General features: G+C 41.3%; 1 protein-coding gene across 1 annotated transcript; it reads right to left on the bottom strand.

Annotated features, from left to right (window-relative positions):
* Positions 1-1,011: 1,011 nt before the first annotated feature.
* Positions 1,012-28,693, bottom strand: GPR149 (G protein-coupled receptor 149). Its single transcript, XM_059822936.1, has 4 exons — positions 27,719-28,693; positions 26,504-26,696; positions 23,599-24,056; positions 1,012-1,584 (listed from the first exon to the last, which is right to left on the bottom strand). Exons 1-4 carry the CDS (start codon positions 28,685-28,687, stop codon positions 1,012-1,014), a joined length of 2,193 nt encoding a protein of 730 aa, XP_059678919.1. The 5' UTR covers positions 28,688-28,693.
* Positions 28,694-60,948: the final 32,255 nt, after the last annotated feature.

Genomic DNA, 60,948 nt, shown 5'->3' with positions numbered 1-60,948 from the left:
GTGCCAGAAAAACCAGCAGTGTTCTTGCTGTGAGCCAGTGGGGCTCCTGCAACTATCACCCGCCCTCGTGGTTGTGTTGAGAAAAGTATTATCTTCACATGGGCCTTGAGGAGGAAGATGACATTGTAAAACTACTCCTTGCTTAGGGACAACTCAGACAGGAAGAATTATTCAAATTAATTTTGACATCCTAGCTCTTCAAACATTTCAAATGCTGCCTTTATCTGGATTGAGTTGCAAATATCCTGTAAGGTTGGGAAAATTCTTAACTTGGTCAGATATCATGGAGGCAAAAAAAGGGGACTCTTAGAGTAACTGGCATAAAATTAACCATCTGTTGTCACATTTGATCAAAGAAATGTCAACCATGAGAACTCTCACAAGTTTCACAATGTCGTATTTACGAAATGTGCATGCTTACATTTCAGCCACCCATATTCAAAGGTCTATACAATGGCCACTTACATAGGTATTACATATGAATCATGTATAGAGCAGTAGAAAATTAAACCACTTACGTATCTCTTAATTCTCTGCTTAGTCAACTACATGAGCTAGTCTTAGGTTTGGGCTACATTTTTTCAGATAGATGTTTCAAGTCTGGCACATCAGTAAAAGCAGAATTGCAAGTCAGCCAAAACTGTTATAACTTCACACCTGTGGAGCTGCTCCCTCATTTTCCACAGGTTCCCACAGACAGACCACCCAGTGCCAACAAGCAACCAAAGCTGGTTTTTAAGACTTTATTTCGGATTCATTTTAGACACACGTGTTCCTCAAGTAAATAGATACATAAATAACTTGAAACTCACTATGCAAAGCTGTAAAGCACTTAAGTATTTGTTATCCCATCCACATATCATTAAAAGTTTTAATATATTTAACAGTGTACCCAAATAAAATTCATTTATATATTAGGAAAAAACAGTAGACGTTGTATTTGCTAGGGTAACTTGAGTCAAGAGGAGCGATGGCTGTCAAATCAGTTTAAAAGTCTGGATTAAATGCCTTTTAATTGCTGTTGCCATCTTCTTCCCGTTTTCTGTATGCTTTATTCAACATTTGTATTTCTTCCTGATAACCACCTCTTTCCATATGCTGCTTTTTACTATTCTGCCGATGAGCTTCGACAGTGTCTGGAATTGATATGTTAATATCGCTGTCAGGATTGTTTGATGGTATGAAGAGGGAGTAGGAGGCAGTTTCCCCTAAATCGCATGAGACAAACCTGTTTTCTTTCCGTGAATAACGTAAGGATGGAGACCTTACCTGTGTGGAGGACTGGCTGATATTACTGATGATTGACACAGTATCCAGGGCCTCTTCATTGTCACAAATTTCAAGTACCTCTAAATGAATTTTAACACTTGTGTCAGCAAACGTATTATGAGACTCCTCTGGGTTTGGCTCGTGACCAACACTTTTAGATCGATATACTTCAATTTTCTTTGACGTGGGTGTTATTTTTTGCCCTTCAGTGCTTACCTCGTATGTAGATAAAGACAGTGTTTTTCCCGTGGGTGCCTGAAGAGATACAGTTCCTTGAAATGCACACAGAGGGATAGCTAAGGCCGTACCTGATCGCTGAAAAGAGAAAGAATGACCATTATCTAATGCTAATTTTTTAAGTTAGAATCCATTATAAATAAGCCAATTATGCTTAGTTTGTTAACTTATTTTACTGTTGTAGACTTTTCCTTGCAGTATTTTAGAAACCTGGTATTTACGAACTTCAAAGAATAGAAAAAAGTGTTTCATAATTGTACATTTTAGTATAAAAAGTGAAGTCCCAAGTGACTGTGACTCAGCTACAGCTTATGGACACACACACTTTATTAGAATAGTCTACACTTAATGTTTCATTGCAGCCTGTCTACGAGACAGCCAGCACTAGCAGGCACCTCTCTAGCGAGTACTCACAGGCACCTCTGAAAGTGTTTTCACTCTGCTTAAGATCAGCTCAGGATACTGATCTCCGAAAGCTTCTCATACAGTGACCAAAAGGAGAGAAATGACACCAGAGGACTGTTCAAAACCAGGACCCTGCGCTGACAACATGTGTCTCCCTTGGGCACCCTGTCTTAATTAGTCTTAACTAATTTAGGTGTCTAAAGTTAGATGGCTCAGCTACCAAGCTGAACTTTCCAAAACACTGGTCAGATATTATTCAAGGAACTTTTTTGTGCATTTTATTTTTATAGTGGAAATAATGTTCACTCAACGGTATCAGCTGGAAATCTGTAACAAGGATTTACCCTGATGGCCAGAGGGCCTATCCAGAACCTTGCTCCTAAACACATTTCACTGTGGTTCTAGAAGCCAATATGGGACATCTTTTCTAGAACAAAGCTGAATTTATCAGTAGAGAAATTTTCCCACGCTTGAAGGCAAAGAAAGAAAATTCAGTTACAGCTATGCAGTACTAAAGGTCATGCTCAAACCAAGAGTTCTTAGAATTGCAATGAAAATAGTGTTTCAGAGGCTGTAAATAAATAAAGGTATTACACAGAGAAATCACTGCAAGTGCCTGTGTGGAGAACTGAGGACATGGCTTGCTCCTACGTGGACTGTGGTAGCTGACTCAGTGGTAGGTTGTTACATACTCCCTTCCGCGGTGCTGGAGGACAGATCCTGAGTGTCTCTCACGCTATAAAGATTCTCATTTTTAACTGTGGAGGTTGTCCATTCAGTGACTCGTGTTGGACAGAGCAAAAGTGATGGCAGAAGTAGACAGACACAGCAAACAAACACCAGACTCAGGTTCTGGAGAATCTCACTGAGGGCTTATATATTGCTCCATCCTCATCTGCTTTGCTACAGTTGGGCTTTGATTGCGTCCTGAGATGGGCAGAGATTACCATTTGAAAACTTGCTCTTACCCACTAAAAAATACTACTAAAATGAACCGCAGCTTTGCCAAAAGCAGACTCCTTAGCAGGCTGTGAAGTGCTGACTTTGGGACAGGGCAGGTCACGAGGAAGGGCTGCACCGGTTTAGAGGGAAATGCACAACACAGAAGACCACTGAAAACAGGGGAAGCTGCAGAATCCAGCTCTGCACCCAGACAGACACTAGGGAGAAGCGTGCACTGAGGGTACTGCAAAGCTGCCAGGAAGCAAGGTGAATCACCCTGTACAGTCTTCTGCGTTGCTGTCGCTATGCTGCTTTCAGGACCTGTTGATGATCTTTTAAATCTACCTCAAATATCTCCAGATCACATTGTTATGTGAACTCCAACCTTACTCTTACTGTGCTGCAGTTCCCTCTCCAGCTAAGGTGCCTCCCCACCTCCCGCTGCTGCTGCCTGGCAGGGCAAATCACCAGCCCAAACCTCATCCTCGCCTGCCCTTCCTCAATACACACACAGACACGTGCGCACAGACCCTCCTCAGTAGCATGTAACTTTCTGGATGATTTGGGCGTAAGAAACAGTATTGCAGCAATCAGCGCATGAGGTGGAAAAGTGACAGACAGCTGATTTATCAGGATGTGTAAGTCTGAGGCATTTAAGGAGTTTGGATAGCACTCACATTTCTTCCTGTCCCTGCAAGGGAGGGCTAAGATGAGAGAGGGAGACAGCTGTCTAGGAGAGCAGGATATGCCTCTTCGTTTGTGAGTGTTGTGATTGATCTACCTGCAACCAAGAGACAAACCACAGAAACCCTGGTCTTCGGAAAGGATCAGTCTTTCCCGGGCAAGTTACAGGGTGATGCCCTGAGCTCACCCTCGGAAACAGAAGCTCCAATATTGTCCTCCTGGGTACTGATCTGTCCTGTGCAAACTGTGTGAATAGACAGAGAGGAAGAAAAGGAGGAGTGGCAGAAAGACCAGGTCTAATAATTGGCAGTATGGAGAAGTGCTAGCATTATTTCAGCACTGAAAGGACCCCTTCCACTTGGACCAGTTCTCTTTGATGTTTCCTTTCTAGTAAAACTGAGAAAGTGAGTAAGAACAGAGGGGTTTAGGATACCAATTGGAAAGGCAAAATTGTTCATAGGGAGCTGGGAAGGGCAATTATTTGCTGGTTATTAAAGGATGCTCTTGTGATGAGACTTTTATTGAATTAGGCACAACGTTACAACTACACAGCTAAATCAAGTGCCACATTACCTCACCTTCACTAAAGAGCTTGAAAAGGAAATTAGGTTTCACCGCGTAGAAAAATCTTGCCAGACTGTGACTTAATGTGGTCCTTCAACAAAGGAATTTGCTTGACAAAGCCTTAGGAGCTGGCTTGCCCTGCTGGAAGGAAATCAAAGTTGTATTAGTCTCCTTAATAGATCTGTCAGAGAAAAATGGTCCTCAAGTGTTCTTCCAATGTGCAGTTACAGAGGCAGTTATCATGCTGTGTCATCGAGCCAGCAAAGGTCCTAGATTGGTGAATGTTAGATGGCGGCAGCTCACTGCCAGCTCCTGGCCGCTGTTTGAGTACAGAGCCACGGCGGCTACAGGGGCTCCCTCAAGTGCAGCTCTCCTAAGGGTAAGCACCAGCAGCGTTGTTTCAAAACAATGACAACGGAGCCTTTTTTCAAAGCAGTTAGGTGTTGGCGCTTACATTTTCTGCAGTAATTATTAATTAGGACACTCCTCCAGGAAAGGAATGATGTGAGAATAACTGTTTTCTCAGCTTGAGGAAGCTCTTGTCCACTCATCTTCCATCCCAGGTGCTTACAAAGGCCACCCAGAGGACAGAGCAATGAATTCAGCTCTGGGGAGGGCGAAGTGGGCAAAGCCTACTGGTTCTAAGCAATGCAGATGGAGGCACAAGGTCAGTGTCTTGGATATTGCAATAGATCGAGCCTGGATACCTAACAATTTTGGTAACACACATTTAGAATTCTGTTTCTGTTGGATGCAAGCCCTATAGCGCTGTTTCCAGTCCCCGGTTAGTTTCTGCAATCAACACTGAAAGTCCTTTGCAGGGTCAGTTAAGAGTGTCTGCATTTCTGGTAGTTAATCAAGCTCAGAGTCTGAAGAACAATCTAAACCAGCACTTATTATACAGAAAGACATCTAAAGAGTATGAAAAAAAAGTTAAATAAGAACTGATTATTTCAGTGCAAGGTTACATTCTACTTAATAAAACACTGCAGATTTGTCAGACTGAACATCAAGAAGATGGAGGATATGTCTGAGGCACCTGGAGGGAGAGTGAGTAATCCTCACTCGCTGGAATGCATACTCCAGTTCTGGAGAATGAGAAATTTTCCAACGACCACAGATTTAGCAGCTCTTTCTGAAAGTCTGTTTTCTGTTGAGAAATCAGTATTTACTTTTAGAAGTGAAAGGGACATACCGAGTCTTCTATGCCACTTCCCAGTCACTAACTAGGAAGCCAGTAAACTACGTCACTTTCCACTAGAAAAAATCCAGTAAAAATATTGTTCAATTACAGATGCCTTCACCTGGTTCTACAAGTAGAGAATCCATTTGCCTCTTTGCAAACGCTCTTTGCACCACAATGCCACGCACCCGTGACTGTGACAGACGCCTGCCTAGTAACGACTGCCCTTGCAGGGAGCAGCTTTCAAATCACAGCTTAAACTCCCCCAGTGCAGCAACTGAGTAGCAAGGACACGGGACTATTCACTGCAAGCTTTGACCAAGTACCCCTGTATGGACAACCCCATTCATCACCAATGCAAAATGCTCAAAGTTTAAAAAAGTCCAACTAATTACTGAAAAAAAGTAAGCAGCATTTATGCGACACTACAGAACTTACTAAGCATAGTTTATTCAAAATTAAATCAAACCCTGGAGTTACATGACAGGGGAAGGCAGAAATAATGCCTGAGGAGAAACCTGAGCCACTGAACTGAAAACTCACCGCTAAGTGCTGAGGGGAACTAGCACTACCGTGGCTGGCCACGGCCACAGCCCCAGGAAGACTTCTGTGCTCCACGCTGGAGGGGAGACACTGCGGTCACAGACGGTGACCATCTCTTGGCAGCCAGAGTACCTGAAAGGACTCTGCACCAGAGCCAGAAAGGGGCTAGCGACTGAGAACTGGATCCAGCCCCTCAGCTCCTCAGCAACGCGCAGGGCACTGAACACCACAGCCAGGCTCCCTCCCGGGTTCAGAGCTGCCACCCGCCTTGGGCTTGCTTTGCAAGCTTCGCTCCAGAGTCAAGCAGCCCAACAGAAAAACGCTACGAATAAAAACACTGTTAGTCTAAAAGAGGGAAGAATGAATTCCTGGTTTTATGTATAGCCAGGTAAAATCAATTATTACTGGAATTACTTTCAGTATAAATTACTATTAATGAGAACAGAATGTGACCCTTATCTTGTCCTTGGTAGCATTAGTAAATACCCATTTTTGCTTCTTATGACACATCCATGGCAATCAATAGGAATCTATCAGCAAACCAGACTACACTGGTATATCCTGTGAAGAAGTATTTTATCTTCCACTCCCATTGTTACCTACAGTTCAGCTTTCTGATTTTAAGCCTTACAATGCAATTGAATTCTAAAGCCATAGGAACAGGAAGCCATTTCAGTAACGCTTAACAGTGGCCTTAAGTTCATCCATCCAAGTTCTGTATCTCATCTCTGCATTATTTTAGTGTGAACAAGAGCATCCACAGTTGTAGAAGGGTTATGATTAATTTTTACTTCAGTGAAAATAGAAGATCTACTGTGGTGTTCCTGAACATCTGCCACCTCACTCTCCACAGCCTGGGCCCAAAATGCTTTTTGAAAGGGTACTGCTCCACTGACCTCTTCCCACAATTTTGCCCACATGCTTGTATTCCTGTATTTTAAAGAAAATCTAGTTTCTAAAAGAAATACACGTATTAAGTCCTCCCACACAATTTATGCTATGTGTTCTCTTTTTAAAGCACTTCTACAAAGATGTTTTTAAGAAGGTACAGAAAACTTACAGCCACTTGTTTCTTGGATCGTCTTCAGAAAGACAACATTTTGATGCTGTTGACAGTGCATGCAGGAATCGGGCACTAGCATAAAGGTAAAGAGCTGTGTGAAATAAAATTAAATCCTATCTTTTCAACTGAAGTGCCATTTTGCAGCTTTTGTGTCTCAGCAGTTTTGCAGCGTATTAGACACACATATATAATTGTAATTACTCCTGAATAAAATGTAGAAATTCTTCTACAACTCCAGTATTGCATTTGTTTTATTGGAATTAGTTATACCGGGATTTGTAGTACTACCACAAAGACATGCCAGAGCTGAAGTGCATTCTTTCTAACTCTCATGCATCCCATACCAGTTTGGCATCCATAGTAACCTCACGGGACAAGGAAGCCTTGCCATCAATGATTCTGATCCTGTGAAGTGAAGACTTGTCTTTCTGAGACTTTACTCACTCTCAACTAGGAGAGGTGAAGGAAGGATCAGACACTTATCTGCTTGGACACAGCAAATATAAAATTAAGTCTCTTCTGGTTCTTACATCCACTTACAGATATTTTTTCCCTGTGTGCACACATGCATAGACACAGGTATTTATCCATTGTACACATGCATATATGTATATAAAATATTTGCCTTTTTACAATTAATTTCTTAATTTCTGGTAGGACTCAAGGAAAGGTTTCAATTTGGAAATGCTCAAATGTTTCAATTAAAAAAACCCTGGCATTCCCCAATCAAAGCTGAAGCCAGCTTTAACTGAATCCCACAAAATATCTGCCAGGTCTCATAAAAGTTGCAGACCAGCACTAAATCTGAGCTATCCCTCTGGAGGACTGTTTTCTGCAGGTTTGCATCATAGAAACAGCAAGTTGATCATTTTCAAAGTTGCTTAATATATATCCAAACGCATTTTGTCACTCGGGAATGCTGCAGGATCACTAATGCTGTGATGTTTGCCATGAGTTCCTCCATCGGGAGCTGGCCCTTCCCTTGCCTAGTTTTACTTTTTGTGGAGAGTGTTTATTTCCATCACGTCCTACCGCAGGGCATACCCTCTGTGCAGCTCCTGCCCGAGATGGCTGGAGGCTATTCTGTCTGTTAGAATCTGGGACAGGGATTTCACTGGAGGACTACATGTACCAGTACATGCATTTTTAACAAGCAAAGACAAAAAACTACAATGAAATAAATCACAAATGTACTTGTTCCTTAAGGAGTGCTCATGCATTCTGAACAGAGAAATCTCTGCATAATTGATAAAGCACATCCTTTCATTATTAAATTAAATCATCCACCTTCCAGATTTCACAGAAGACAGAAAGTTGTTGTTGCTATGAGGCAAACCTTCCTCATAATCATTGTGGTTTAAGACCGGGCTCCCCTGTCCTGTTCCGGCTGCCTGAGCAGAGTTTGAGACGGATTCACCGTGGGAAAGCTACTGTCACACAGGGGAGAACTGAGCCCCTGCGGAGGACGTAATGAGCCCCACAGCGGCTGGGCAACGGGACCTGCCAGAAAGGTTTCAATTTGGAAATGTTCAAAGCAGTGAGAAAGGGCCCACCAGGAGCCATCTGACTTACAGTTTTTAAATGATCCTACCATTTATGGAACCTAGAAACTCCGCAGCCTTCCCTGAACAGAAAATAAGTTTTTGATCCCTATGGCTTTTTTGAGGGGGAAGGGATGGAAAGGGAAAGCTAACTTTTACAGAATCTGTTATTGTAACTCTCCTTGCAAACTGGCAGAAACCAAGAAAAACCCCCTTTTCTATCTGGTTTGCCATGAAATAGTTATACTTACATGAAATATTAATAAAGGGGTATTAAGCTGCAAGTACACTTGAAGAAAATATTCATTTCATCACTTGCCAAAGCAGAGCCTCGTTCTGCATGCTGGTAAGTGCCTCCCAAGGGTGTATGGCATTCCCTCTGCTTCTCTTTAGCGTCTGCAGGAGTTATGAGCAATTTGCAGAGCTGGGCGCTTATAGGAAGTCAGGAATGTACGACCGCAATCAACTTTGAATACGGTTTCTGATGTATTTACATGTGATGTTCAAAATAATTTAAAACTCTAGTTTACAAGTGATCAAGAATTTATTCTGCTAGACGAAGCCTAGAAAATTCTTTAAGGCTAACATTTTAGTATTTCAAGTAGCAAACATTTCTACATACTTTTTGCATTTTATATTAAGTGTAACAGGATTCATCCTGTTACAAGGATCTTAAACTCAGCGGTCCCAGTTCTCCAGTGCTTAGCCCCTGCAGAAACCATCGTCCTGTCTGGATAAGCATACACTTCCCAGGATTTCCTGGTAATTTTTTGTTTCAGGGAGCAAATGACTGCACAGCAGGGAAAGGAAAGCACGAACAGCTCCATTCTCCAAACATGGTTATCAACTTGTACTTCATCTCCTGAGAACAAAGCTGACTCTGTTCTAGAAGTGGATCCTTAGCTAGGTAATGCTTGTTAGCAACTGAAATTGAAGATAACCTGTTCAGAGCTACATGACCTGAACGGTGGCTCACGCAGCCCACAGCTCAGTTTGATTTTAAAGACAATAAATTGCTGTTGCAATATGGTAAAGGCCAGTGGAGAAAAAAAAGGTTAACTGGGGGAAGAAAGGAAATGCCTAAGAGCCTGGAATTCCTGTGTGATCAAGGGGAAGGAGAAAATTTGTTTGGAGGATACTCCAGCGCACCTAAGTGAGGAGCTATCCTCCCTGACTATGCAAGAAGGCTGCGTACTCAGACATTTAAAGTCTGAACTAGTTGCCCAGAAATGGTTGCCTAGTGCCATCAGAGATGTCTTAGAGGATTCAAGATATCCTCAAAAAAGTTTCAAATATAACAGAGGACTAATGGGAGACCTACAGCCTCCTGAAGCAGCAGCTGGGGACCTTGGGACACCCCAAGGCATGTCAACTCATTATACAGGCCTGTGTCTGGGCAATGGACTCAAGCACAAGGTATTTTGTAGACTCTGCCTCACGATTCCTCATTTTCAAATGTTGTGAATCGCGGGCCCTGGAATAATAAGGTAGGTGTAACGTTAGTGTTTCAGTGAAGCAGAGATCATATTAGAGTGTCTATCTCGTCTCTGGAAAAGGTAGGAGAGCTCTGATGTGAGGTCCCAGAAGGGAGAGCGACTCTCCCAAGCCTGCTGAATGGCAGCGGTAGAGCCAAGAACCGACGGCAGGTTTCGCTGTGTCCCAGTCCAATGCCACTCCCACTGGGCCATGCCGCCTTCCCAAACAGAAATATCAGCCATCCAAATAAAGCTCTAATGAGTTTGCATTCCTAATTACTTTGGAGGAATATAACTCTAGTTGAAAAGTTCTATTTTTAGAATGTTTCCAGTAAGGATCCCAACATTTCTTTCCAGAGACAATGTGTTTTCTGTTTATTTTAAAACAGAGGCTTAGTCTTCCACTTCCCTAAAAATAAAAATTGGCTGCAGTAAAATTGCAATGATTTGCCCTTTGAGAAGCTGACTGCAGTAAACTTAGAGCTAATCGGGTATGACAAGAATATCAAGCTCACCCCAGATAACCTGAAAACCGGTATTTGTCACTGGCCTGCCCGACGTGGACAGACCTTTACGTGGAGCAAATTAGTAACAGAAAGTGCAACAGAGGCATCCAAGGTAAGAATACTTGTACCTACGTACCAGAACTTCGGTACTCGGTTGTCTGGGGCTGAAGTGAATGAGCTCAACAGAAAGCCCTTTAATATTCCACAAATAATGCACATGGCACCTTTAGTGACCTCCTGCAGTATGGGTGCAGCACGGACAGAAGCTCAGAAGTCGCCTGGCTTGAAGGCCGTTCAGATGAGTCCATGGCTCTCCTTACTGCTGGGCTTCATGGGAGTCATCTGCCATGAGCTTCAGTTTCTCCGTTGTCTGTAATCGCTGGTGTCCTACAGCAGTCTAGATGCTCTGCAGCTACTCATGCTAAAATTGTTAAAAACAATCTGTATTTTAATGTAAAGATTTGCTGTTTCAAATCTATTATGTTTAAATAAGTCTTCCTCACAGACAGAATAGCTGATTTTACAAGAAACAACTCTTCAGTATGCAAACTGGCTTTGCATGATGGGATTCCCTGAAATGTCTGGCTTTCACTGAATTTTTTGCCTTACAGACACCTATCTCATATCCTACACTGATCTTTCAAAAATAACTGGGAAAATGGGAGTGCCTGTTTGATTTGTATGTTTGTTATTTTTAGTAAGATTTTTATAACAAGTACAGACTTGGTCTTATGTAATTCTGTGCATTTGTTCTCACAACACAGTGTGAGATATTTATAAAGATTTCTAATAATTTATTTGCACTTTCAGGTAAAAAAGGGTGTGCAGAATGAAAAATTCAGCATTAATTATTTGCATGAAGATAAATATTTGGGGTGCGCTTGAGAAACAGAGCTATTATTCAAAATCTACACTAGAGGAATTGTGAAGTCATGCACCTGGAAGTATAAAAATGCCAGCACTGTGGCTACCTGGGTAAATTAATTCTGGCTCTTGTATTTCTATCTGTGCGGTGTTCTCACACGGTACAGTGAATGTCGGCAACAACTGACCACGCAATTGAAGGCTAAGGTCATGGTCTATGTGTACACCTATGTTCATACAGAGAGACAGGCGGAGAAGCTACCTGAGCTTTTAAAAGCAGAATGAGGCTAGCACCTTGCTCCTAGCTGTAGAGAGAGCTCCATCCCTGCACCTCCACTGCACAGTATCAATCAGTCTCAAGTAATAAGGGTTTTTTCAACTGGACCACAATTAAAGCAGTGTTAGTGTGCACAGAACTGACATTCCCTGCTTTAGAAAGGTGCAACTCTGCAACCTGCATATCACACTCTAAAGAACATGGCTTTTGCACAGATACATATATCTGCCAAAGCTTTCCAGCCATGAATGTTTGAAAATGACTTCTTATAGTCTTGACTGACAAGGCTAATCGCTGCAGAAGGTTGGCACTGCAGAAGAGAGAAGAGGTCTATTGGGCAGCATGTGGTGGGTACAGAAATCAGAGCTTGGGATGTCTGGTCCAGCTCTCTCCATCATGTTGCTACCAGGAAGTAGTCACTCTTTGCACAGGAGATGATCTGCTGACATTCATTCTCTTTTTTGTAACAGCTGCAAAACGGGGCCTCAACCTTTTCACCAGACTTGGTGAAGTTTATTTGATGTGTGTACTGCCCATCCTGAAAAAAGTTCTAAGTTCATTTGCAAGCATCATACTAACAGGCTTTCTGCTGAACTGCAGGTATTCAGAAGTTAAACTGAAATGGTGTTTTTGCTTACTATGAAAATATAATGCAGAAAAATATGCTGAAGAACAGCACAAGCCTTTAAGAAATGGAGAATGTATCAGCCTACAACGTAATGGCTTTATTGGAAGGTGTCTAAATTGCACTGCTTTTGTAACTCCTATTCCATTAAGTGGCATTAGAGCCAAAGTACAGGGATCCCTTGGTCAGTGTAATACTGATTTTGTTTGTAGCATTGTCTGTTCTCTCAGAGAAAGAACACTGGTATCAATCAGTGGCAGCTTTTTGCAGGATTGATTCCTGTAAGAGCCTCTGATACACAGTGTCATTGGTCAGCTCCACAAGGCTTATTTATCCTCATTACTCCTCCACAGTCCAGTTTTTTATTTCTTTTCTCTAGTTCCGTGTATGCATGTATACTAGCATTCATAAAAACCTGCTTAAGCAACACATCGGAAAGCTGATGCTTATTTATCTGAACCAGACAGAATAAACAGCAGCCATAGGAAACCAGCTGCTTCACACTGGGATGCCAGCATGAGGCAAGAGCTATAGGATCTTGCGTATATTCAGCCTTGCCCTCCCGGGCAAATGTTTCTACTCTCAGTATTTCTCCTGTTCGTGCAACTCAACAGAGTGCCAACTGAAGTTTAACTGCAAGCAGAGAAGTTAGAAGATGATGGTGAAATGCTACATTGATTTGCCAACCAAGGGACCACCACCTGCAGGAAGACACCAGATGAGAACATCACAACAGACGAGCATGGGTACGGTTGTATAGGCCAGTGGAAAGCAAACACAACCTTCAAGTCCATTCATAACTCAGCTTCTGTGCTGTGCCTGGTGTTTACTGGAATGTTTACAACTTTCCCGGAGTGACAAAGATCCTATGTATTTATCACTGCTAAAAAAACTTCAAACTGCAGACATACAGAGATACAGCGCTGACTCCTAAGTGAAATAACTTACACAGCCTCCCCCTCTTTCTCTTTGCAGGGTACATAAACAGGTTCTATACAGAGAGTCTCTTGAAAGAGTTTGCTTGAGGCAACCCATAGATGAGGTATCAAGTCAAAGAAAAAAAAAAAATCAGAAAGCCTGTAGCATATTGCAAGCCTGGGAGATTTCTATTGCCGGAAGGCACTTAAGTATAGGTAAAGAAATACATGACATATTTACACTCAATCTCTTTAGGAAAGGGAGATACACTGGTATTTTATGAGATGTTAAAGGTATCTTTCAAACATGCAGCTGAGCAAGAGTTAGAAATGACAAGTACCATTTTTTTCCCTCCCTCTCAATTATAGCTAGCCTATATAGGTATTAAATAAAACCCGCTGCCTCATTCTCCTTTCATGCCACTTTTATTCCAGAGAAATCACTTTGATGGAGTAACTCTTTACTCACAGAACAGACGATGAGAAGACAACCAGCTACGGCATCATTACTATCACTCCAAGGTAGTGCTATCTTCCAAGTAGCACATAGCTTCAAAAGAAAATCAAAGGCATCATATATATTGTCTGGCACCCTACTCTTCAAAAAGCTAAATCAAAGTAATTCATACCTTTCTCACTGCTTATTTAAGGTCTGAAAATGACAGAATATAAAATACTGCTTTCACAATACAAATTAAAACAGGCAGCCTTCTGCAAGTATCACGTGTTGCTCAGAGGATGGACTTCTTGTCCCTTGTTTCCCTGAATCACTTCAGGCAAGTGAGCAGTGCAGACCAGCTGGCATGCACTGTCCCTCCTCTCAGCGGACAGCACTGAACAATATTCAGTCCTGCTAAGAGTTACCTTCCCCTGAAGTACTGGAGTGGTTGCTGGCATCAGACATATGAAATGCCAGCAGTTTTTCAAATGAAAGCTTCATGCAGACTGTGACAAAGCCCCACTAAATATAATGGAAGATTTACCTAACTAAAAGTTGGGATGTTTGGACTTGGAGTGCTTTGGATCAGACCCACTGTTGACTAACTTAGTGAAAACTTCAGTAAAACATGGTTGGATTTTTTTCACCATTTTGATACAGTTTGAGTTGCTAAAGGTAATCTACCCACATCTGCTTCTGACCTTCCAACTTCCAAAGGCAACCCCAATTTATTATCTGAGGCAAGAGGTTAGTTTATTAGGGGGAGCTGTACTTTTTAACGCTAGTCCAATATCACGCCTCTGCTTGCTAACGTGCAGTCGGCAGGTCAGCCTGCAACTCTCACCCCTCGTACAGTGTGTGAAGAGGCTGTCAGTGAGGACCACCTCTACAGTAACTGCAGGACTGTGTGTTTAACTGTGAAATCCTTATGCCCTTATCTCACTATGTGAATCAGATAACTTTAAAATCAGCAAAATCATATTCACAAGGATCCAGTTGCATGTGTTATTGGCAGGGTTTAAATTTCAAACCACAGAGTCCTCAATGCTGGCCAATTTCCATTCAGCTGAAACTAACTATCTTTTGTCAAGGTGGCTGTCCAGGTTTCAGCCAACCACACAGGTCTCCACATTTTAATTCTTAATCACAGTGCAGCTGAGTGATTTGGTCATACCAGAGCACCAGACACTATTTCCAGCTGTATCTGACCTAACACTGAGAGGAGACCAGCAGTCCTAGATCCTTACTCCATTAACTTTGCATTAGAGATGCAAAGCCTTTCACTGGATCCTTCAAGCAAGATGGAAATCATCACACAAAATTCAGTAAGATTTCAGCAAGTCTTTTGCCTCAGAGGTTTGTGTTACTGATAAGAAGTGGTATGCACACTGGGCCAATCTGCCCAACGTACACTGTAAGTCTGGGGGTAGCAAATTAGGAAATTTAACATTTCTTTGTAACTGAGAGAATAGCATATATGACCATCAGCACGATGACTATAACCATTTAACACCTCTGAACACCTCCTGCTATAGAAGCAAAACTGGGAGGAAATGTACAAGATGGCTTTGTAAGACAGAAACATAAGGGGACACATTTCCAGGGCACGGCGTGTGGTTCAGCCTCTTGACTTCCATTAGTGTTAATGGGAAAAAGACAGCTATGTCCCTACCCTCAGCCCAAGAGGATATTTTTGCCTGTAAGCACTGTGATTTAGTACACAGTACTTCACCCAGTATTCCCACCTCTGCCTTCACTTCATCAGCACAGCCACTGCCATGTACTAGCTTTGCAGCACGACAAGATTTACAGAAGCTTCACTTTTGCGCTCATTTTCCCCGGGTTGAAACAGAGGCAAAGCTACAGCTTTTAGGTGAAAGGGCTGAGTACATTTACTGCAAAGTGCTAAAGAAAGGAAGAAAAAAGTGGACATGACATGCAGGAAGGTACATCAGTCCAAAGTCTTTTAATATGTAAACCAGTATTAAAGAAATATATGTCCTCATTAATGTGCTTTACACTTATTATGCCGTGTTGCTCCTTCCACCTGCTTCTCAGTCACCGGGAGCCATGCTGTAATGTTCCCCTTCAGCTGCCATCGGGTTTTGTTCTGCTGAAACGAATGTACTGCCACTTGCAGTACTCCTACAGTGCAGCAATGTATCAGGCTCTGGCTATGAAAATAAAAGTAAACTAGAAGAAAGGCCAAACACAAGCCAAGGAAATTGTTGCATTTCTTTAGGACTGTGACACAGTAAGGATAAAAGCATTTACAAAAGGAGTTCCAAGGATGGATTTACTGCAGTAGCCTAAGGGAGCAGCTGTCTCTTCCCTTTCCTTCCTAGCACCTCCTCTTGTACATGTCCTCTCTCCTACACAGAAAGGCTCTACCAGCCCCCCCCCCCGCCCCCCCCCCCCATCCCCATCCCAGCTCCAGCTGCTCTTCAGTGCCAGCACTGAAGTCTTGGCAGGGAAACTCCCAACATCTGCCTCAGGCTCAGCCTCATCTGATCAGACATTTCTTCCTACTCCACCCAATGGACTGCCAGTCGATACGACAGAAAAAGTAACAAGCAAACATTGCATCTCTACTGACTTTTTGTGGCACTGGTGTTGCGCTCCTTCCAGAAAGTGAAGACAAAACTGTCTCTAACCAGGCAACTGGCAGGCAAAGGATCTGCTGTCATTCAGAGCCATATCAAACTTTCGTTCTGCTGGATATTAATAACTGTGCTGTGACCGGAGATCGCAGCCAGCAGCAGCTCGTAGTACCACTGGCCTATATGTGTATTTTGCCCCAACTTGACTTGTGGGAAGCTCAGTAGAGTTTATCCAGATGATGTGCAGGACAGAGCTAAATTCCACTTCCCCTCTATATTCTCAAGAGGATTCAGTACTGGCCAAGCAAGCAGACTCCCATCTCCAGCTCAGTCCAGGGTTCCTTCCCCTGGGCCCTCCCAGCATGGGAACCAGCAGATTAATGAGCAGAGAAGAGGAGAACTGGGCACTGCAGAGTGCCTGCTACTTCACACATCGTCTTCCTCCCTGGCAGAGGGAACGTATTAGAGACACTGCAGTTCCACGAGCCTAGACCTCCAGTTTTAGTACCTCACAGTGTTTATATTACATGCATCTGGGTTGCGGAAGAAACCAGTAGATTGTCAGCAGCATAAAGCCGCAGGAGTAGAGGAGCTGCCTGTGGAACTCAACCCACTACATAAACTCCTAATGTAACCCAATTTTTTTAAGACCAGAACTAGGATCAACTCTCAGTGAGAGCAGCAGTGTCTATGATCAGGCAAGGGACCAACTCATTTCCATGAGATTAGGTCAATTCTTTTTGATGGCAGCCTGCAAAAAACTGCAGAGAACTTTAAAGTATTGCCAGTACAGGCAGAACTTATAGCAGATGTATTGCAAAATAATCAGAGGTTTTGTTGGTAAGTAGAAGGGAAAACAGCCTGCAAGTATGGGTGTTTCTGGAAATAAAAACCAGAACGCTTCATACCGTGCTCTTGCGGTAACTTTTTTTTGCGGTCTGTTAAAAGCTTGAAAAGCAGCCGCTGTACAGTCACTGGAACTGGCTAATAGCACAAGACTGGGTGAGGAACTGAAATAAATTAGCGAACGCTGAAAAAAAATAATAATGGTATACAGTAAATTAGACACTCCTCAAAAAAGAAGGCTAAAAAAAGAAGATGGATCTTTTTTGAATTGTATTGCATTTGACCAGCACTATTTCAGTGGCTTTGGAGAGTGCTTTTTGTCAGAGCAGACATACAGCCCTTTCACTCTAAACTACATTCACGCACATGACTGAACTTTCTCTTTCCTGTCCTGCTTTTCTCTGTTTTTACCCGAGTTCTGAGTAAACAGAAGCACAAAACTAATAGCTGCAAGATCTCATCACCAGTTCTCCGCTAATACAACTTGCAAGGTAACGGAGAGCTGGCGCAGTCCCTGCTGCCCTCTCAGAAGGAATGTGCCGACCAAGCGCACTGCATGGAACGCAGCTGCACTGCATCTCCCGAGCAGCAGCAGCATAGTTTTAATGTTATCAGATCAATGTATTTCTACCTCCAGATCATTACAGATACCTACAAAAACAGCGCAACTAATTAAGCAGCTTAATATAAACCAACATGCACGCACACACACACACACACAAAAATTTCTTTAAACAATGTCAATTTTATAAAACAATGCCAGTAAAAATCTCACTCACTGCTATGAACTCTGGAATTCGACATGGCCTTAAGGTGATCTGCAGCAGAAGTATACATCCTAACTATGTTTCCTTACATAAACAACACTAAATAATAGGGTCTACAGAGAAAGCGGAATTTATTTCAAGTTAACAGTATACCTTTTAATGCTTCGTGGCTTTTTTTAACATGAGTGCCACGTCTCTGTGTTTCAGACAGGTCCCTCAAAGAAAACACAAGCATGGATGCGTCCTCTTTTGTGGCAGAAGCCCTCCTTGCCTTTCCCTTCCCTTCATACCCATCCCTCTACTGAAATGGTGATCAGACCATGCTGCACAGCCCGCTCTGATTCTTGTCACTGCCACTTCGGCCAACAGCTTCCTCAAGCCAGGCTGTCTCCCAGGTAATTTGTGCCATTTGAAGGGCTGAAGTAGTAGGTGTGACCTTGTAAAGGATAAAACTGCTGCCACGGGTACACTGAGCAGGACCTGCGCTGGGTTTGTTTCTGGACCACAGCATGCTCAGACTGTACTGTTCTCCAGTATGTCACTCCTTTTCCTCCTGAGCCTTCTCAAAGAAACTTTGGGTAATTATTCTTTCATGAAACGATGCTTGTTCAAGACTGTTTTTATTTGCACACTACACCTCATCTCCCTTTTCTCTCTCCTCTCCTGTTCCATCTCAAAGTGGCTGTGAGAATGATTAATAAAAAGACATGACAACAGGCCCTGAGAAACATGGTGACACGCAGCCCATTTCTGCTGACCTGTACAGTACAGGAGAATGCCGTGGCCAGCACCGGGCGAAGACTGAGGCAGTTGCTTGGTGCTTCATCTGCATAGCAGAATCAATGCTGACGCACTGATGGAAGCAGTAGAATTATATTGTAAAGGGTTTACTTGTCCTGCTGGTAAGAAATACTTGTCCTCTGTGAAAAATTTGTATGCCTGGCTAGCTGCTGTTTGGGGATCAGGATGAGATTATTGCACCTTTCTGTCCCTGACCAAAATGTTCTGGTTTATTGCACTTGGCAAAGCAGTTTTCACTCCAAATGGGACACCCGTCAGCTACAGCAATACACATCATATTACTCATTCAGCAACAGCAATTCTCACAATGATTTCTTCAGTACCTGGCTGAAGTTGACTGTAGTTCTCCCAACTGTAACTTCAATCAGCATGGTACTTTCTAGATTTGATTACTGCCACGCTCTCCATTTTGCTGCAGAACTGCAAATTGTTTGGTTGTGTGAAAGGAGCACAGAGGCACAACAACAGGAGGGGGAACACCAATAACAGCATCAGGGAAATGGAGCACCCTGGCTCAGCTCTCACAGGGCTATCATGGGAGCTCTTAATTTCAAAAGCTTTCAAACCAGGTAGTACAACAGAAATGATAAAAAATTATAATGTGAGAAAAATCTATTCTAATTTTCTAAAAGACAACTCACTGTCCATTCTTCAACAAGTATGTGCAGAAGGACCGAGATTATGTTTTCCTCAAGTTCTTATGCCGAGCATCTATGCCTTTGCTACGGGAAAATTCAGCATGTAAGGACACATTCACCACATCACTTAACAGCTAAGCTGAAAATCCGTGTGTAATTACTATTCTTCCTCCTACTGTAAGTTATTACAAGTTCTGCTTATTGAAATGAAAGCTGGAAGTACTCTAATAAGAACATCTATATTTATTTCTGTGATCAAGCATTTATAGTCTGAAAGTACTGAAGATGAGGAACTTTTACCCTATTAGGATAATCATCCATTTCTTTGTAAGGTTTGGTACCTTCTCCCCAGTTAGATAGCTTAATTGAGAAATCAAGCAGAAGTATATGGCCAATAAATGCTAGGGAAAGATTCCTTTTTTAACAAAGGTGAGAAATGGACAGTGATGAGGAGAAAGTGACTTTTCTTAGCTTTAGGGACTTTCAGACAGGATAAATAAAAGGGATGGCTTTCAACTTATTTAATGTTTGTCCCAAATTGATCTTTCATCCAACATACATCTGAGAAATGCATTAAAGTTATTTTTACAATGCTTGCTGGAGTTTCATATTCTGCCCTTTTTCAGCAGCAAAGCAAATGTCAGCGCTGTGAAGCTCTGGAAGCTTGTGCTGAATGTCAGAAACACTGAGATCTGTAACTTAGAAGCCTTGAACTTTTAGACCATAGGACCCTTAATGCCTGGCAACTGCACACTGGGTTGTAACTTGGAAACGGTCAGAAAAAGGTGAATTGGGATTCCTTGTAATGCAAGTAGTGAAGAAGTATGTCTAAAAGTCACATATAAAGCCCCAGGGCAAATAAAGCCATCCACATGAAGTCACTGCCAGCCGCTTCTCAAAGAGATGCCCGTACCTGCTGTAATGGAAGTCATAGGTCTGGCAATTTGAAATGGCAGCCACAGGAGATGGGAAAAGGAATTTTTAAATTTTTTTTTTTTTAAACACCGTCTGGAAACTACTACAAGGAGAGCCACAGTTAACGATGAACCTAGTGATATACTGACTTTATTAACCAAACTATACATGGCACACAAGGGGTTAGCAAGAACTAGTAGATTAAAACCAGGCTGAGTCATCATTTACTTTTGCCCACAAACACAGTAGTTCATCACTGCACATTGCAACAGAGTGAATATTTGCTTTTTCATGAAAGGGATGATCAATCAGATCTGAAATATCAAACAAATTCCTACTTTGACTCGATTTATAAAATTGTGTTTATCAGAGGGAGAGGGGATCTTATTTAGATATAAAATACATTTTATACATCTTACCTATGTATGTGCCAAAGGTCCAGAGCGAGTTGATCTAGCTTTGAAGTCAGCCCTGCTTGGAGCAGGAGGTTGGATTAGGTGACTTCCAGAGGTCCTTTTCCAACCTAAAGCCTTCTGCAGCTCCTGTCTTGTGGACTTCACATAGGCTCTAACCCCACTCCTGCCGACAGTAACGCCAAATGTCTACTGAATTCCACAGTGCACACTCAAACCCTCAGAGTTTAGTTAACACTCAGCCAGGCAGACTGGCTTTGGCTTTTGACTTCATCATGCCCCAAATTCCTGCCTCCTGCATCACCTTGGGGTTGCGGTGGGAGGAAGGACTGGGGTTCTAGGCATCAGCAGGTATCAGGATTCAAATAAACAAGGAGAGACTGTACTGACTGTGGAGTTCACTGAAGTGATATGTTGGAAAGATTAACAGAAGCGGCGGTTCTGCAGGAAATGCTAGAAAAGCATGACAGTCTCACTTAGCCCACTCAGAACGTGCTCTGGAAGACAGGGTTCTCGCAACCCAGGCAAGGTCAAGTCCTTCCCTCCCATTCGGACCTTAAAATTCAACTTCCCTAATGCAACTTTCCCCTTCCAACCATTGGCAGAATAGCTTGGGAAAAACCACGCCTTCCAGGAAAATTATTGGCTGGCTTCCATTGGCCTTGAATAGGGCATAAACATGCAACTGCATCACCTGGAAACGTGTTCTCAGATTTACAGAGACTTCTGCTTATTTCAGTGGAGACGCTTAAACCCCTATGACAGGCGACTGATACTTTAGTTTGTGTGACCACTGAAGGACAGTGGGAGAATAACTGCTTCCCGATGACACAGGAAACAGCTTTCCCCAAATATAAAATCATCCTCCTGAGCATTTAAGTTTTCAAGTAGGTTTTTGTTCATTCCTCAGAAGAGAGATACACACTCTTGTTTTCTCTCAATGTCACAATCCTAGAGACAAACTGAAGATACACTTTTCCTATGGCCAATGTGAACTTCTCAGTGTGCAAATACAGCAGAAGAAAACAGTAATTTTGCCACATACTACAAAAGCTCCTGAAATTTAATCAAATAAAATGAAAACTTAACCTCAAATTGTATTACTATTTATTACTCAAATGGTAATAAAATATTTTTTAAACTACTTCATGTTTTTGCATGTATTTCCTGCTTGCTCATGCATGATAAATCAAAAGCTGATACTGGCTCCTTTTGGATTCCACCAGGGGAAACTTACAAAGGTGAGCAGGCAGAACTAACATTTTAAGTTGTCTCAGGGTCAATTTGCAGCAGCAATATGAACCTGTGACTGTATCACATATAAAACATGAAAGCTGTACTTACATGTACACAGAACTGCCCTGGTTTATCTTGAAAATGGGTATACATCTGTGCTGCCAGAAGACCATCATATACACTATTTATGCGACCAAAATTGTGTACTGGAGCATAAATGCCATAGCATGGGAAATGTGCACAGAGAGGAAGGTAACTGCATGATACAGTATTACCTCTTTTCACTCCTTAGGCCACTCTGAGACGCTTTTTAGAGTCCAGTATGTGATGAAAGCAGCACGTAAATTCCACAGGGATAAACAGCTGTTGCTCCTTTCAATTTCCACTACAGATATGCAGGCTCGCCTGGGGCCTCATGCCAGTGTTTGGCCTTTGGTTCATAATAATGAATTTTTAGGAGACAGAAAATCGTCATACTCGTTGCCTGCTTAACAGACAGTTGACAAGGAATGGCTAATAATCTTTCCCTTCTTTCATTAAGACCATTCAACCTGCAGTAGTTGTCGTGACATTTTGCCCCTTAAACAAACACTGATTATAGAAAATAAAAGTAAAGCTTGGCAGTTCTCCTTTAAGCCCATGTTCTTACATGAGATAATAGCTGTCCTTTTGCTGGATCCAATTGCAGTCTGCAAATGGCAGTTTTGGGCAATTCTCTCTCACAACTCTTTAGTGCTAATCGCAACTCTAGTCAGAAGCCAGTACAGACCCTCCCAGTACAGGCACTAACAACGAGGTTTGTCATGGCAGAACCAAAAGACCTCCAAGCTGAGGAAATCAGTGACCCTGCTGTTCTTGATATGCCACTATCAGCATGGCAAGGAACAGGCAAATGAAGACTCTGCACTTGGAACAGACCATAAGCCTGCAATCTGGTAACTGAAAGCAAACCCCAACTTTTGTGGCAATGGTGGTACATTCAACAGGACACACCTTTAGGTGAAAGTGTCACATAGCAAGATGGGAGCTCTCTCTATTAATTTCAGACTGTATGTCCTTAAAGGCTGTGGTTTTTGATACTCCTCCCAACCTGTGAAAAGCTCTGTTGGATTCAATACAGTGCACAGCAAATGTGAGAGAGCAGAATCAGAACCTCTGTGCAAAGAACTACACAAGCTGAGGTTACAGACACCTTTAACAAGTCTTTCAATTTCAAGTGCTAATGCATTATGACTCCACCTTCACTTTTCTCTCAGAGCTCCTGAAAACTAATACATTTCTCAGAATTTCTTCTTCCCAATAACTGTCCACAATCTAAAGGAAAGGGATGAACAATATAATATTTGGAATCTTTTTGTTGGAATCTATTAGGAATCTTTGTGCCCAGATTGAAATCTGCATTTATCTGTGGACTTATCATTCCTGTTTGGTTTTGCAGTTCTCTTTTTTCCCCTACCCAAAATGTAAGCATGACAAAAAGAAGTCACCAGATGCTTGGAAATACTCTTGAAAATGTAATCTTTTGGAGAGAAAATTCCTATTCATTAAGATGAATTAACACAATTCATAATGAATTCTTACCATATACTGATCAGGCAGGTGCACACAAAACAGTAATAATAATTAAAACCTGATAATTAAGAAGACAAGCAAGAAATTACTGCAGGATCAGAATCTGCAAATAGGTGTGTGGTTACTAAAGTATACAATGCCAAGTATGATTTACTAAAAGTAACTACACTACCAATAGGACTAATAGTAATTTCAATGTAAGTAAAAAACTATTCTTGTTTTTTTGCAAGGTAATTCTTATGATCAGAAAAAAATAAGGGCAAATTCGTATTTTACCTGCCGAGGGGTCCTCTCTGACTTACTCCTGCACCATTCCCAGTCTGTGAGTTCAGGTTTACGGCTTTCCTCATGAGACAACCTCCTCTCTGGTCCTTCAGAAAAAGCCGACTTATCGAAGTTCCTGACCTCTTCTCCTGTAAAGGTCCCCAGCTCGTCAGGAAGGCGGCGGTCGGTGCCGCTCTCCTGGCCAGGGTCTCGCCGGGCCTCGGGTCCCGCCGGGGCGCCCCGGGAGCTGTCCGCCGGGGCCGTGGTGCTGAACGCCGTATGCCCAGAGCAGGGCGGGTCGCCGCTTCCTCGCCGAGGTTCTTGGGGGTTATCGCAGTCGTAGCTCACCAGGTTGCTAGAAGACGTAGATTTACCATCGCCGTCGTGGTGGTGGCGGTTTTCATGGGATATTTTGTAGATTCCATAACCTTGCTGGAATGACAGGTTGAATTCAAAACCCCTACGTTTGGCTAAGCAGAAAGGAGAGAAATGTCACGTGAAAAGAGCCAAAACCAAGAAGAAAAATGAGATTACAGACACAATGAAAATGACATTCTAAAGCACGGAATAAATTATTTAACTACTGCTAGAAACAGACAATTTTCTATCCATAAAAAGAATGAATTGTTGAGAAGAGACTTCTCAGATAGTATGTTATTATACTGCCGCCTTCATGACTTCAGAAATTATACATTCCAAAGTTAATGGATCCCCAGAAACTGGCAGATTATTTGCCATTTTCAAAAACACATGATACATGATGTTTTATGGGATACACACAGGAAGAAAATATTTAAATTCTGTAATACTTTTTTTCACAGCCTGTTTCAGCTATATTCCCAAACGTGAAAAATTGTACAAAATGGTAAAACATTTCTGAGACTCTATAACTAACCTTCAATATCAAGTCAAGCAAGAAAAACAGAATTCTACAATAAAAAAATAAATATTTGAAGTATTTACACAATGACATTTTTGTATATTCTCCAGTCTAAATTCAGTGCGCCAACTAACCTTACACAGTAATTGAACAATTAAATAAAAATTCTCAATCATTATTTATACACTTTCATCTTCCTCCTAACACAAATCACCTGAGATTCTTCATCCTCCCCTTTTCATCTTCCATTATGTAGTAACTGAAGAAGTGCCTTTTATCTAACTAATGAAATCATCTTCCCACCAAACCTCCATGCTAAATTATAAAATAAAAGGTATGAGGATACAGTTATACAGCCTCTATTTCTACTCAACAATTTGTGTGCTTACTAGATCATATATAATTATGGGTGAAATTCTGACCTTTGCAGTCATGGCATTAAAACTTGAGAATAGTATTTAGCTCTTAACTTTTGCAGTTTGACTAGATGATTCTTGTAGGTCCCTTCCAACCGAACTATTCTATTCTATTCTATTCTATTCTATTCTATTCTATTCTATAACTTTCTGAATAAAACTTGCCAGCACTTTCAATTCCCCTTGGACTGGGCCTCAAGGGACAACTGTACCGAACTCTAGCACTGCAACTCTCACTTCCGAAAGAGTAATGCCTAAATCTATCATTTTATATACAACTGTAATTGCAGCATTATAAATAGGAAATTGAAATTATTCTTCTATTAAAGTTATTCTTGATAATAATCATGATCATAAACAAAAAAATCAGCTACTGCTCTATCTTCCCTCCTCGTAGGCTTCCTTACTGATATTTTTAACAGAACGTATTTATTATATGTTAACAGAGATCTAACAGATACAGATATATTTAAGATCCTGTGGCAGATTTCTATCCTTCAACCTTTCCATAATAACCTACTGCTGAACAGCTGAATTTTTCTTAAATTCGTACATTTTCAGTTGTCCCAGAAAGGAAACATGTATGAAGATATGTGCAGACTACTGGAAACATATTTTCATTTGTAATTGGAAATGCAGTATATGTATCTGTGCGGATGTATCTGTGCGGATACATGAACATTGGAGATCAAGGTATTTCCTAAGTAACTGTGGCCAGGAAATTTACAGGAAAGCACAATGCAGTCTTTTAGCCACAAATATGACAATGTTATTCATGTTCGCAGAAGCCTAAATGTGTTTTTCACTAGAGATAAGTTCATGGAGTGAGTGACAGCTGTACTTCTTTTGTCTTCTGTTTCTCTCACTGAGTATTACCACATGATCAAGTTCTTTATGAAAAGAACAAAAGTCGTGTAACTGCAGGAGACAGGCTGTGGCAGAGTCAACGTGTGCAGGGATTCCTCCAGCTAGTTCTACATGGAGGCCCAGGGAAAAACAGGGCTTTAGAAGATTCCAAGAAGGTTACCAGTGAAGGTCTGGCATCCTCTGTTACACCAAGGTAAACTTTATAAACATGCAGGGAAATATTTTCAGGCAAAAACTGTGTAGGAGTTCCTCAGCTTTCAACGAGCGGCATGAACACAGATACAGGCCCCTCCCATAAATCACCTCCTTTGCTATTTGCTTATTGGTGTCGCTGTGATTTCTGGTTAGTAGCTACAGTGCAGGTGTACAAACAATAGCTCCTCTCCTTAGAATTTGCTCGCAATTAGCACCTTCCCCCCCCCCCCCCCCCCCAAACTTTTTAGCAGATGTCAGATTTTGGTAGATACATCTTTCCCAGGGTAGGAGAGGAGAGCAAAATTAGGATTCAGAGTCCATCAGACCCTGCTAAAAGATCTGACAGTGACTTGGGAAAATCAGGCAAGCTTCTGTGCCTCAGCATCCACTATTTCCATCCAGCTGTCTTGCATTAATTCTGTGAGTCTCATATGTTATTCTGAATAATGTCTATGTAATTCAGGTAAATGATTCCAAGGAGTACAAAGTACTGTTACTAACTTCCTATCCTCTTTACTACAAGATACATCCCAGCTGCGTGTCACCCTTCCATACTTACTTTTGAGCTCTTCTGAAGACACTGCATACGAATTCCTCCTGCAATTAATGATGCAGCCACAGGGCAGGTGGATCCAGTGTTCTGACAGGACAAATACTGGGGTGACTGTGGCAGCCAGCAAAGTCAGCAGGAAGCTAAGTGTCTCAAACGAAAGGCTTTGAAAACCAGTGATGTGCTGGACAACCATTTGTATCTGAAAGGCAGAGCATTTTGAAATTTAAATCACTTCAGGCACATGAGATACTTCCAGGAATAAACATCTCACTATGAATATGACACAACTAAAAGGCACAGGTTGTCATTAACGTTTGCTGAGCCTAACAATTTTGTTTCTAATAGAGAGTGGAGAAAACACACTGAGAGAGGCTCTCCTCATTCTGCATTTCTCAGAAAAACCCTTGCTTAAGCTAAATATAGATGCCTGAGCACTATTAAATCAAGCAACTCACAATCCAAGCAACTTAGAAGAGACTGCCAGCTCAGTCTCTCCTGCATGGTACTGAGGAGCTCCTGATGGGGAACAGGAGGGAGAACTTAGCACCGCACAGGGCTGGGCTGCAGATGCTCTGTAATGCCTCTTTCCCTTGAGAGAAGCTCAGGTGCTGAGTCTATACACAGCCCAGGGACAGGGGTAACATTGCCCCAGACCCATGTTCCGTGTTCTCAACAGACCCCTTTCTAATTATACACGAACGTACCTGTTCCCAAATATACAGGTGCACGCGCATGGACAGCACTCCCTCCCACCCTCCACCCCCCCACTGCTACAGAGATTACAAAAATGCAAGCGAACCTCATTTTTCTAACAAACTCCTATTTTTTAACCAGTCTGGCAAAGGACGTGACTCACAGCTGTGAGGAGGGGTGGAAGAGCTAGCATAGTACAATTCACAGACCCCATAACGCTGAACAAATGCTTGTCAGACAGCTGGCAATACAAAAGGGTGGACCTTATTCATCCCTGTATTCAGGTGATACAAATGATGTGATGACAGAGTAACATACTGATGCATCAGACTCTGCTAAACCTGCTGAAAGCCACTTGAATTCATGGAGTGACACAGATCTGCATAAAAGGACTTTTGCTGGCACAAACTATACTATAAGGAACAATTGCAATGGCTGCTGTTCATCTGATTCAATACATGGCACACCAACTCACATCCCATTTAAATGTAAGAAAACATTAGAAAGTAAAGCAATCTGACAATTTACCATCATTGGAAGCCAGAGAATGACTTTTGTCAATGCAAGAATCAGCGAGAATCGTTTCTGGGCAAAGCCCACCGTGAAGCTCCTGCTCTGTATGCTGTTCAGGCAACGGGGCTCAAGTGCACCACTCCCAGCCACACCTTTCCTAAAAACTGCCTCCGAGCTTGGACATGTGTTTTGGAAATGCTTCAGGGTTTTATCCACAGGGTCCACCGGTGACAGAGATGGGGTAGCAGTACTGCATCCTGCAGGTGTCCCAGGGGTGATGTAGCCTCGAGAGATTTCCTGGTAATCAGTGTGTAATAGCTGTTGCTCATCTGAGCACAACAGCTGGTAAGTTAGAGGAACAGACAGCACTGTGAGGAGGCAAAAGCACAGCGAGTAGACAACGAATAAAAACAAGATGTAGGAACTGGCACAGTCAGTGAAGCAACCCCAGGAGGTGGGGATGTACTTGCCCCAACCACAGAGAGGCAAAATGCAGATCAGCAGACTGACAATCCAAATGGTAAGAATGGCCCATACCATGCTCACGCGTCGCTCAGAAGTGCTGCAGCTCATTGTCTCAGTTTTGTTGACGGTGTAGAAGTTGTAAGAAACTATAAGAGACCCTTTCAGGTTGCCAGAAATGCCCTGGAATAAATATATAAGTGCTGAGGTGGTGCACAGAGGCTGGGGGACGACATCACTTGACCACTGGGTGAGCATGAAAATAATCACTGGCACAACGCTGATCAGATCATCTATTGACAAAGAGGTCACAACCATTGAAACTGTGGTTTTGTTTTGCATTTTCAGCAGGGAAACTAGTGAATAAATGCTGCCCAGAAGTGCTGTGAATGCAATGATAAAAGTCAAGCAGAATAGAAAGACATTCAAAGTTCTCTGCTCGCTAGGGTTATCCATAATGCTATGATTTTCAGCAAAGAAGCTCGTCCCATTGACTGACAAATTACTAGGCGTTACCGACATTGTCCTTGGCAAATATTTTTCTTTGCCTTCTCACTGACTCTGCAAGTTTTCACTAGCTGAAACCAGAACTGTTAGCTCCACATCACAAGTTTCTTTGTTTTCCTAGACTCTCTTTTGTGGCATCTGATGAAGAAATATTCAGGTGAAAGCACCCTTGATAACCAGAACAACTCATGCTCTCGAAAAATCACACAACGATGAAGTATCAAAGGTGCCGAAATAAATGCAATTCTTCATAATCCTTTCAGTACTGGCAGACAGTTAATTTAGGCTCCTGAGGTAATAACATGCCGTTCACTTCGGACAGATATCAGGCAATGTGCCTTACTCACGAGTTCAGTTGAAACGAAGGCAGAATATCAGGTATGTTCAAGCTCTAGTAGCTCAGGGAGAAACATAGTAGAAATGAGAGGCTGTTGGATTCACCCTGCGCTGTTCTGAGCTGCAGGAGGGAGGAGTCAGACGCAAGCAGGATAGCGGAGCCGAGGAGAGTGAGTATCTTCTCAGACGGAGCTGCCTCTTAGCTCGATCAGAAGACTGAAACAGTGTCCCTGCTAAGCCACACCTCTGATGCTGACACTGAAATCCAATGCAAATACTCAGATCTGATGTCAGCCGTAAATGTCATTCCCGTAAAGCCCACGGCTGCTCCAGGGCTGTGCATCATGAGCTGGAGCACTGCTTTTATTCTTTCGCACTTCTGCGCTCCAAGCTTAGCAAGGGGAAAAGCCGCAGGAGCCTTTTATGAAGATGAAACAGAAGGGGTGTGTCTGCTCTGCCTTTCTGTATTCCTACTCCCACTGCAAGTGTGCCTGCGTATGCACACACCGCACACGGATGCTAACCGTGTAGTAACTTACTGACAACCTTTCACTAACGACAGGTAACTGCCATGCATGTTAGCCAGGTGTTGCCTGCCTATGCAGTATCTCAACTCAGTTTGGGGTTTATAAAACTTTCATTCCCTGCATGATTCAAATCTGAGCCGCATCAAATGCTGACTGTCTGCTCCAGCTGAATACATGGATAGAATCACAGCCAAGGGCATTCTGGCACATTATGAATGTTTTCTCTTGAGAAAGTGCAATACTCTTGAAACTTATAAGCTGACAAAATTTCCAACACTCAGATGTTAAGTGGACAGATAGGTTCAATGCAATCTTCTTGGAGGACTGCCCCTCTTTTCCTTTTGGCACCACTTTGAGTTCAGATACGCGATGGGGATGCAGGACAAATATTTTCTGATTAAGGGTAATATTGTAAGGCTGCTGCAATCACTTGCTAGTCCGGGTAACATTACAAATCCACTCAGTTAGAAATCTGCGTTATTAACAACCTGATCCCTGCTCAATCCTACCCACTTTGAAACGCATTAGCTGTGTGAAGCCAATAGCTGGATTGCTTGGGTGTTTGCCCTCCTGCCAGGGCAGGGCAGGTTGGAGGCAGCAATTCCCAGGTGTTGGAGCCCCAAACGGGGCAGGCAGAGGAAGAGAATGCATGGCCGCAGCTGTATCGTGTGACAAGAGTCCACAATACAAGGATCAGCGCTAAGGGCAATGACAATTTATCTGAATGACCCCTCCTTCCTTCCCGATTTCCAAGCTGTCCTGCCATGGCACCGCAAAGCCTTACACCCCAAAACAGGCTAGGTCTTCCAGTGTTCCCCATGTTCCCCATACAGCCATAGAACCGTCCTCACGGCAGGATCTGTCGTAAAGCCACGCTCCTCCTACACAGACTGACCAGGGGCCTTTGCCTCTCCATTCTCCCGTTCACATCGCAGCTGCCTCTGTTTTGAGGATTCTACATTATTTATCAGGACCAACTGTCAACTCTCATGTCAGGAATTTGCAAAAGACAGGAGCATTCATCCTGCCTTCCACATGAGGCACAGTCCTAGATCTGGACCATCCATCTGGCCTTTAACTGTACAGGATTTGACTTGGCTTTTGTGATTTATCTGTCCTGCTGGACTATTGATTGTTAATCTGTGCTGTGCCAGCTAAAGGCCAGGGCTCATTTCCTTCTATTTACAAATCACAGTCACCTCTGCCCCTGCAAGTCAACTTTAAATTAAGGACAGTGTTCTAAATCTTAAGATTAACAGTGTGAGCCTGGTCAGAAGTACAGTCAAGAAATAAGAAGAGAAAGAAGCATCATTCACCCTTGTTTGGACCCTTATTTTTTAGCCTGGCTTCCTCAGGAAACACATGACCACGCTGCCTGAGCGTGGATATATGCCTGTGCATGTCTCTCTCTTCCACTCCCCATCCCTCAGTTCCTTTTGACAAAATGATCATTTTCATCTCAATCTGGTGGTGTCAAAGCTATTAAGTTCCCACAAGTTTTATGAAAATGAGCAGCTGATCAGAGGAGAGAGATCACAGCAGGCTCCCTAGACAACAGACAGGCTGCAGCAGAGTTCCCTCTTCGCTAGAAACTAGTGAACACAAAGCAGAGGCTTTATAAATACTCCAACCATAAAGAAAGCTTCAGCTGAAATTTCAATTAACCTGGATGCTAAACTGCGGGAAACCAGCTTCATGCACTCTGGCATGTCCTAGTGCTTCCTGATATGTGATCAGTTACTTTCACCCTTAAATTCCCCGTTTCCATTGCCTGTGTCATCTTCATTTTCTCTTGCCACATTACTGCTGGGTGTTTAGACACAATTTTAATGATGCTTGGGAAATTTATTTTCCCTACTTCGGAAAATTTTTCTCCTGTATCCTGAGTCATTACACCTACACTGGATGTCCAATAGCCCTGACGGCAGATATCAACCACAAATTTTCTGAAAGTTCCCTCAGTACAATTCTCTTCACATATTTTACTGGCTTTGCTTTATTGGCTGTGCATATACAGCCTCTATGCCTCTCTGCGGAGTTTTGGACACTTTGGTAAGAGCAGTCCATTCTGTGCCTTCCCTTTGTATTTGGAATGAAATGCTTATCAGTGTTTTTAGGAAGAAAGTCACTTTTATTTATTGCCATACCCATTCAAGGCAGACGATGTATTACTCACTTCAGTTTCTCTTCCCACAGAATGGATTTTATTATTTGAACTGCACCTTGCCATTCTCTGTGGCAGCTTTTACCAGAACTTACAATACAGTGAAATGTTCTTTCCTCTGGTCATTTCATAGTTATAAACCAAAGGTCTTAGGAGTGATGAATTCAAGCAGCTTCCCCTCTTATTTATCTTTCTTTAACATGACTGATAAATTCTGATAAAACATGTACAGAAAGATCAGTTTCATCCTAAAACTAAACAGAGAATTCAGCTGTAGTAAGAAACAAGCAACTCTATAAAGAAAAACATGACCTTCCACAGAGCTGTGCCTCCAGGTAGTTAACTTGCACACCCAGTAAGGTCTAAGCTCCGAAACTTGTGGCTGGGGCAAATGAATGTGAACTACATTCTCTGATCTCTTCTAAAGGATTAGTTTATATTGTAATCTTTCAAAACTTACAGGAACACTATCTTTGCAGTTGTAATTTCACTCCCAAATTTCCCTGAAATTCGTGAACAGACTCAACTAGGGCTGAGGGTGGCAAGGACAAGTAGGCAAGCAGAAAGGTAGACAGTGTCTGCACAACCCCCCTTCTCCCAAATTTTCTACAGAAACAGTGCTAGAACGGAATAATACAGCACTGCCAAAAAGCCACGGGTAATGATCTTGCAGATCCCAAGAGAAAGAAAAAGAGATCTTTGTGTGCTGCTGTGTTCTTGATTTGGACTGTGTCAAGGCAGGCATGAATTCGTAGATTAAGATCCTTACTACCTATTCCCTTTCTTCTCTGCATTGAGCCTCCTGAATTATGTGAGGTTCCTAATACAAATACTGCCCCTTCCAATATAGGTATATATTCTTTTTCCTGGTGTGAATTCTCTTTGCTAAGGAATGATCACAAAGAGAAAATACATTAGGCATGGAAATCTCCTCTCTGGCCTCATTTCAAACAGCACTGCACAACAATGTCTCTTTAAAGGAAGAGTCAACGCTACTCGACAGTCTATGAAAGGATTTCTAAGAGACACACTGCATGTAACAATTCAGAAATGCTTGTAAAGAGAATCATATATTCACCATTCATAAAATACAATCAACAAATAGGGTATTAAAAATTTATCCTATTTAGTGTATGAGTCATTTTATTTTCATACCTTGCACTAAGCTAATCTTTGACTTACAGTTTTGCTTCCTTTTGTCACGCAAGAGAGAGAAGGTTATTACATCAGCTGTACAAATATTTCATTTCAGAAGGTGATATAACCTCTATGCCAGGCAAAAATGTATATATATCTAAAATTCCATAAATTTCTTTGTTATTTATTCCTCAATAGCATGTGAAAGAAAATGTTTTATTTTTTTCTAGACTTTTTTTAACAAACTTTTAAAAAGATGTCAAACTAAATGATCATTTTTGGCCTATCAGATTCAGACATCACTCTCAGATACAAGATGGTTAAACTGCAGCTAATTATTTCATCTAGTCATTCACCCCAGACGAATTAAATCAATAGTGGCTTCTAATAAAAGGCAGATACTCTTATACTTACTCCCATTTCCGCTGGAGCTGTACTGCTGTGCTGTAGGAAAAGGGGGCTTACTGATTAGGAGCAATTAGAGCAATGTAAATCAGGACTAACTCCATTAAACCTAAAAATATGATTTAACTTATGTGCTCGTTATGGGCAGGACTGCACCAGCTCTAACTCAAGCGAAACAGAACCTTGCTGTGCAGGTGCTCCTTTGGAAACCAAGGGGTTATCGCTACTCGCAGTAGCACGCCACAGCCTGTCCCTCCGTGAGGGAGTGCCCTCTCGGAGCAGATGGGCCAGTATTCAGCAGTGCCCATCGTCAGAGCTCCTGAACTTTAGTTTTTGCTTCCACGCAGTAAATATAGACAGTAGACCGAGACCGCAATGAACTGAACGTTTTTGGAGAATTACAGAATTAGTGAGAGACAAATGAGGCTAAAAGTGAGTAAGCCCCGAAGCATCCACCGGCTGAGGTATAATCATGGTGGGCGTCTTTCCCCAAGACTTTCAGAAGTCTATAAGCAGCACGCCAGTGGGAAAGGAAAACAGTGCCAGCACCTCACTGAGGCTGGCAATAAACAAGATGGCTGAGAGATGAGAATGAACCCGTCCGGGTTGCGCTGTATGCACACTACCAGAGATGATTATGCGCTGTTATTCAGGAAATGTCCAAAGTGGGACCAACTAGAAGAGAAACAAGCAATTATAAAATAATAATTCCAGGATGGCAATGCTGAAAGGGAAGGGATATTAAGCATGCGGTGTATACGAGGAGGAGAAAGGGACAGTTCTAGTCAGGAAGGCAGTATTTCTCTAGTGGATGGCAAGACAGAGAGATGGTAGCAAAATCTGCAGCTACCGAAGTGGAGAGAAGCTCAATTCTAGATAGCATGGGGAGTAAGACATTCTGCTAGGTGTGGCGTAATTGCTCTCTTGAGACAAGACACTTCAAAATGTCACTTTTATTGAGCAGCCGCTGGCTCACCGAACTGATCGGAGGAGACAGACAGCTAGCAGGGAAGCAATTCTTCAGTACACCTCCTCACAGTTACTGTTTGCTTTCTAATAGAGAGCACAGCAGGCTATGAATATAATTCATGGAACAGCATGATATGAATGCTTTTAATTTTGCTGCACAGCTCTACTAGCAGTAGAACACCCGTAATGCAGCTGTATTAGCGCGATCATACCTAATCACTGAACAAATCCAGTAAATGTAACATTGTGCTCGGCAATCACACCTATTTTAGACACTGAAATGTATGTAGCATACTGGAGAAAAAGCAAATGTTGTGCAATCTAGCAGGAGCTGGGCAGCAGTAATACCACACTGCTGTGGAAAACTGCATGGAGAGAGTTAACTGGAGAATCCAAACAGCTGGGAAGAAATAATTATCCCTTTCTGAAGGGAGGGAAAAAAAAAGGAAGAAGGCTTATGCCTTTGAGTGACCCAGCTATGACCCCATCTGGAAGCAGCAGGAAAATCAGCTGTATATGTAGAATTTTCTCCAACAGTAATAAAATTAATGACCGCAAAAGCCATTTGCAATACTGTTTGCACATTTCACTGCCTGCTCTACAGTCTCAAGAGCTCTGCAGTGGGTTGTCTTAGCCCTTCATTTCTCTTTCCACCGTTACTTCCTCATCATTTTCTCTCCCGCTTACCTTCAAAGGAAGGCTGAATGAGCAGACCAGGAAATTCAGCCCCAGGAGTTAGGATGAAACTGAGTTTTAATGAGTGAAGATTGAAAGCTCTGGAACCAAATTCTGCCTCTAGAGGACTAAGAACTTGTATCTGCTGGTTATCATTGCTTTTACCTATACCAACAAAACTATTACCTTTCCAGCACTGACTTGTTTCCTGAAAAGATACTATTATTCACCAAGTATTTTTGCAAGGAAACCAGTATTTTAAGTGTTCACAGAATCACAGAATCACAGAATCACTAAGGTTGGAAAAGACCTGTCGGATCATCAAGTCCAACCACCACCCCAACCCCACCATGCCCATTAAACCATGTCCCGCAGTGCCACGTCCACACAGTCCTTGAACACCTCCAGGGATGGTGACTCCACCACCTCCCTGGGCAGCCTCTGCCAGTGCTTCACCACTCTCTCAGGAAAGACATTTTTCCTAATATCCAGCCTGAACCTCCCCTGGCGCAACTTGAGGCCATTTCCTCTTGTCCTGTCACTCATCACTTGGGAGAAGAGGCCAACACCCTGAAACCACAAATATAAATGCTATCATAAATGATACCCAGGGAATGTGGAGAAAGCACAGGACACAGCTTACTGCATGTGAAACCAAAGAAAACATCTTTTTGTTTAACAAAAAGGGAATCCTCTCTATTCTGCACATACGTTACAGAGGCTTTAAGGGGCTTTACTTTAAGAGAACAGAAGATTTTTGTGCAGCAGACTAGTACTCCTTCTCCAAATAAGCAGAGTAGCAGAAATGTGCTGCTCTTTCGCAGAGGAGGAGCCCCAAGGAGAGGAGCAGCTCTGCAGGAAGATGGCAGCCCTTCCCCGGCCTGAATGAGAAAGAAGGGACTACAGGGAAGTATCTTAAGCTCACCCATTAGAGAAGGAAGCTTAGAGTGTAGAGATTTTTCTGGGACTTCCTTAGGAAGACTTCTATTCTGACTTGAAGCTTTGGAAAAGTTTGGAAAAATAGGAAAAAAAAGAGAGAATGGGTAAAGCTGAAAAACCCCACAACAGATATTGTAAAAGAAATACAGGAGATAAAGCAAATTCAGTGGATTTCAGATATTCTATAAGACTGTTGAAAAAACCCAGTAAATGTTTCTTTTCCATAGCTTTAATGAATTTGAAAAAAAATGAAAAGTCATATGGGCTGAGAATGCATGTGCCGGCTCTTGCCACTGCTTTCTGCAATAGCCGTGTTCTGGAGTCCCTAAAAATCACACGGCATGACATAGCCATATTCTCTAACTGCTTCCTCAAAGGGTAACCAAATGTGCATGTGTTTTTGAAGTGTTTTTAGACTACTGAATAAAGAAAGGGCTGCTAATTAATTTTGAGTGACAGTAAAAAGATCTATTAGCTTTGCTGATGTAAAGGATGACTGAGTTTGCACTGGAAAGGGTGAAAAAGGTAGTAAAAGAGGATACTGGAATAAAAAATGAAATCTTTCCTCTTATGAAAGAATTTTTATTTCTTGAATGGAAAGGTTTAATTGAAGTATGAACTCATCAAAAGGACAGTGTTTTCATGAAATCTGAAGCATGGCAAAGAAGCAATACTGCAGACTACAAAACAAATCAGTTGTACTTTCCAACTATCTCTCATTAGGTGGTACACGTTTGAGAAAGAAAATACTCACATCAGATTATGATGTTTCTTAGTTTCAGATTCTTCTAAACAAACTTCACTTTTCAGTAAGAGGATTTTTGTCTATGAAGTATTCACAAAAACCATTGTGCAAGGCCAAAGGCCACCAGATCATGAGGCAATGCAACATGAAGAGACATCTGGGCTTTCTCTCTGTCAGCTCCCTCAGGTACACAAAGCAAGGCAGCTACACTATTTTGCACTCTGCCAAGACAGTTACATCCTGCTCTGCGGGTTACCCAGCTCCAACTCTGGTGCTTCTGCACAGCATTGATATTCCGGGTAATGGACACTATCATTCTTCCCCCATGAGTAGCACAAAACCTTTGCTAAAACACAAACAGTCAAACCACGAAGCTATCTTGTGTTACTTCCACTCCTCCGGAATATTCCCCTAAGCCTACCAATATTACCACCAATTTTAATATTCCAACGAGTTTCCAACGCAGGGGCAGAAAGCTTCTGTATTGTGACCTAAAAGATCTGACAGTTCTTGTTTTGTAATATCTATGAAGAATCTATTTTGGCATGGAGGAGACATCAGAGAAAAAGAAATGTACAGAAAAGGACGAGACACCCAATTTTGAGATAGTGGGGCATTTTCCCACCAACTTCAGAGATGCCCTCTGCATAAAGACAGAATGAAAAGAAGAAGGTCATTCGGAACTGTTTCACCTCATGCATGATGATTACTGAACCTCAAAATTTTCAAAGAGTTTGTCTGGATTCAGCCAGTAACTCCATTAATTATTGAAAGTCAGACCAAGTTATATATATATGTGGGAGCTGAAAAACAATGCCAGAGTTACCACAAAATCCCTCTCTCTTGTGAGATGTCAGATATTTTCTGTGTTCAGTCTTTCTTCAGCAAGAAAAATGTTCTTTTTTTACCCCCAATATGAACATTGAATTTTAGAAGAGAGGAAAAAAAAAATCAAAACTTCATGAACCTTGAAATAATTTCAAAGATGATTATGACAAATTTAACACAATACTGACCAAGGACAGATATAGGCTCATGTCCTTTATACAGTCAGCTTTCTGCAGGCCTATAAAGCAAAATCCAGGAACTACAACTGACTTTAAAGACCCTCGATCACATGGCTTTGAGGGGTAACCTTCAACCCCACTGTGCGAGTTCCTGAACACTAACAAAAATTTGTCCTGCAAAGGGATCGTGTTACGGAGCTGACTTCACGCCTGCTGTCAACAGGGCTGGCAAGGTGTCTCACCATGGATCTCCAGCAAATGCACTGTGAATCCCATAAAATAAGCTAGACCGGTGCTATGGAGCAGGAGCTACTGAAGCAATGCTGTCACTAGCACTTAGGGAGGGAAGGTAGCTGTACGAAAAGCACGCGGACACAGCACAAGAAGAAAAGCTGTAAGACAGGTACTAGAACCCTTGCACAGGCAGTGTGTCTCCTTATATTGTGCATTATGGAATGGAGATCAAGAATGTTCTTACAAACTCAGCAAACCCTGGGAGTCAAGTCTTCTCAGAGGCAAGGTGCTGCTAATCTACTGATTGCCTCGTCCCTGTGAAGCATATGTACACTCATATAATACAGAGTTATATTTTCACTTTCATTAACAAAACCTAAAAGGACTTGAGCTGTATTTCAACAACAACCCTTACAGGAATGATTTTATTCTCTTTAATCAATCTGTCATGTTATGCCCTCCAGCTTCCCAACATGAAGAGCTGCTTGGTGTAAACTCTCTTGACACTTGGTGAGAGAAAAGCGCACCTATGAAAAGTGATGACCTGAGACAGCACAAAATGGAACAGTTAAAATAATTTGAATTGATTATTTTTTCCAATTCCGGATGCAAACTAACAGGGTTAGTCAATATATCTCTGTTTTCCCATTCTTGCTTCAAGAAGAAGCAGCTTTTTTACTGTGAGGGCAGTCAATCAGTGGCATAGGTTGCCCAGAAAGGCTGTGGATCTCCATCCTTTGAGATATACACCTCCCGACCGGACACGGCCCTGGGCAGCCTGCTGTCGCTGACCCTGCCTGAGCAGGGGTGGGATGGGGGAGCTCCAGGGCTGCCTGCCAGCCGCAACTCCCCTGGGATTCTGTGCCTTGATGGAACACCCTGGCATGGTCCGTGTCACCGCTCTCCACAGCACAGTCAAACTCCCACATGTTGTCTGAGGAAGGGAAGCTCACAGTATGAAAAAATGCACTAGGCTGTTTGCTGGTTTTCTGATGTGCAAGAACCTACAAGTGTAAGACAAAATTCTCTGGCCTGGTGTGCTGCATCCCACTAAGTGAACTTTAAGTGCCCTAAGCTGTATGCTCAGCCTTTTAAAAAATACTCTGGCTGAGGTTGTGATTTTGGTAGCAGCTGTCACAGAGTACTTCCATACTTTTTTGACAAAGAAACTCATCTTTCATTTTAAAAGCAGTAATACTGAATAATTTAAATAAACTGATCACCAGCAAAGGAACTAAATATACTATGCAAATCAGATGCAACTTTCAAAACAAGAGAATTGTCAGTGCGGATTCCCAGATGATCTGTGCAGCTTCCAGTGACACGTAACACTTACAGCAGAGTGAGTCAGCAGCAGACCTGAGCCATGGAAACATTTAATCAGTCTGACAGAAGTTGTAAGTGACAAGTGGAGACAGGCTCAAAGCTTGTTTCTTGCCCCACCGGAGCCAGTGCAAGTTGTGCCTGTCCTTGTATTCAGAGATGATTTCTCTTCATTGAGAACTCATCACAACTTCCAGCTAAAGCTATTTCCATTGCTATGGATATAACTTGTCTTTCTTCCTCTTTACTGTTTTTGGTTTTATATTCTGTGATGTTATTTATGTAGTGCAATTTTAAAAAACTAGCTCAATATATCACAAATATTTCCATTTCTTTTCTTTCTTGCAAGAAATAGCTTGCAAAATGTTTTAACCGACAACATTAAAATAGAGACTTAAATAGCTACCTATGACAGCTCCAGTCAAATTTATAAAGTCAAGTCAGAAATTAATTTGGACTTGTATACCAATTCATACCAAAGGGAGACTGTGGCCAAAGCCTGTTAAGATTCCCATTGATTTCAGTAAGCTTTGGATGAAGGTCTATCAGACGTTTTCCTGCAGCTAGAGTTCGTAGAAAGACAAAGAACTTTCTCTCATATCACATTTTTCAAAGCAATTATATTGCTTTTCATAATCTATTTGAGAACTATTCTATCAGCTTTAACAATGGTGTCTGCTCTTCAAGCCAGCCTTTCCTACAAAGTTTTCAGCAATGGATCTGCTTATGAAAAAATAAGTTTATAGGGATGTCTGAAAAAGAGAAATATCCAAGCTGAGAAAACTCTATGTAAGTGCGATTGCCAGTGACCTCTCTTTGGAGAGCTACCTAGAGGTGAAAGTAGTCACAACGGATGGATGCAGCCTCCGTTAAAGTATCTGTGGATGCAAAGAATTGAAGGTTTTTCAATTTTCTATTGACATCATCAGCAAAGGAGTTCAGGGTTAGTCTTTTGAACCTCTCAGCTGATAATTAATTTCTCTTGATGTTGGGAAATCACTGAGTCATTAGATTACTAACCTTTTCAATTTGTCAGCCTTACTCGCTCAGCTGCATGATAGACATTTTAAAAGGGCCAATGTTTCCCTGAGAATTAAATCCTCCACAAAATCACATCACCCCAGATTTTCTCCTACATCATCACCTTTTCCTCGTAATTTAACACCACAGTTTAAGTCCTTCCAGCTTGCATAAACTTGTTAATATATGTTATTCTTTAAGGAAAGATGTAAGGAAGAGAGACCAAGGATAAGAAGTTTCGTTATCTTTACTTAGGTAAAATGCCATGATTAACAGAAGACTTAAATACTCATCTGTCCTTTCCAACTGGATAGGCTATATCAGTTGTTGGCAAATCATAGTGGAGGTTCAGAACAGTGTTCTGGGAAAGCTGCTTTTACTTTAATTGTACTAATTGAATGGTGTCTAAATGGCAAGTCACTTGCTGTTAACATGTACAAAGCAATCCGAGCCAGTGGAACAGCCCTCAAGACAGGCCACAATAGCTCACTGAAATTAATGAGATAATTTAAAATTTTATGTACAAAACTATTCAAATGTTGAACTGTAGAATTAAAAGGGCTAAGCCTTTAACTTTCCAAATTTAACTTAACTGAATTAACACCAAACACAGTCAAGTGTTTTCAAGTAAACGTAAAATCTGAAGTCCTCATTTGGGTATCTAAATAAATATGGCCTAATTTTCAAAATTTGTCACACACCTGCGAAGTCCTATTTACAATTTACTCCTTAATTCTTATGGCTAGGTAAGTAACATGGAAGATGTGGCACCTGGCACATTATAATAAAAGCAGGAAGTTCACATACATACAAAACGTGTTTCTTTAGTAACAAAGATTAAACTTATTTATGTCTATACTATTATCAAATTATTCACTGGATACCTGTTAATATCTATCCTGCAAGTTGCTTTATATACTATTTTGCTACATAATAATGAAAAGCATGAACAAAGCAGAACCTGGGCCATCCACCTCTCAGAATAGTGCCCTAACGACCGCTGTCTGGACCAGCCTGGAACACGCCCTGTTCCACTTCTTCCTTTCCTGTCCTCTTCAGCACCTCCTTCCTCCTCCATTTCTGATAATTATTTAAGGCAAAGTTTTGAACCACAAAAAAGTCCTAGCACATGGAGCCATGATGTCGTGAAGTTCTTCCTTTTACTAATTTCAATTACTGTAGCTACTAGGGCAAGGGTCCAATTTCGCTACATCATACACAAAGTGACTATTCCCTGCCTCGGTCAGCAAGGAAGGAAAGGTCTAGCTTACTGCTTGTATTTGTTCAGAGACTTTTAAGAAAGACTGGCATTAACCATTGGCTCAGGCTCACGTGTTCTAACGCAGAATGCTATATATAGACATTAATCTAACAAGGTAGATGACAAATACCTATGCTTGTTGCTTGTTGCAACATATTATTTGTCAGATATGCCACATTTTACCAAATTATAATATATAATTTTCTCTAACAGTCAGTAAAAGTAAGCTTTTGTTAGGTATTAGTTTTCTCTTTTACTATTTGTTTTCCTCCCTTTGTTAATAAAACATGAGGAAAAAGCTCTTGGGACCTGTTTGGACAGGAAGACGAAGGCACAAAAACCATAGATGAATGTTAATGAATGTGACAGGATTCTTAGAGACAAGCTGTGAACACAAAACCATAAGGCAAAACCTGGTCTTGCTGCTCACGTAAGTAAGTAATTTCAAGTATTTCCACTTGGTTACTCATGAGGAGCAAAGACAGGCTCCCCAGCTCCCTAAAGCAGAACAAAATCAAACCAAACTCCTTGTGACACCTGGGTTGCTAAAGTGCCCATCCAAGTGAGCATACAGAACCCTTTGTTTCGATATTTCGATATCCCCTTACAGGGATTTTAGAAGCCTGCCAGCTCCCACGGGGCTCGAGAGACTCTCTGTGGCATGCAGCAGGGCAATTAATAGCTACAACAAGTACTTCAGTGGCCTGGGTAATGTTTTAAGAAGATGTTTAAGAAAGCCACGCACAGGAACCCTGCAGCAATGAGGGACACGGCAGCTAGCCGGCACGGCAGCTCTGGCACTTCCAACCCTCATTTGGCCCAGCTCTAAGTAGCTGTTCCTGTTCCAAGACTGACACATTGGTGTCAGCATGAGGCTCTACTCACAGAGCTCATTTCTAGGTGGCAACCATGGCTACATCCCACTGGAAATGAAAGTACAGAATACAAGTGAAGCAGCCAGTATCCTTGCCGCCCTGGAAGCTCATAACCCCAGTGAAACAGGAAATTAAGGCCATCAGTGTATTCACCAGGTCAATTTATATCATATATAAAGCATCCTAAAAATGTATGCAACAAGGGGAACATTTTTAATCCTACAATACCTGCAGAAAGCCATGACAGAATATGCTAAATGCCATTCAGGAACCATAGTAAAAATTCATTACTGCAAAGAAGGATACAAAATCACAACAGACCCTTCTTCTTTTGCAAAAGACACTGGCAGTACCCATTACCAGTCAGATCTCATTAGTCGTTGCCCACATTACTTGCAATGCATGAAGCATGGAGAACTGCCTAACAGTTCCGAGTAGTTTTCAAATCTGCGAAAACTCACATTCATATCACTGAGGGACAAATATATCTATATTTCTTGAGATCCCCTTCATTTGCGAGGACACAAGCAATTTGTTTGCTTTAGCACAGTCATCCTGCTGTCTTCATCAGACTGCACTAGCTGAAACAATATAAACATGTGAATGAAGCTCATCCACTCAGCCTGCTTCAATAAGAAAATTAACAAACTTAATAGGAGATTGACACTGAAGAACTGACTACTTTATTATGTAGTTTTTATATCTGATATGGTGTTTTAGAAGGTATCTGAGTGACTTTAAAATAAAGTTCTATAAAAAATACAGGGAAAAAAGGTAACAGGATCCTACATCACCTACATACTTTTGAAAATAGTACACCTTGTATTAGAATTCATAACACAGCAATAAACCTAAATAATGAATGATAGTACTGTAAACAAACCATGAAGTCCTGCATATAACTACTGAATAATGGGTACGAGATAAAGAATGCTAAAGGAGCTTCAGAGGCTTTAAAATAGCCTGACTAAACTAACAGGATAATTTTACCACCAGTTCACAAAACTATAGCTTACATGGATGTTTTAATTCAGCCTTGAAATCTATTTTAATATTTTAAATTTTCAGTAATTGAAACAAATTTTAACAGTCTATGTAGAACTCAGTTGACAAGGACCATGACAAGACATCATATAGGCAATGAAAGTATACCCTATATCCATACACTTACTAAATAAACTCTTTTGCATTTTAAAAGGAGGAGCAGGTATTTCCAAATGCGTGTTCCAAGTTATAGGCTGATTCGGCAAACTGTTTTTCTAAGAGTAAATTGGAAGTAATTAAAGAAGTTTTCTTACAGATGTTTCAGTACTGTACTAAGCTCAGCCCCAGTTACAATAAACCCTAAGGACATGTTACATCTCACGTATAAGAAATCCTAAAAACTTCCAGTTCTATTCCACGCTGCAGAATATCTGCACACAAATCTTGAAGGTTCATCAGGAGGATTTTCAGTGCCGGTCTCAGGTAAGTAATCACCTCCTCACTTGAATGTTGCAACTTGCTTGTGTAGCTAAAACACAGCATCTAGAATACAAAATAGCGTATTTCTATGGTGTCCTCCAGAAGGTGGCATGAGAGAGGAGTGCCTTGTATTTCTCCGCCTTGCTCAAAGCAAAATACTTTTGTTTATACAAGTTAGAAAGCTAGTAAATGAAAAGAAATTAAATCTTAGGTTTGGAAAATCCGCCTTCTTTGTCATAATTCCTTTTTTGGCTCAATTCTGCACATGCTGAAGCAGGGAGGTTTTGTTTATCAGCTTTGGTGAAATATGAGCCAGGAAAGTCCAGCAGGCTTTTAAAACTCCGTGTTTACTACTAAATTACAGATATCGCAATTCCAAGAAAAACAAGATAACAAGGGTATAAATATTTCCTAGAATTTTTGGCACACTTATAATGAAGCTTTCTTCTTTGATATTGCAGTTTGATCTTTGCCAGTAACGGTATTTAAAACTGCTAATTTACAGAAGTAAAAAATTTATCAGATTAGGAACATGGGGAATAATAAAAGATCCAGCAAGAAGGGAAGTGCAGAGCTATGCCACTGGGCATCAAGCCTTTTCTTAATGGTTCTAGTCAAGAGAAAGAACTCTTAATATTTTAATGAGCTTGTGAATGAAAACCTCCCAAACAAGATAAAATCATACTTAGAAAATGTCCTTTCAAACGCAGTGACAGGTCCAGCCTCCCTGATCTGCAATTTCTGAGACTCAAATCGTGATAAAGAGACTGCAGAACGCAGGCTTAGCGCCAAAATAAATTGGACATAGTGTGTCAGCAAGATACTAGGATACTACGGAAAGCCTTGCCATTAAAATCTTCCTTTATCAGGCTAGACGGAAACCATGCATCGCTTCTCTCAGAGATTAACGTTTCAGAGAAAGAGGAAAGAAAAAATGCTTGAGAAGGACATTAGATTATTTTCAAACACTGAATCTTTTCAATTTGTATGTTTATCTTACCCCCTGGGACTGGTGACAAACTTCACCACGTATTCATAAGGCAAGGCTGAGTTTTCATTAATGTTGCTATCGGTATAACAACCGTAACTGGGAACACGACTCTCCCCCTACACTGGCTTGCGGTCAGTACCGTGTATTTCAGCACAGCCGATCGGGCAATACAAGGGAAAACACTGCAGCAGGCTGAGCTGATGCCAGCTCCATTCCCCCGAACTACGCGCAGAGGTGCTGGAGAGGACAGACAGAAACCAAGCCCAGAAGCTCCAGCTGGGCCGTTTTGAACCGCGGCACAAGTCTGAAATATCTCCCATTAAGTTACTGCAAAAACCGGGCACTGTGTTCTGTTACCCCGGCTCACTGGGGAAGCATCAGGCCCAAAGGGCTGAAAAATCCGAAGCCTGCATTTATACACCAAAAGTGACCAAATGCTCAAAATGCCTGTGCAGCTACTCATGCAACTGGCCACCGCGGGAACTTAAATGCAGGCCTCTCGTTCAGATGTTCCAAATCCTGACTGCTTTGCCACGGTGCCGGGATTTGGAGCTTTAAGCTATCGTCAACATTTTTTCTACCATATGACACTCAAGAGAGCCAGGAAACACATACTAAAAATGCACATAACCCATGTATTTTTCTAGTGAACAGACATTTGTGATTAGCTTGGAAAAGCCAAATCTCAGTGTAAATGAGTTCTCTTCTCCTAGTGAAGACAGGTGTGGTTAAATAAGCACACTTAGTCACAGTGCACGGTGTATTAATCAGGTATAACGTGAGCAGATTTCTGGTTGACTTATTTATTAGTACTATAGGAATAAATCGTCTCAATTCCCTCCACACTTGATCTTGCATTCTCAGCAGTTTTTAAACTATCAGTGGATAATTTTAATGGAAAAATTAAACACATTCATGATTGCAATCACAAGCTAAAAGTACTTCTCTCTGCTATGCTCTACATTCCTCTGTGTGTTTCAGATTTACACAGGAACACAAATGCTGTATGTCTCAGTGAAACTCACGGGGAATTTACTCAGTGAAGTCCAAAAAACTGATTTTATTTATCACTATCTATTAAAAAACATATCACAGGAAGCATGGATCAGGTTCTTAGGTTCTGGTAACTCCATCAAATTCAATTTCTGCGAGAATTTCTGGCTATGTTCTGAGGAGAAAAAGCACTACAACCCTTCCTATTAATATGAAAGAAAATAGGAAATTAATAGGAAAGCAAAGCACTTCAAGGCGTGCAATAGAACTTTTTCTGGTGAATACTACTTTTCATCTCAGAAGCATTCAATGATTTGGGTCCATTCCTGGCATCTTACAGAAAACCATATCCTCCTTCTGAGGCACTGGAGAAGTTGACATTTCGTCAAGTAAGCATCTACACATTGCTGAGGGTATGTGATCACTAAAAATCAGAGCAGAATCATTACTGTAAGACTGATAATTCAAGACTACAGCAATGCAGCAGGCCAGCAACTATCATTTACAGTCCAGCTGCTACTAAGCTCCACCAGTCCAACATACTTGAACCCAAGGTTCCTCTCCTGCTAAGCAGGCGCTGTGACCCCAAGGACACCAGACCAACTCTTCTGACCAGAGGCTCTTTTTGCATCCCAAGGGCATCTAAGAGTGGTAGTAGCCTGCCATAACAGCACACGATTTTCTGTAGTTCACGACACAGACAATTAGTGTGCTATGGAAACCATCATAGTTTGCTATTCTGCCAAATACAGAAGAAACCTTGACTTTTAACTTTTACTTTCCTGACCCTACACAGTGATGGAAGATCTCATTTCTGATGAGATAAGGAGAGGGGACTGTTTGAGGGTCAGCACCTAAGAGCAGGTGGAGAGGTAGTTATCATTAGCATTTTTTTATATCTTTGCTTTTTCTCCTGAAACCACCATCACTACTGACAGCACTTTTCAGAATAGCGATATCAAGCTATCTACCGGTATTAAAATAGGTCTTTCATTTCCTACTAAATTTTATATAGATAATAAATGAACAGGCACCAGAAGATAACAGTGTGACCATCTGTATCATCAGGACTAATCAGTATCATTTTCAACCTAAAAGACCCTTGAACCATCTAGACTCACAAGACTGATTTTCACTCAATCATGCCATAAACACTTACATGACCTGGTATTACAGAAATAGGTTTTTTTATACATTCAGCAACCTAAGCTGTTATAGTCTCTCATTTCTTCTCTTGTATGAAATGATCGACAAGAGTTTTCAGATGTCGTATCTAATCTCTGGAGAATTTTTCATTTCTTTTTAAAGTGTTTTTCATCCCTTGTTCACTCATGTCCTCTGATTCATGTCACGAATACTCAGATTAACACCCCAATTTATGGCAGATGTCTCAACTTCCGTATGTTTCTGGAATGTATGTGTTATGTATGTACCTAAAGATTCTGTTGCTTCCTTTCATATCTGACACAAAATGCAGTAAGTTTCTTGCACATTATCTCCAGGTGTGAGAGAGAGAACACCTATTGCTCCAGGTAAGCTCAATGCCCAATGTGGTCTCATGTGAGCATTATCTGGCAAGATGGGCCCAAGTGCTTGTGCTCTGCAAATACCAGAAAGGCATCAACTAACAGTCATTCGGGGAATGGAATGGTTCTTTATTTCTCACCACTGGATGTCTGCTACATTTTTACCTGAAGGTATTAAGACAAAAAATCCTGACAAGACAATCAGTAAGCCTCCATGTAGTATATATAGCATGCTCACCAGTCATTTTAAAAAGTGTTTTAACCACCATGAAACAATAACTGATGAAACACCAATCCATAAATCAATAATTTTTAACTATTTGACTACTACATTTTGCTTAGAAGGAAGTGTAATTTTGATCACAGATTTTTTCAGTCTGTAGGCGGAACAAGGCCAACAGGCACTTACCTGATACTATGGAAAATCTGGTATCGTTTAATAAGCTCCAAGCAGTCAAGTTCTGCAGGTTGTGTCGTCTGTGGCTTTGTAGCACCTAGCCTACTTTATAACATCACTCAAATTTTTTAGATGAAAGAAATCACAGAATCACAGAATCACTAAGGTTGGAAAAGACCTGTAAGATCATCAAGTCCAACCACCACCCCAACCCCACCATGCCCACTAAACCATGTCCCACAGTGCCACGTCCACACGGTCCTTGAACACCTCCAGTGATGGTGACTCCACCACCTCCCTGGGCAGCCTGTTCCGCTGCTTCACCACTCTCTCAGTAAAGACATTTTTCCTAATATCCAGCCTGAACCTCCCCTGGCGCAACTTGAGGCCATTTCCTCTTGTCCTGTCACTTGTCACTTGGGAGAAGAGACCAACACCCACCTCACCACAACCCCCTTTCAGGCAGTTGTAGAGAGCGATGAGGTCTCCCCTCAGCCTCCTCCTCTCCAGACTGAACACCCCCAGCTCCCTCAGCCACTCCTCATCAGACTTGTGCTCCAGACCCCTCACCAGCTCCGTCACCCTTCTCTGGACACGCTCCAGCACCTCAATGTCCTTCTTGGAGTGAGGGGCCCAAAACTGAACACAGCATTCGAGGTGCGGCCTCACCAGCGCCGAGTACAGAGGCATGATCACCTCCCTGCTCCTGCTGCCCACACCATTTCTGATACAGGCCAGGATGCCGTCGGCCTTCTTGGCCACCTGGGCACACTGCTGGCTCATATTCAGCCGGATGTCGGCCAACACCCCCAGGTCCTTTTCTGCGGGGCAGCTTTCCAGCCACTCGTCCCCAAGCCTGTAGCGTCGCATGGGGTTGTTGTGACCCAAGTGCAGGACCCGGCACTTGGCCTTAGTGAACCTCATACAGTTGTCCTCGGCCCATCGATCCAGCCTGTCCAGATCCCTCTGCAGAGCCTTCCTACCCTCAAAGAGTGTATTTTTTCTACCTGTTTTTAAATATACAGCACAGTATCATACCATCATAGATTGAGCAAAGCATTATCATTAACACTTCAATGCTTAATGAATACCAAGATTTTTTTCAAGAGTTATTTTACATAAACCATATTTGGTGAAGCAATTTACCAGAACCCTGTGAATTAGATCAGTACAAATATTTAGAAACAGTAATAATAGGGGAAAAAAAGTCTATTTGTTCAAAGTCATAGTCACTTCTACGCAATTATTTATTCAGAATGCATTAAATTTAGGTTACCCTAATTCATTTCTTTTAAAAACATGCAAGATAAAGTGATAATATTGATTGTAATGCAATAGCAACCTCGGAAAACTCTTCTGTGAATACATGGAATTTAAAATGGATATATCTATCTAAAAAGTCCTTTGGGCCATGCAGTTTCCCACAGATTGATTTTCAGTCAATTATGCCTTAAATGTTGAGGTTTGGTTGATATATTATAAATATCCCAGCCTGAGGGTTAGTGCCACGCAAGAAATTGCTTAAAGACTCCTCTTACTTATTGACAGCAGTTTGCTTTTCTCATACACATTTTACTGTTAATTTCAGTTTGCTAAAATAATTCTGAAGGAATAATAAAATATTCCTCCAATTCAGTTGCCTATGCGCAAACACTCATTCAGATCTAATAAGGAAAAACAATGACTTTCACTGTCTGCTCATCGTGTGTCTCTTCAGTAAGTACACAACAGGGTTTTCTGGATTGAAACAGAAACAAAATACACTGTAATTAACATAAGAACTGACTCAAGGTCAGGCTCATCATCTGTTTCTTAATTAAGTCTTAATGTGAATGATCAGTAAAATATTTAACACCTTTACTTAAAGCCACAGCAGATGACATATTCATCCGCAGGAATCACAGACTGGTTGAGGTTGGAAGGGACCTCTGCGGTCCATCTGGTCCAAGCCCCCTGCTCAAGCAGGGTCACCCAGAGCCGGTTGCCCAGGACCATGTCCTGATAGCTTCTAAATATCCAAGATGGAGACTCCACCACCTCCCTGGGCAACCTGTGCCAGTGTTTGGTCACTATCACAGTGACAAAGTCTTTCCTGATGTTCAGAGGGAAGCTCCTGTGTGTCAGTGTGTGCCCACCGCCTCTGGTCCTGTCACTGGGCACCACTGGAAAGAGCCAGGCTACGTCTACTTTGCACCCTCCCTGCCAGTGTTTATACACATTGGTAAGATCTCCCTGAGCCTTCTCTGCTCCAGGCTGAACAGTCCTACCTCTCCGCAGCGGCCTTTCACTGGACTCTCTCCAGTATGTCCACGTCTCTCTTGTACTGGCAAGCCCAGCACTGGACACAGTCCTCCAGGCATGGCTTCAGCAGCGCTGAGCAGAGGGGAAAGATCCCCTCCCTCGACCTGCTGTGACACTCCTAATGCAACCCAGGAAACATGTGATGGCAAGAAAACAAAGATGACCTTTTTTGAGGGTTTTTTTTCTTTTCTTTCAAGCCTCAAAACCAGAGCAGTCTTACAATTTCACAGAATCACAGAATCACTAAGGTTGGAAAAGACCTGTCAGATCATCAAGTCCAACCACCAACCCAACCCCACCATGCCCACTAAACCATGTCCCGCAGTGCCACGTCCACATGGTCCTCGAACACCTCCAGTGATGGTGACTCCACCACCTCCCTGGGCAGCCTCTTCCAGTGCTTCACTGCTCTCTCAGTAAAGAAATTTTTCCTAATTTCCTCAGGTTTTTCCCTAAGTCAGATAGCTCATTCCCTACTTTAACATGATTCTTCTGGTCTAGAAGGCATTAGACCAGATCTCACTGCTAAAGTATCATTTATAATGTCATATAGGTAGTCACTGGGATTAGTAAGAACTTAATTCAAGCACTACATTACCCAAGGAAGCAGACCAGGCAGTATCAATTCCTCTTCAACATATTTTCAATTAAAACCTTTTCTGTTTTAAGTCAAAGTTGGCAACATAAAGAGTAAAATACGCATTAACATTTTTTCCCAGTGAAAAGACTGAGGATTCTATTTCTTCATGATTTGACTGACAGACAATGCTAGCCTTTTCTATTTCTGTTACAAATATAAACAGTCTTTGAACTGGAATAAAAAAAGTTTAAAAATCAGTTGTTTTCCCAGCTCAAGTGTGCAGTGAAAAAGCTGCTGTCAGCTATCTGCCTTGATCAAACATGGCTTTGAGTGTTCATAGAAGACAGTACCTATGGAGGACAGAGAAAAAAGAAACAGAAGACATCACAACATGGTAAGAGGAACCTTTAGAAGATAGGGATGATAACAGGAAAGGGAACAGGAAGAAGAAAAAATCCTATTCTCAGCCTTATATACTAACAGACTTTTTCTCCTTCCACTTTCTTACTTTCATCTTTTTACAGTGGTTTTCTCATAGATTTTCCATTCCTCACTTCTGAATTACTTTTTGTCTCACTCCTCCATTTCTTTTTCCCACACATCTAGTTCTCTTTTCTTTTGTTTTTTGTTTCCTGTTACTTTTTGACCTTCTCACCTTTTCTGTTCTTTCTTTGCCTCTCTGTATTCTGTTTACCTTTTCTTCACTTTCGCTGTTTTCCACATTTCAATTCACCACAACCTCTATTTCATGGCACTGAACAACCGTATCATAATTTAAACACATTCATCTGCACAAAGAGACCCTGCAGTTACCTTTGGTCAGTAACTGGTAACATTCGTCTTCAATTAGATCAACTTATAATAAAATATTACGATACTACAATCCAACAACATGCACTACATACAATTCTAGAAAGAGAAATTGGGTAAAATGTTTTATAGCCTTATTCTGCATCCCTGGATTCAGGGACCATGCTGTCATCCCTATGGAATTCTTTTTTTTAAATAAACAAGGTTACTAATTTCAGTACAGATTGCAGGGTTGAGACTATCTTTCACATATGTGCATCGGGGAGGAGGAATACAGTTCTCTCCTACTGATGAAATTAAACTGTGTAACAACCATACCAAAAATTAACCACTCCACAAAAAGGAAACAGTTTTTCCTAATCATCATACTTGTTTAAAGAAACTGTAAGAAAAGGCACAAGATTTATATTGGTAAACATGATTTTCTCATGTGCATAAACAAGAAAAACATTCAAGATAAGTCAGGTTTCATAAAAGCATTATTGAGTTAAGAGGATAAAACCAGAAAAATTCAAGCTTATTGCAGAGACTTACGACTGTAGATTTGAAGCTCACTCAGGTATTTCTCTGATTTAGAGTGTTATTATGATGCCAAATTGGCAAAAGGACACAAACACATCATTAGTTAAACTCAAGAAAATTTCTGTAGTCTTATTTCATTACAATGCTTTAATGAAGAACTTGAAACAAAATCTTTAAAAGCCCAGGAATAACTGGAGAGTCCTGCTGTGTAATGCAGTGAAGCCCAAAACCTAACTGCCTTTTCTAAATTCATCTTTCCACTAGGCAAAGGCTGGAGCCATACACAGTTCCCAGCCTCAGGCAGCTTCACTGTGCTTCACACGAGGAGGAAGGTGTACCAGCAGCAAGCTTTGAAATATTACAGTCCTCTCATCTACATCAGTCAGTAATTTTTTTTGTGAGAAAGGTAAATTCATGAGGGGAAAATCCTCTTTAATCACAGTCAACAGGACATCACTAAAAAATCAAAGGAATGTGAAGCAGCAACAAAAGTGTTAGCTGGAATTTTCAGCTTTCCATTTTTTATCAAACCAAAAGTATTTTTTCATTCATGAAGTGTCTAAAGAGGAAAAAAATCTGTTGGTAGTGTGGGTGACAACTGGAAGAATACTTTCAAGGAAAACCATTTTTCTTCATCAGGGCAGATGAGAGAAGCACAATTGTAATCACCCGTTCACTGCTGAAGCAAGAACCAAGGCTGAAGGCTTTGAACAAGTAGAGAAAGATGAAAGAACCCGCAGTGAACATCTACTTTCCAAGACAAGTATGGCATATTTCAGGTTCCTGACGTGTTGTTCTGTAAGCAGGCACCCTTCACTGCTACGTCATGCTCTATGTCTGAAATTTCCTTCTTCATCAATAGGTTGATGTCTTGGTCTGTTTTAAGAATGAAACAGCACCTTACCTACAGGTAAATAAAGTCTGTAAAGTAAAAGTTTGTGAAGAAAGTTTTGGACAAATCCACTCACATAACAAAGACAACAAGAACCTCCGCAAGAGAGCAACACAAGATGAGAGCGAAGAATTGCACAACTGCATTACAAGAAGGAAAACCAGTTAATTACTGTAACTTCTGGTTTCATTTTAGTGTTTTGGTCAGACTCTTTTTACTTTATTTATTACAACACAGCTTAGTGAGAATTAAGAGACTGAGAAAGCACTAGACCTTCTCCCTAATGTAAGACTCTGCAGCATGCTAACGAAGTTTAATGAATCTCTTGGAGGATAGTATTTCAAATTCCAATCCATACCCAGCCTTTTGGCAACTGAGAGCTTGCAATTTCAAGGAATCACTTCCTGAAAGTTTTGGGGGGTTTTGCTTTAGATTTTTTTTTCAGAGAAAGTGGCAGAATCATATTAAGGTAATTTAATTTGTTGGCGTCAAAATGCGAAGCCGGGTGTTCTGAGGGCTAGTCAATGCCAGCACAAGGATTTGGCTGATGTGGGATTGCCAGCCACGCACTTAGTACTGCTAATTTCTATCTCATCTTCTCTGTTCAGCAACAAAAATGGTAGCCAAAGCTCCCTCTAGTAGCTTGGTAGAAAACCAAGGTTTTCTCTAGTCTAATAAATTGTGGGATTTGGCCTTGTGTCAATTCAATTATAGAAGGTATTTGATTTGCCCCATTTCAAGTTGCCCTCATTCATCACATGCTATTTCAGACTCCATAGTACATAGAAGGCTGATCAATTTAACAGCCATTTATTAAAAACCACTAAACTACCCTAGGAAAGAGTCAATAAATGCAAGATAACTATTGTTTTTACTGTGTTCTGTAGTCATAGAATCATAGAATGATTGAGGTTGGAAAAGACCTTTAAGAGCATCAAGTCCAACCATTAGCCTAACACTGCCAAGTCCACCACTAAACCATGTCCCTAAGCACCTCATCCACACGTCTTTTAAATACCTCCAGGGATGGTGACTCCACCACCTCCCTGGGCAGCCTGTTCCAGTGCTTGACAAGCCTTTTGGTGAAGAAATTTTTCCTAATATCCAATCTAAACCTGCCCTGGCACAACTTGAGGCCATTTCCTCTTGTCCTGTTGCTTGGCACTTGGGAGAAGAGACCAACACCCACCTCCCCACAACCCCCTTTCAGGTAGTTGTAGAGCGATAAGGTCTCCCCTCAGCCTCCTCCTCTCCAGACTGAACAACCCCAGGTCCCTCAGCTACGCCTCATACGACTTACAAGACACACCATACTATGCAATACATATAGAATACAAAATAAAATACATACAATAAACCCAATACATACAGTACAGACTACAATACAAAATAGAAAATACAATACGAAGTACAGCGCAATACAAACAATACAAGCTAGTCTTACTGAGTGGTTCAGAAATGGGCATCTTCTTGTCTCTGATAGCTAATTTAGAATGAAATAATGTTCCAAGGTAACTGAACTTGTAACTGCAAATTTCAGGACACCAAGAACAGTATACAGTGCTGCCTTCTGTATGTGAAGAAGTATTATCAGACATGCAGTGAAAAACAAATGGAGTTTTAAAAATAACTTACTTGGGAAAATGACAACTAAATCAGAATCAGCTCAAATTTTTCAGCTACTCTAAATTTGCTTGACAAAGTCTTCCTATATACTTAATTTAAAGGATAAAATTTGGCTACACAGGGTAGCATGGGGTTTGTTCTTTTACCAGATAATAATTGTTATACCAAAGGGGATTTAGTTAAATGAATATTGAATTTCTACAGAAACAAATACTGATGGCTAAGTTTCAGTTGGAAAGAGCAGACAAACGACAGAAATGTTAAGACTGGTAGCAAGAGCATCCATTTCTTAGTGCTGCTGAGAAAACTGGTTGCCACTCTTTGCCTGCAAGATGTTACTTGGAAGGTTACTTGGAAGTAAAATCACCTGAGGTGTGTATTTCAAACAAGCCTGTGCATGACGGGAATTGTGGATTTTCTCAAAGACATACCTTAAAAACATGCATTACAGCCTATTCCCATTTCTTTTTAGGATGCAAGGAAAATTTGAAAGAACAGATGTCAAGACTGATACCCATTTCTGAAAGATCAGAAGCTGCAGGAGGTGATGTATGGCCTATGTGCACGTGGTCGACACACAATGTAAGGCAGGACAGACCGTATTCCATAGTTTGAATGCATTTACTGGCTGGGGCTTCCTGGAGTTTTTTAGAACATCTCTGACAACCGTCCCTTTCTGTCTTCTTAAAGTTTGCCACTACAGCATGTCAAATGTTAGCTTTAGATCAATCCTGCTCTCTACTCACACACAGCTACTACATAGTTCAATGGCGAGTCTATGTCAAAGCAAGACTTGTCTTCCCTATTCTGTGTCGCACAAGAGATACAAAGCTTTGTTTTCTCTCATTTCTCCTTTTATCTGTCACGTAGTGCTATCTCAGGAATCAGCATGTTTTTACTAATTAAAGGTACAAACAAGGACTTGTTTCAAAGGCACACCACTAAACTGAACAGAAAAAAATTGATATATCTGTTGAAAAATAACACGGGAAAATAATAACGAAAATGCAAAATGTTTCATTTTACTACACTATTTTCCACATAAATTAAAAAATATGGATCACATTATCATTAGTTTATGCAGCAACAGTCCAGTTTGTGATGAAAAAGCTAAGGAGATCAGAAACTGTGTAACAGCAATCCCTTATACGGTATTTGCTTTGCAGAAAATGTACTTATGAAATATACATGTGCTCAGATGTGATTAGGATGCAGTTCTTCATTTTGATTAAAATGCGGGTTCCTTTATGTTTATTGAGCTTCAAAAACAGCCTGATTTCTATGCTTATTTTCTGTCTTTTTTTCTTTAAAGCAGAACTAAATTTAACTTCACTGCTATGTATGCAAAAATGAATGCAAATACGAAACTTTCTTTAGCTTACAATTATTAAACTGAGAGATAAACTAGAAAACTATTAACTCAAAGCCCGGGATGATGACTACTTCTAATAACAGTAACTCAAGAAGCCTGAAATGAGGGCTGGGATCCACTGCAGTGAGCACTGAACAAACGCATCACGGGGGACGCACCACTTCCCCAGAGAGCTTGAAGCCAACTAGGCCAGATGAAGTATGAGAGAAACTAAGGCATGGAGCAATGTTAAGGTTATGCCTGTCAGCAGAAAAGCATTTTTTCTCTTATACTTACTTACTTGCGAGATTTGTTTAGCACTTTTTGCTCATTCTACCCCTATGCTGTGGGCAGTTTCCACTATGATATTCAAAATGTATATTCAAAATGCGTGTATTATTCTTCGTCATCAAAGGTTCTCAGTCTTGACCAGTCACCAACTACGTGCTGTGCAACGTTATTTCAATTCTCATACCAAGTGAGTGAAGCTCCATGAATCAATGAAGCTTTGATTTTCTACTGTGGAAACAGGTCTTGACTGTTTTTGGGGGTGGTGGTATTACTTTGAATCACTTGGAACCTTTTTTGCCCAGAACTACATGCACAGACGCTGCCAGATGCATTGGTCCTGGAAAATTAGGTTATTGTCAGACTTACTGGCTGGATGTAGAGTCTTAATTTTAGCGTCTTCTCACTGTATTCTTACAAAGTAATTCTGTGGGTGCGTGGCATGCTGGGAGGAAAGGAAAGGCAATGGAAGATAGGGAGCCAAATGTCAAAGCAGGCAGAATATCCTTGAGCTATCTTTGCAGCTCTACCAGGGCTTTGGCAGGCTGGGCCCAAAAGAGCAGCCCTGCTGTCATGTCAGGAAAAGTACCCTCCTTACAAAGCATACCAAAGACGTTGCTTTTACTTGTCAGACAGTTTCCCTTCACTTCACCAGAAACGGCAGCATGCCCCTTCCCTCTGGCCAGAGCTTATACAAAGATACAGAGCTGTTTTAAGATAATTCATTTAAAAAGTGAAGGAAGTCATTAACTTTAAAATAGGAAAAGATGATCTATATGATGAAAAAGATAACTAATGGAAACTTTTTTAGTTAGCAGAAAAAAAAATATGACCTGGAAATATAGCCGAAGAGGTGGCATTCATGTAGGGAGTGAATCTTGTGATCTATGCTTATCCCATTGCAGGGAGGGCTGCACATCTCCCCACAGATCCCTGAAGGAGGTGCGGATGTGCTGTTACAGCAATACAAGCTCTCACCTTTGCTAAGAGCTGTACAAAGCGTGGTGTATCTTATGGATTCTGTTAATACAAAAGAAAAGGCCCCCTTACACAATCTATGATTGATGTTCAAGCTAAATATTTTAAACCAGTCAAGGCAGACGTAACTTCAAGGGATAACTTGTACAGCATTTGACATACCTGGCGTACGCTCAGCCCTGCTTCATTCCAAGAATATGAGCAGCATGTGGCAGTAGCATCCAGAAAACCCCACTGATTTCTCTACATTCACCTTCCTTCTGAAAAAAAGTCTCCCCTGGTGTGAAACTACTGCATCAAGACCAAAGATGAAAATGTAAAAAATACCTCAGAATGTACCCAAAATACATTCAGAAAAAATAAAGTAGATGAACTAGCAAAATACTGCTCCCTTTCCCGCAAAAAACACATTTCATCCCAAAAGCTTAGCTTTGATTTGATTTTAAAAAAAGCATTTCAATGGCTTGTGAGTCCTTGGTAAGAACTACTTAGCTCAACGATATAACACACTCCAAAATAATGAACTGATCAATAAATCAGTTTTACCATAACTAGTAAAGAGCTCCTTCAGGATTTGGTCATAACTGCATCATTAGCTTAATGCAATGTTTTTAGGGAGCTTAAGTCTTGTATAAAGCCAATGAGTTCTGCTGCATTCAGCTGGGTTAAGTGCAAGTAAACATGAGTTATGTTCATGCAAATGACCATAATTATGTAAAGATAATTTTGGCAGGTGGATTCAAATAATTAAAAAATCACCGTGTGCTTTGATTTTAGTGTGCTCTTCTCCTTATTTCTTTGAGCTCTGTTTTGTTAGCCCTTGTTAAAGCACAAGCTTCATCACCGCTTGGAAAATTCTGGAAAAATTATTACCATGGCTATTATATGGTCCTTCATTCACAGCCTAAGGTAGATAACACCATTTTCAGTATCCTATCAAAAGACTTTTCTAATAGAATTTCTGAAGTTGTTAGGATCTGCAAAAAAAATTCATCGTCTAGAGAAAATTAAAACTTACTTGGTGCAAGCTGCATTAGATGGCAAAATGGGCTTTTCTTTCTCATAAATGACATAAAACAAGCCTTAGAAGACAGAAAAGATTTTTTTTTTCTAGGAAAAGGAGTGGCGATTTTGTTTTCCTGGCAGTTTTATCAGTACTGTTATTACAGATTTTGTATTATTCACTCCTGACTGCACTCAACCAGGCAACGGACATTCACTCAGCACAGTGTTCTTAAATTGAGCTGCCTTCTGAATCAGTTTCTGTTATTATTTTAATGCATCACATATCAATGCCTCTGAAAGACCTGCCACTAGCCTTTTCAACAGTAAAGGTATCAATTGTCTTAGAGCCCCTAACAGTGTACTATCTGCTATCATAAGTATTTTGAGGAGATAGTATTCAAGTTCATATTTCTTAGACAATGCCCAGATTCCCTTCAGTCCTCTATTTTAACTAAAATAGAAGAAAAATCTTAAGGCAACAGTTTGATATTGCTCACTGAGTATCTCTAGCCTTCAGCAATAGGCACCCGGGAAAACTGGCAGCGGGTCAAATTTGGCATGTTTCCTTGCTCAGTGAAAACAACTCTTTTTAAAAAAATAACCTGTTCAAACAGAAATTATTATCTAATCCTTTTCTACAAGAAAACGTCTGCCAACCTCAGGATCCATCCCAAAAAAACCTTTTTCTCAATCAATTACTTTTCACTCACACGTAAGCAGGGTGACCTAAAGGAAGGCCTTGTCTGGTCAGGTCTGCAATACCCGTTGTCTCCTGTCCTCTCGCTGGACACCACTGAGAAGGGTCAGGGCCCTTCTTTGCTCCCTCCCGTCGAGTATTTATATATACTGACAAGATTCCCCCGAGCTTTTCTTACACTGCATAGTGCCTCCTCAAAGCCCTTCTTTCTTCAGCTTTTCCTAATCTTTCTGCTATTTCTGTCAACAGTACAAACTTTTCACAAAAGAACACCAATAAAATTACTGCCCTCATGTGCCTGTAGCTTGAAGGCAGTACTGCACGCCTGTGTTTGGAGATGAGGCCACTGGCTTTCCAGGTACCTGGTAACATAAAAAGCTCCTTCTAACTTTCTCAAATGAGTGCAAGGTCAGTTATTGTAGTCTTTAAAAATATTATAAGAATTCCACTTTACTGTTAACTGCTTAATCATGCAGACTCAGTGTAGCGAAGCTCTGATGATGATTACTTCAAGTTTGGCTTCCACTGGGACCGGGCTTTTAATGCATCTCTCTAATTGTGCATATAAAGTAAAATGACTGCTGTTTCTACATTATTAAAATGGATTAATGCAGTAATTTTCATGGCACAAGCAACAAAAAGATGAACATTTTCCTTTAAGAATCCAGTGGTGGCTGGCACTTCCATTTTGCCTACTGTTAAGTGAATTCATGACAGTAACTATGTGTTTTCATTTCACCACTCTTCAGTGAAATCTTTATGAGCTTTTTTTATTCTCCTCAGATTCTAAGAATTGTTACACCCTTTTTCTACTGCTAGATTTGAATAAGGAAGACAGCAAAGGTCACCATGACAATGGTAACTGCAAACTGTTTAATCACGGAATGCATTTTAGCACTGAGCATTGTCAAGCCTACTTACAGATGTAGTATGAATCCTAAATGTCGGTCTGTTTATCTCCCATTTAAAAAAATTTTGACACTAAATAGCAGTAATTTCTGAAATTTGGATTTTAATAAAACAATCCTTCAGACCTCACTAGTACCTAAATCATACCTGATCTTGCATAAACTGCTTTAAAATATTTGTACACAAACATGAAGTGGCTCCATATGTCCTAAAAATACCCCAGCAAACATACACACATAACCTGTATAGTTACACACACACGAACATATGCTGTGGGGCACCATCAGCTGTGTCTTCTTGTGTTAGCACACTTCTGCTCCGTGGGTACATGGGTAACAAAAAATAATTGTACGGGCACTAAAGCTTTTGCCTCAGAAAGTTAGTTGCTTACCATCCAGCAGGTAAAAAATACATTTGTGTACTAAGCACTCAAAATACCATCACTAGGTCAGCCTGATGTACCACTTACATCGCAGTCCAGCAAAGGAACATAACGCACACAGGTAGATGCAGCCTAGTTTAAATGATGACAGCACACAGGTATGGGCGTATGCAAGTTAGTGTTAGCGAAGGGATAAAGGACCTTAGCTATCCTCTTTCAGGAAACCCATTCCTCGTTTAAGCCACAGACAACCTGCGGTATCAGCTGCCAGCCCCAGTCTAATGAAGACATGCTGTTCTTGGTTTGCTCTTGAGCTCTTCACAAACCGTGTGATGCAAGTGTCAAAAACTTAAAACAAGATGCCAAGTTATTCCATGTGCAAGGAGAAATCTGAAGGGAAAACTGCAACATTTAAAAGGCTAATACTGAAGTACCCAAAGGTTTGTCATCTGTTTAAAATATAGCAGGCAAGCCAACAACCCCCCATCATTTTCCTCATGCAGTCATGGTTATTCTCTTACCCACTAACTTCACAGCTGGATCCAAGCACCTCAGAATCAGGAAAGCTGGTAAATGAAACAAAACCCAAAACAAAAGAAAAAAATCCTATGTAAATGAACACAACTGAAATTGTAAGGTTTGCGTCAGGTTCATATGTGTGTCAGTTGATGGGGAGCGGTAGGAGATTTCTCCCATTCACCCTGACAGGAAAGGTTCAGAAGTGAATTGGGAATCGTAGATAAGGTCTGACACGGGATATACTTGGTGTATGGTTCTCTCACTTGCTCCCTGCATAGAGATAATCAACTGACAGAAAATCCACAGAAGAAAATGAGAAGATGCTTTGTATCAAAAATAGTTCCATACCTTTAATTTCAATATTAATTCCAATTGTTGTCCTTCAGCCTTGCGAATCTAGTCTGGTGGTTTGGGGTTTTTTTAATTTT

Source organism: Gavia stellata, chromosome 11 (genome assembly GCF_030936135.1).
Source record: "Gavia stellata isolate bGavSte3 chromosome 11, bGavSte3.hap2, whole genome shotgun sequence".
Taxonomy (NCBI): Eukaryota; Metazoa; Chordata; class Aves; order Gaviiformes; family Gaviidae; genus Gavia; species Gavia stellata.
The sequence above is the reverse complement of the archived record's forward strand: the minus strand, read 5'-3'. Positions and strand labels throughout refer to the sequence as shown.

Bases quoted from the DNA above. Each gene is read 5' to 3' on its own strand.
- GPR149 (XM_059822936.1), bottom strand. From the start codon at position 28,687: ATGTCGGTAACGCCTAGTAATTTGTCAGTCAATGGGACGAGCTTCTTT. The intron at 26,697-27,718 runs GTAAATTGTCAG...TCTGCCTTTCAG, and splicing joins TTCTCTGGCTTCCAATGATG to ATACAAATGGTTGTCCAGCA. The intron at 1,585-23,598 runs GTAAAATACGAA...TTCTCTTTTCAG, and splicing joins CAGAGAGGACCCCTCGGCAG to CGATCAGGTACGGCCTTAGC.